The following is a 72,089-nucleotide window of genomic DNA, read 5'->3' as shown; positions in this document are numbered from 1 at the left end:
TGATCTCCAGTGGGAGAGAGTTCCAGAGTCAAGGGGCCTCCACCGAGAAGGCCCTATCCCTCGTCCCCACCAGACGTGCCTGAGAGGCTGGTGGGACCAAGAGCAGGGCCCCTCCAGACGATCTTAACAACCTAGATGGTTCATAGGGGAGAATACATTCGGACAGGTAAATTGGGCTGGAGTCGTTTAGGGCTTTATATGTTAACACCAGCACTCTGAATTGTGCTCGGAAGCTAATTGGCAGCCAGTGGAGCTGGCGCAACAGAGGAGTAGTATGCTCCCTGTACCCTGCTCGTGTTAGCATTCTGGCTGCCGCGCGATGGACTAGTTGGAGCTTCTGGGCAGTCTTCATAGGCAACCCCACGTAGAGAGAGTTGCAGTAATCTAAACGGGATGTAACCAAAGCATGGACCATTGTGGCCAAGTCAGACTTCCCAAGGTACGGGCGCAGCTGGCACACAAGTTTTAATTGTGCAAAAGCTCCCCTGACTACCACTGAAACCTGGGGCTCCAGGCTCAGCAATGAGTCCAGGATCACTCCCAAACTGTGAACCTGCGCCTTCAGGGGGAGTGTAACCCCGTCCAGCACAGGCTGTAACCCTATTCCCTGTTCGGCCTTTCGACTGACCAGGAGTACCTCTGTCTTGTCTGGATTAAGTTTCAATCTGTTGTTCCTCATCCAGTCCGTTACAGCGGCCAAGCACCGGTTCAGGACTTGAACAGCCTCCTTAGTAGCAGGTGGAAAGGACTGACAGAGTTGGACATCATCTGAGTACAGATTATTCTGTAAAGAATGATTATTCTTTCTCCCATTAGCAGAACCCCATCCCTACACCATAACTGATCTTTAACTGGTCAAAAAGATTTTGCTATTGGAGCTACCTTTCGCATATATTTTGGCCATCCTTGCTTTAGGTATGTTTGAATAATCCTAAATTGGGGGTCACTTTTTGTTGCTTCTTGCACTATACCCTTTTTTTCTGGGTGCTTACTTACTTAGGCGATCCCTCGTTGGACGAGTAAGATGGTCTTCCATTATGGATTTCCTTGTGGGTCCGTATGTGGCTGTGGAGCCCTATTCTTGCTCTGCATCTTCTTCCACAGTGAGGGCATTGGTTTCCAGGTGGAAGGTGGTCCCGGTCGGGGTTGGCTTGACGCGCCTTCCTCCTGGCACGTTTCTCTCTTTCACCCTCGACTCGTGCCTCCTCAAATTCTGCAGCACTGCTGGTCACAGCTGTCCTCCAGCTGGAGCGCTCAAGGGCCAGGGCTTCCCAGTTCTCAGTGGCTATGCCAGAGTTTTTAAGGTTGGCTTTGAGCCCATCTTTAAATTTCTTTTCCTGTCCACCAACGTTCCGTTTTCCGTTCTTAAGTTCGGAGTAGAGCAACTGCTTTGGGAGACGGTGGTCAGGCATCCGGACAACGTGGCCGGCCCAGCGGAGTTGATGTTGGAGGACCATTGCTTCAATGCTGGTGGTCTTTGCTTCTTCCAGCACACTGACATTTGTCTGCTTGTCTTCCCAGGAGATTTGCAGGATTTTCCGGAGGCAGCGCTGATGGAAACGTTCCAGGAGCTGCATGTGACGTCTGTAGACAGTCCACGTCTCACAGGCATATAGCAGGGTTGGGAGGACAATAGCTTTATAAACAAGCACCTTGGTATCCCTACGGATGTCCCGGTCCTCAAACACTCTCTCCTTCATTCTGGAAAATGCTGCACTTGCAGAGCTCAGGCGGTGTTGTATTTCGGCGTCGATGTTGACTTTGGTGGAGAGGTGGCTGCCAAGGTAGCGGAAATGGTCCACATTTTCTAATGTGACATCATTAAGCTGTATTACTGGCATTGGAGAGGGATTGGCTGGTGACTGCTGGAACAGCACCTTGGTTTTCTCAATGTTCAGTGACAGGCTGAGCTTCTCATATGCTTCTGCGAAGGTGTTTAGAGTGGCTTGTAGATCTTCTTCTGAATGCGCACAGACGACATTGTCATCAGCATACTGGAGTTCTATAACAGCTGTTGTTGTAACCTTGGTTTTGGCTTTCAGTCTGCTGAGGTTGAATAGCTTGCCATCTGTCCGATAGATTATTTCCACTCCGGTGGGAAGCTTCCCATCAACAAGGTGAAGTATCATAGCGATGAAGATGGAGAATAGAGTTGGGGCAATAACACATCCCTGTTTGACACCTGATTCAACCTTAAATGGGTCACTTTGGGAGCCACTGCTGTCCAAGACTGTTGCCATCATGTCATCGTGGAGGAGCCGCAGGATGTTCACAAATTTGTTTGGGCACCCGATTTTGTGGAGGATGGTCCAGAGAGCGCTGCGATTCACTGTGTCGAATGCCTTTGCAAGGTCGATGAATGCCATGTACAGAGGTTGGTTTTGTTCTCTGCATTTTTCTTGGAGCTGTCTTGCAGTGAAGATCATGTCCACTGTTCCTCTGGAGGGGCGGAAGCCATTCTGGGATTCTGGGAGGGTGTCTTCTGAGAGGGGCAGAAGGCGGTTTGCAAGGATTCTTGCGAGGATTTTCCCAGCGGAGGTTAGAAGGGAGATACCTCGATAGTTTCCGCAGTCTGTTCTTTCCCCTTTTTTGAAGAGGGTGATGATGGTGGCGTCCTTGAAATCTGCTGGGATTTTCTCGGGCACCCACACTTTTTCTATGAGCTGGTGGAGTTGGTGTGTCAGCTCAGGTCCTCCCTCTTTAAAGATTTCAGCAGGGATCCCATCTGGTCCACTGGCTTTGTTATTCTTCTGTTGGCTGATGGCATTGCTGACTTCTTCCAAACTAGGCAGTGCTGCAAGCTCGTCCCTTGTTTGTTGTTGCGGGATTTGTGAGAGGACCTCTTCGGCTACATTGGAGCTGCGGTTCAGGAGGCTTTGGTAGTGTTCTTTCCAACGTAGTGCAATTGAGTTTTGGTCCTTCAGGAGTTTGGTTCCATCTGATGAGCGTAGAGGCTGTATCCCATGGTTTCTTGGTCCCTAGATGACCTTTGTGGCTTTGAAGAATCCCTGAGCATCATGGGTATCTGCCAGGTGTTGGATTTCTTCAGCCTTCTTTGTCCACCAGATGTTCTTGAGTTCTCTTGTCCTTCTTTGGACCTCAGCTTTTGCACTGGCATAGATCTTTTTCTTAGCAACACAGTTGATGTCTCTCTGCCATGCTTGGAAGGCTTTCCTTTTCTTGTCAATTAGCTGTTGGATCTCGATGTCATTTTCATCAAACCAGTCTTGATGTTTCTTGGCTTGGTATCCAATAGTTTCTTCGCAGGCTTGGATGATGGAGGTCTTCAGTTTGTTCCAATGTTCCTCGACATTTTCGGGGTGTACTGTGGGTAGATGGTCCTTGAGTGCTGTTTGGAGATGGGTTCATCTGGAGGGCTCCTGAAGGGCTTGCGTGTTCATTTTGCGCCTTGTCTTCCTTCCTTGGAGTCTGCGCTTGGGGGCAATCTTGAGAGCCATCGAGGATCGAATTAGCCTGTGGTCAGTCCAGCAGTCGTCAGCACCTGTCATGGCTCTTGTGAGGAGCACGTCACGGCGGTCTCTGGCGCGTGTGATTACATAGTCTAAGAGGTGCCAATGCTTTGACCGGGGGTGCTTCCATGATGTCTTGAACTTGTTTTTCTGGCGGAAGAGCGTGTTGGTGATGACAAGGTTGTGCTCCGCACATTTGGTGAGAAGCAGGATGCCATTTGAGTTGCTGTTTCCAACCCCATCTTTTCTGATGGTCCCTGGCCACAGGTCGAAGTCTCGCCCGACTCTTGCATTGAAGTCCCCCAGGAGGATGATTTTGTCCTCCTTAGGTATCCCCGATAGGACGGTATCCAGCTGACAGTAGAATTTCTCCTTGATGTCTTCGTCAGCATCTAGTGTTGGTGCATAGGCACTTATGATGGTTGCCCGTTGGTTTTTGGCAAGATCGATTCGGAGGGTTGAGAGTCGTTCGTTGATGCCAGTGGGTGCTTCGGACAGATGTTTCACCAGATTATTCCTGATGGCAAAGCCAACTCCATGCATTCTTTGGTCTTTTTCGGGCAGTCCCTTCCAGAAGAAGGTGTAGCCTCCTTTTTCTTCCTTCAGCTGTCCCTCTCCTGCTCTCCGGGTCTCCTGAAGGGCTGCTATGTCGATGTTGAAGCGTCCCAGCTCCCTTGCAATGATGGCAGTTCTGCGTTCGGGGCGTTCACTGCCACTGTTGTCCATCAGAGTCCGTACGTTCCACGTACCGAAGTTCATTTTCCTTTTTTGGCCGCAGGGTGGTGACCCCACTGGACGCGGCAGTCCAGTCAGGGATAAGTGAGGCAGACTATGTTTAGGGCACCTTTTCTAGCCCCCTCCCCATGTGGGGTGAGCAGAGAGGGTCCTCAATAGGGCTGCTCAGTCGTGGATACAGCTGCCGAACTACTCAACTGCCTCGGACCTTGAGGTAGAACGACTGAGTCCGTACCCACCGCCCATGTGCCAGTCTGTGACTAGGGGCTTCCAGATTTCACAGTCCTGCCCCCATCGCCACTCGCTGATCGCCATGGGACTTTGGTTGCTTGGTTTTTGTTTTCTTTGGAAGACGCCTGTGCGTGGGTTTTTTTAATGTGTGGAGGTCAGTGCACAACTGATCAACACACAGACTTCACAGAGTGAGGTTCCACTGGTGATGTAGTTTAACACAATGACCGTGGCTTCTCAGTCTGTTGCAGCCTTCTTCCGCCTTCGCAGCCGTTGTAACATGTGCCATGTTATCCTCCGCCTGCTCCGCCGTTGAGCTCTTTGGGTCTTCGGACTGTGCTTGGTCTGGAACCTCCCCCGCAGCCACTCCTGGGAGTGCACGACTCCAGTTGTTGTGCCTACAGGTTCATTGGAATGCGCAAGCCCCCTCACCACGACAAGGTGACAGTCCATCGAGGGGGTGTTTAAGGCTAAGGTGTTTACTTTGTATATAACTTTCTCATCTCCCATCGGGTTTTCCTGACTTCCAGGCAAATCAACAGTGGCTCTTGACAAGGTATCAGCCAGATACATAAATTTACCTGGGGTATATACAATATTAAGCTGATATCTTTGAAGCTGCAACAACATTATTTGCAGACAAGCCGGGGCACTGCCTATTGGTTTTTTATAAATTGATTCTAGATACTTGTGATCATTTTGAACTAGGACAATTTTACCAAACACATACCGATGAAACTTTTGTACTGCATATACAACAGCAAGCAATTTTTTCTCCATTGGGCATAATTTTTCTCTGTTGAACTGAGTGACCTTGAGGCATAGGACACTGGCTTATTGTCCTGCAGCAGACATGCTCCTGAGCCATCTTTTGATGCATCTGCTTGAATAGCAACTGGTTTTGTCGCATCAAAATATTGCAGTACAGGTGTATTGCTTAATTTTGTTTGATAGAATCAAAAGCTTTCTGATGTTCTCGCATCTATTGAAAAATTATATTTTTCTTTAACAAACTTCTCAATGGTGCTGTCAACTCTGCCTCTTTTGGGATGTATTGTGCCAAATACTGTACTGACCCTAAAAACCTAAGCAGCCCTTGCCTATCATTGAGAGGTTTCATTTCTTGAATTGCCTTTACTTTCTCCGTGTCTGGCCTGACTCCTTCTGCAGTCACAATGTGACCCATGTATTTAACAGAATCTACCCTAAACTGGATCTTTTCTTTGTTAAACTTGATATTCTTGGCACGTGCTGTTTCCATTACCTGGAGTAAAATCTCATCATGTTGTTCACTTGTCTCAGCTGCTATTATCATATCATCGGCAATCATATATACACCTTTTATATGCCCAAATGTTTCTTGATTTTTCTGTTGAAAAACTTCACTTGAGGACTTGAGCCCAAATGGTAAATGATTAAAACAATACCTCCCCCAGGGCGTATTAAATGTACATAATCTTGATAATGCTTTATCCAGCTTTACCTGCCAATAGCCATCTTTCTCATCTATTATTGTAAAGATTTTCTTTCCAGCTAGGTGACTTAGAACTTCCTCAACTGTTGGGATGGTAAAATGTTGTCTTCGCGCTGCCTTATTTAGATCTCGAGGATCAAGACATATATACAGATTCTCATTCTTTTTTTCAGTAATAACAATACTGATCACCCAATCTGTGGGTCCTACAACTTTTGTTATAACTCCTATACTTTCCATCTGACTGAGATTATCTTTCAACCTGTCATGTATGGCAAAGGGCACTCTCCTACATCCTGGATAACAGGAACCACTGTTGGATCAATATGTATGAGGTGATGTCCTTGAAACTCACCAAGACCTTGAAATACTTCTGGGTATAAGCTGAGCAATTTTTCTTGTGTTAATAACCCCCCTGTCTGTATAAGATCTACCCTATAAACTAAGCCCAATATCTCACAAGCTGGTCTACCAAATAATGGGGTTGTTGAGCAATCTGTCACATAGAACAATAGATTATACACTCCCTTTACTGTTGTGCATTCAAACTCAACTGTTCCAATTGGTTGTATTCTTGTTTCACCATATGGTACCAGCACTACATTACTTTTAGACATTTGCTTTGTACTGGGTATTCTAGAAAAATATACTAAATGGTAACACATTTGCTTCAGCTCCAGTATCTAATTTAAAATAAATTATACAGTCTCTTATGGCAATATCAGCATACCATCCTGCCTGATTTGCTACACCTGTATCCATCATTTCTTTATCCAGCTTTCTTATCATTAGATTACTTACATTCAACTCATGAATGTGTTGTCTGGCTTGTGTACTCTCAGGATTGGTGACCCTTGACCTGCATAATTTGGCATAATGATTTTTTTACCACACTTGTTGCATGTCTTTCCAAATGCTGGACACCTACAAAGTTCATGAGCAGTATCACAATAACCACACTTGTTCTGATTTTTCCATTTGTCACTGTGTCTTGACTCTCCGACTTTAAGAGCTTGAGTTGCAATTTCTTGGTTATCTCCCTGGGTCTGTTGTAGTTCACACACTTCTTCCAATGTTATTGCCATAGTTCTCAGCTGAGCTCTAGTTATCTCATCAACACAGCATATCTCCATGGCCTTCTCAAGTGTAAGATCAGCCTTTTTCAACAGCTTTTCTTTCAGTCTTTTTTTCCTTGATGCTGAAGACAATTTTATCTCTTATCATGACATTAATTGCAGTTCCAAATTCACAGCTGACTGCCTTCAGTTTCAGTTCAGCAATAAATTGCTCATTTTTGACCCTAGGACTCTGTATATGGTTCTAGAAACAAAATCTTTCAAAAACAATGTTCTTCCAAGGTAAAAAATAAGTCCTAAACTGTTCGAGAACCTCTGAAATATCTTTTGGGTTTTCCTCGGCAAAAACAAATGTGTTATATAAAGAAACTCCTTCCTCTCCCACACAATGTAGCAGGATAGCTATCTGCCGCTTCTTTGATACACTTTCAAGTCCTGCTGCAGCAAGATACAACTGAAAAGCCTGTTCCCACCATCTCCAGTTCTCAGGCATATTGCCTTGCATAGCAAGAGGAGGAGGACGACAAAATGACTCCATGTCTTGGTAATCCTTGTCTGGGAACTCTAGCTTCAGAGTTGCAGCACAGGAGAGGTTTATATCCCACTTCTGACACCATGTAGTATTCTTCGTGTCACAGACTCACCAGCCAGCAGAGTTCCTGAGGTAACGATATTTATTCGAAGCACAAGTGGGGATAACAACGACCTTTACTACAGAGAGAGAGCTTTTATCACCCATCCAGTAGTAAAATACATTACAGGTGTAGATGGAAAAAGGCCTGTTTGCTGGCAGCAGCGACCTGAACTTCCATTGTCAGCTACGAATCCAGGACGACACCTAAGCTCTTAACAGTGGTGGATGGAGATAGGGCGGCACCATCGAAGGTGGGTAACTGATGAGTCAGACCTGCCGGGTGGCCATGCCAGAGAATCTCAGTCTTCGCCGAGTTCACCTTCAGTCTGCTAGCATGTAGCCAGTTCGACAGAGCTTCCAGACATCTGGTGAAATTGTCTGGAATTGATGTTGCTCCAGGTGCAGAAGGAGTTGGGTATCGTCCGCATATTGGTAGCAGTCCAGGCCGAAACTCCGAGCCAAACTAGCAAGGAGTCTAACGTAGATGTTGAAGAGAAGAGGAGAGAGAATTGCACCTTGGAGGACCCCACATAGGAGGGGGGATCTATCGGAGACTTGATCCATGTACTCCATGCGTTGACTCCGGTTCCGGAGAAATGAGTTGAACCAATTAAGGGCCTGACCGCGAACTCCGGACATGGCAACACGGTGAATCATTAGATAGTAGGCCTGGGCGGTTTCGTTTCGTTAATTCGTAATTCGTTAATAATTCGTTAATTTTTCCAATTACAAAACGATAACGAACCATTCTGGAGCAATCATTAAAAAAACAAATTTTTAAACACGTTTTGTAAATGCTTCGTATTTCGTTATTGTATTCGTTTCGTTATTGTTCAGAGGTCTTTTCGTTATTATTTCCGCATGTCTGGGCCAGTTTTATGGTTTAATTAGTGAAAAAAAATTATAATATCACACCAACAGTCAAGAACAGAGGGAGAGGGAAGCTTCAGAAGTTTTTGGAGGTTTTTTAGCGTATTTCGCGGTCGCGTCCGCCATTAACGAATCGATTCGTTATTGTTTCGGAAATCGATTCGTTAATTTTTTACCATTTATGAAATTTCGTAAATATCGAACTTTTTAAAAGGAAAATTTTGTAATTATTTTAAATATCGAAACAAAAAAAAACCCCAAATACAAATCGATTTTAGAAACAAATTTTTGCGTTGTTACCCAGGCCTATTAGATAGTAGTCGACAATATCAAACGCTGCAGTAAGGTCGAGAAGTACCAAAAGCGCGGATCCACTGATGTCAGACTGGCGATGGAGTTAATCTGTAATGGCAACCAGGACTGTCTCCATCCCATGGCCCCAGTGGAAACCTGACTGGAAAGGGTCCAGGCCAGCTGTGTCATCCAGGAATTGCTGCAATTGTCCCAGTACAGCCCGCTCTATCACCTTGCCCAAGAATGGCAGATTAGAAACAGGACAGTAATTGGCAAGGGTCATAGGATCCAAGTTAGGTTTCTTTAACAAGGGATGAACCCTTGCCTCTTTTAGGTTGTCCGGAAGAAACCCCTGTTCAAGAGAGCCATTGATTATACTGCACAATGGATCGAGTACACCTTCCAAGCAGCTCTTGATCAGCCAAGAGGGGCACTGATCAAGAGAACAGGTGGTTGGTTTTGCAGTAGCCAGAATTCTGGCAACATCTTCCTTGTCAAGCGGTGTGAATTGATCAAAGATAGGCCCGCTAAGCAGCCACAAGGTCTCCAGCTCACTCAAAATGTCGACTGTGGGGGGGGGGGGGGGGGGGGAGAGTTCCTGCAGAAGCAAGGTAATTTTGTTAGTGAAAAATTTCTGGAATGCCAAAGCTGTAATAGGCATAGTTGTTGAGTTCTGGACTAAAGAAGCCAGACTAGTCAAGGCATGAATGATTTTGAATAACAGTGCTGGGCGCGATATAGCAGAGGCTATTAAGGAAGAATTAGCAGAGGCTATTAAGGGAACAGAGGCTATTAAAGAAGCATACAACTCCTCTGTTGTGCCAGCTCCACTGGCTGCCAATTTGCTACCAGGCACAATTCAAAGTGCTGGCTTTAGCCTTTAAAGCCCTAAACGGTTCTGGCCCGACCTACCTGTGTGAACATATCTCCTCCTATGAACCAGTTAGGACATTAAGATGGTGTGGGGAGGCCCTGCTCTCGATCCCGCCAGCTTCACAAGCACGGCTGGTGGGGATGAGAGACAGGGCCTTCTCAGTGGTGGCCCCTCAGCTGTGGAACGCCCTTCCTACAGAAATCAGATCAGCCCCCTCCCTATTGGCATTCCGGAAGAAAGTGAAGACTTGGCTGTTCAAATAGGCATTCGACTAGGCAGTGTAATCGATTATTGGAACATGGAATAAAGGATAATGAGATCGGATTCTGATTCTATCATTGAGATGTGATGGATTTGTTATATTGATGTTTGATGTTTAATTAATTGTCATGCTATTGCTTTTAAATGTCTATTGATTTTGTACCGTGTATATTGAAACTGTTGTTGTTAACTTCTCTGAGTTGCCTAAGTGCTGAGAAGAGCAGTATACAAATAAATAAATAAATAAATAAATAAATAAGAATTATAAAACAGTGAAGAGTAAAAAGAGTAAAAAGATCCGCATAGTTAAAGCAATGGTATTCCCAATAGACTATTTATGTTATTATAATATTATATTCAACTTTAATACAACATTATATTTCTTTTAATATAGTTATTTTAATAGAATATTTATGGTAATACAATATAACATTTAATATGTAATATAATATTTTATTTTAATATATTATACTTTACTATAATATAATATTGATTTTAACATACTTTAATATTATACAATATTTTTATTTCAATAGAATATATTTATTTTAATATTATGTTATTTATATATTTACTATTATAGAATATTTATTTTAATACAATATATTTTAATATTATATTATATTTATTATTATAAATTATTATATTTATTTTAATATATTTTAATATAATATAATATTTATTTTAATATAATATATCTACCTATCTATTTTCTCTCCTCCATTGTTTCTCCCGTTTCCTTCCTTCCTTTCTCTTTCTCATTAAATCAAAACAATCTTCATGGAAAAGATCCAACTCAAGTCCAGTGAAAAATGGAGCACTGCTTCTCAAAATAAGTCTTCAAAGGAAAGTCCCAATGGCATTCAACAGGGGTGCCCGGGTATTTTTGTACCCTATTTCGGGGAAAGCAATCCCCTTCCTCAGGTGTTGATAAATTCAGCAACTCTAGACTCTAGACAAAACATAACATCACATAGAGCAGGGGTCCCCAAACCTTTTAAACTGGGAGCCGGATTACTGTCCCCCAGACCATTGGAGGGCTGGACTATAGTTTTTTTTAAAAAAATGACCAAATTCTATGCACACTGCACATGTCTTATTTTGCTACTGTTATGAATCGTAATGTAAATATCTGATATGCAGGATGTATTTTTATTGTTATAATCTGAACATAAAGCAGAGTGGTGAATCACAAAAACAGTATGTAACATACATTGTGAAATATTTATTTCTAATTACAAATAAATGAAATTTTGATTTCAAGCATGTCACAGCATGTGTAACAGTCTTAATATAACAGCAGGGAATCCATGAATATGTTGACTGTTCAGCCCTCCATGAGGATAAAACTACATAATTAGTTTGTAACTTGGGGACTGCCTGTCCAGGTTGGGTCACAGGGGGTCACAGAGAGGACAGTACAGAAAATAATACCTGGCAAAGTCAATGAAAGATTAAATGTCTCTGACCTGGAATGCTAAGCAGGGCCAGTTTTGGTTAGTATTTGGATGGGAAGCCACAAATGAATAGCAGGTGCTCTATTTCAGAGAAAGAAACTGACAAAAAAAATTCATGTGGCCGCCATAAATAAAAGGAGAACACACCCAATAAAAGGAGAACACACACCCAACCATGGGCTGTGGAAAGCAATATAGTACATAGAAAAAGATAGCTTTAGCATTTCTGAAAATAAAATAGTTCCAATGAAAATGAGGAAAAAATATATATTTTCTGTCGTTTTGAAAGTGGTTTTTTGGAATATGTAAGCATGAGTCCCCTTTCAGGGGGAGAAGGGCAGGGTATAAATATAGGAAATAAATCTATATAAGTAAAAATGTAATGTTCATTTGTGGAATTAACAGAAATAAAAAACCACTGGACACTTAATGTATGTCCTTCATTAAAAAAATGATTTTGACATTTGGGAGTTGTAGTTCCTGGGATTTATAATTAAAGAACATTCTGACACCCCCCCCCCCCCCCCCCGCCAACGATGGAATGGAACCAAACTTGGCACACTTGACCAACAGAAAATACTGGAAGGGTTTGGTGGGCAGTGTCCTTTGGTTTTGGAGTTGTAGTTTACCTACATCCAGAGATCACTGTGGACTCAAACAAGGTTGGATCTGGACCAAACTTGGCACAAATACTCAATATGCCCAAATGTGGACACTGGTGGAGTTTGGGGAAAATAGACCTTGGCATTTGGGAATTGTAGTTACTGGGATTTATAGTTCACCTATAATCAAAGAGCTTTCTGAACACCACCAACGATGGAATGGAACCAAACTTGGCACACAGTTCTCCCCTGACTAACAGAAAATACTGGAAGGGTTTGGTGGGCAGTGTCCTTTGGTTTTGGAGTTGTAGTTTACCTACATCCAGAGATCACTGTGGACTCAAACAATGTTGGATCTGGACCAAACTTGGCCAGACCAGGCTTCTCCCTCTTTCCTTCTTTCCTTCCTTCCTTCCCCTTGCCCCTTGCCCCTTGCCCCTTTCTCTTCCCTCCCTTCCTTCCTTCCTTCCTTCATTCCTTCCTTCCCCTTGCCCCTTTCTCTTCCCTTCCCCTTCCTTCCTTCCTTCCTTCCTTCCTTCCTTCCTTCCTTCCCTTCCTTCCTTCCTTCCCTTCCTTCCTTCCCTTCCTTCTCCTTTCCTCTCCCTCCTTTCGCTCCCTTCCTTTCCTTCCTTCTTCCTTCTCTCCATGGGGACACCGGGCCAGGCTCCACCTCCGCTTGTTTCCTGGCGCAGCTAGGAGGGAAGCAGGCGGCGTCTCGTGGCCATGGAGAACAAGGGAGCACAGCAGAAGAAGATCCGCGGCCCTCATGAGGTTCCTCCTGTCCCCCTCCCAGCCGCGGCAGGAGAACAAGCGGAGGCAGCGCCGGGTGGGCATGGCCAGGCAGCGCTGGCTTCCCCGGGCCAGCATCCGGGGGGGGAGGGAAGGAAGGAAGAAGGAAAGGAAGGGAGGGAAGGAGGGAGGGGAAAGGAGAAGGAAGGGGAAGGGGAGAGAAAGGGGGAAGGGGAAGAAAGGAAGGAATGAAAGAGGGAGAAGCCTGGTCCGGTGCGACCCCACCTGAAGCCGCTCCGGAGGGAGAGAGAGAAACGGCGAGGGGCTTTACGAAAGGCCAGGCCAGGCCGCGCGGGCCGGATAAATGCCCTTGGCGGGCCGTATATGGCCCACGGGCCTGAGTTTGGGGACCCCTGACATAGAGTAACAAGTATTTTCCAGCACAATTACAGTAGTAAAGATAATGGCTACATCAAACATATAACATACTACTACACCTAAAAGCACTTTGAAAGGCCATTACCCCTGTGGACAATGTAAATGTTGTCCGCAATCATGGAAAACTAAGGAGGTACACAACTATAGGAACAAAGTGGGCACCACGCTCAAACATTTTTCCACCTGTAACAGCAGTAATCTTATCTACCTTCTTACACGTGACTGTGGTTTGTGGTATATTGGAAAAACCACCAGACCTCTGAGAATTAGAATTTCTGAACATAAATCTAGAATAAAATGTTTATCTATGGAGTCCCTTCTATATTCACACTTTACACAATACAAACATTCATCCAATTCTCTTAAATTTTGTGCTCTGGAATGCATCACACCAAAACCCCATATGGATTTGGAAGAACTATTATCCCAAAGGGAAATGTTCTGGATCTTTAAGTTGAAAACCCTTTCCCCTCAAGGACTTAACGAGTCACTTAATTTTAGCTGTTTCCTTTAAGTTTCTAATTACTCTTTATAAACCTATGGATGACCCTTCAGAATTACTCGCAGTGTGAATTTACTTCAAACAGAGTCACTTTTTGTATAAGCTACCTGGCATGATGTGAGTAAATGTTCAAAGTATTGTCGAAGGCTTTCATGGCTGGAATCACTACGTTCTTGTGGGTTTTTGGGGGCTGTAGAGCCATGTTCTAGAGGCATTTCTCCTGACGTTTCACCTGCATCTATGGCAAGCATCCTCAGAGGTAGTGAGGTCTGTTGGAATTAGAACAATGGGTTTATATATCTGTGGAATGGCTGGGGTGGGGCAAGGAGCTCTTCCCTGCTGCAGTTAGGTGTGAATGTTTCAGCTGATCACCTTCATTAGCATTTGAAGGCCTGCTTGAGCCTGGGTTGAGAGCCATGTCCAATTCAGTAGATGTAAAGGGTTCATGAAGGGAGTTTCTGGATGGGGAGAAACTGTTCCAAGACACAAGGAAATTGGAGAAACTAAGGACCAGGAAAGCACATCTACTGTGCTCCCTGACTTTCCTTCTACGCTGCAGAGACACAGATACCATCCCACAATTTCTCGCAGCCAAAAGGACTTTCAAAACACCACAGGCTCATCGGATCTATGACCGCCTAGAACTCAACGTCTTACGAGAGAGAATTCACACCATCCGCAAAGAACTCGCAAACACGGACAAGGAATTGCTGCACCTCCATATCAACATCAGCCAGAAGATGAATTCCCAGGACTGGGACAAAACAGACAACCTCACTTACAGGAAAATGGGGAAAAACATGGCTGTCCACACCAACAGACAAAAACAAAAATTCCACAAACGCCAAAAGCAACAGACGAAACCAGAACTGGATACATCACGGACCATCATCAACCTGACAGACAGACAACTCTCTGAAGACCAAGTATCCATACTAGCGAAAGGAGGAAACTGCTGTAACCGCCACCAGGATCCCAGTAGAAAACATCATTGCCAATGTTGAATCAGCAATTTATCGCCTCCCCGAGGAGGAAGCAGAAGAAGTACGAGCAGAAACAGCAAGGATCCTGAAAAAGGCAAAACTTCCCTCCAGTAACATTACTAAGAAGGAACGACAAGCCATCAGAGAACTGAATTCAGATCCTGATATCCTCATTATGCCAGCAGACAAGGGGAATGACACAGTAATCATGCATACAGAACAATACAAGGAGAAGATCAGAAAACTCCTGGACTCTACTATATACAAAAAACTCAAAAAACTCAAACAAGACCCAACTTCCAAAATAACCAGGAAAACCAACACTCTGATTAAGAACATCCGGAGTTTCGGGGTGCGGTGTCACCTGTACGCAGATGACGTCCAACTCTGTCACTCCTTCCCACCTGCTACTAAGGAGGCCGTCGAAGTCCTGAACCGGTGCCTGGCCGCTGTAATGGTCTGGATGAGGGCGAACAAACTGAAATTAAATCCAGACAAGACAGAGGTACTCCTGGTCAGTCGCAAGGCCGAACAGGGTATAGGGTTACAGCCTGTGCTGGACGGGGTCGCACTCCCCTTGAAGGCGCAGGTTCGCAGCTTGGGTGTGACCCTGGACTCATCGCTGAGCCTGGAGCCTCAGGTTTCAGCGGTGACCAGGGGAGCATTTGCACAGCTTAGGCTCGTGCGCCAGCTGCGCCCGTATCTTGGGAAGTCTGACTTGGCCACGGTGGTACATGCTTTGGTCACATCCCGCCTCGACTACTGCAACGCTCTCTACGTGGGGCTGCCCTTGAAGACGGCCCGGAAGCTTCAGCTAGTCCAACGCGCGGCAGCCATGTTGTTAACGGGAGCAGGACGCAGAGAGCATACAACGCCCCTGCTGTCCCAGCTCCACTGGCTGCCGATTCGCTACCGGGCCCAATTTAAGGTGCTGGTGTTATCCTACAAAGCCCTAAACGGTTCCGGCCCAAAATACCTGGCAGACCGCATCTCGGCCTATGAGCCCACGAGGGCCTTGAGATCATCCGGGGAGGCCCTTCTCTCGGTCCCGCCGGCCTCACAGGCACGTCTGGCGGGGACGAGGGAGCGGGCCTTCTCGGTGGTGGCCCCCCGGCTGTGGAACACCCTCCCTGTTGAAGTGAGACAGGCGCCCTCCTTGATGGCCTTTCGTAGGGGCCTGAAGACCTGGCTCTTCGAGCAGGCCTTCAACTGAATGTATCCTGAACGACACTGGAACGGACTAGGACTATGATTTTTGGCTATGACCCCAGGACTTGACGAAGCGGATTTTTAGGATAAGTATATGTTATGTGTGTATTGTCTGGTTTGTATTGTCTTGATTTATTGTACACTGTCCTTTTTTGTTGTTGTTCACCGCCCCGAGTCGCCCCCGGGCTGAGAGGGGCGGTCAATAAATGCAAAAAATAAAATAAATAAATAAATAAATAAATAAATAAATAACTCCTCAATAAACTTTGAAATACGACAACAGCTATGTAAATCGGAAGCCCATCCACCCAGGCTTTATGGACTCCCAAAAATCCATAAGGACTACACCCCACTCAGACCCATCGTGAGTGCCATTGGATCCCCCACATACGACCTAGCAAAATTTCTTGCTGCACAGTTACAAAGCCATATTGGGCTCACTACACACTACATCAAGGACTCAGCCCACTTCATAGAAAAAATCAGCAATCTCAAGCTAAATACCAACGACAAACTGATCAGCTTCGATGTGGTATCTCTATTTACCATGGTCCCGGTAGCAGACACCATGGCACTCATCAACCAGAGGTTCCCAGAAGACATCACGGCTCTGTTTCACCATTGCCTCACCACCAGTTACTTTCAGTGGGACAATGAATTCTACGAACAGAAAGATGGAGTAGCTATGGGGAGCCCTCTCAGCCCGGTCATAGCTGACTTCTACATGGAACACTTTGAAAAACAAGCCCTGGAGACAGCAACCAAAAAGCCCACCATATGGTTCAGATATGTGGATGACACCACCATTTGGAGCCATGGTGAAGAAGAACTCAACAGGTTCCTGGACCATCTTAACAGCATCCACCCAAACATCCAATTCACTATGGAAAAAGAAAATGAAGGAAGACTGTCTCTTTAGATGTCCTAGTCATCCGCAAACCAGATCAACAATTGGGTCACACCGTCTACAGAAAACCCCCACACACAGATAGATATCTACATAAAACCTCCAACCATCACCCAAGTCAAAAAAGAAGCACCATTAAAGCCTTGGCAGACCGTGCAAAAAGAATCTGCGAACCCCACCTCCTCCAAGATGAACTGAACCACCTCAACTGGGCTCTCCAGGCCAATAGATACTCCACCTCAGACATCAGAAGAGCTGCAAGACCAAGAACAAACCACGAGAGTAAAGATGAAGATCCACCCAGAGGAAAAGTGTTCCTGCCATACATCAAGGGAACCACTGACCGCATAGGGAAGCTGATGAGGAAACACAACATACAAACAATCTACAAACCCACCAAGAAAATCCAACAAATGCTACATTCAGCAAAGGACAAGAGGGATCCTCTCACCTCTGCAGGAGTCTACCGTATACCATGCAGCTGTGGACAAGTCTACATAGGGACCACCAAACGCAGCGTCCAGACACGAATCAAGGAACATGAAAGGCACTGAAGACTACTTCAACCAGAGAAGTCAGCCATAGCAGAGCACCTGATGAACCAGCCTGGACACAGCATATTATTTGAGAACACAGAAATGCTGGACCACACCAACAACCACCATGTCAGACTACACAGAGAAGCTATTGAAATCCACAAGCATGTGGACAATTTCAACAGAAAGGAAGAGACCATGAAAATGAACAAAATCTGGCTACCAGTAATAAAAAAACTCTAAAATTACAACAGCAAAACAACAGAGAGGAAATAACCAGGCACAGATTAACACCTCCCAGCAAGAGATTTTCCCAGGCTCAGGCAGGCCTTCAAATGCTAATGAAGGTGATCAGCTGAAACATTCACACCTAACTGCAGCAGGGAAGAGCTCCTTGCCCCACCCCAGCCATTCCACAGATATATAAATCCATTGTCCTAATTCCAACAGACCTCACTACCTCTGAGGATGTTTGCCATAGATGCAGGTGAAACGTCAGGAGAAATGCCTCTAGAACATGGCTCTATAGCCCGAAAAAACCCACAAGAACCTAGGGAGTATATGTTATATATTTGATGTATCCATTATCTTTACTACTGTAATTGTGCTGGAAAATACTTGTTACTCTATGTGATGTTATGTTTTGTTATAGATAAGAGTCTAGAGTTGCTGAATTTATCAACACCTGAGGAAGGGGATTGCTTTCCCCGAAACAGGGTACAAAAATACCCGGGCACCCCTGTTGAATGCCATTGGGACTTTCCTTTGAAGACTTATTTTGAGAAGCAGTGCTCCATTTTTCACTGGACTTGAGTTGGATCTTTTCCATGAAGATTGTTTTGAGAGTGGCGCTTCATCGTCATTCTTGTCTTCAGTTTACATATAGCCTCATGACTCAATGCTTACTTTGTTTATATGACTTTTCTCATTGAATGTATCCCTGAAGCCTATATACAGTGGAATCCCTATCCAGACCTAGAACTGTTACGTTTGAGAGCGGTTGCTCCTTTTGATTTCTGTGTACCACTGAATTGAGCTATGTGCTGGGGATTTTGGTAAATGAAATATTATATGCTTTTTTGATAATACACTTTGACATTACGCATAGAGGGTCTCAGTGGTCTCAGGAATGAGTGAAGTTACTGCAAGTCCCATTATCCATCTCAAAATTCCCCCAAACTCCACCAGGATGTAGAGTGGGTCATATGGACTCTCTGTGTGAACTGTGATCCTGATCCCTCACTGTTGGCACTTGTAATGGTCTCAGGAAGGGAGTGCATTCATTGGTCAATAACGATTATAAGTTATTCGCAGAAATTCTAGCAAACAGGTTGAAAAAAATCTTAACCAAAATAGTACACGGGGATCAAGCAGGCTTCCTCCCAGCCAAAATGTGAGAACAGTGTTAGATATACTAGAATATGCCGAACAAGATCCAAGTAGAGAGATGGCGTTACTGTTTTTAGATGCTGAGAAAGCATTTGATAATGTGCGGTGGGATTATATGTTTAAAGTATTGGACCATTTCAGAGTAGGTCAAAATTTCAGAAAGGCAATAGGAGCTATTTATTCAAGGCCAAAAGCCAAATTAAAAATAAATAATCAAATGTCAAATTATATAGAAATTCAGAAAGGGACAAGGCAAGGCTGTCCCTTGTCGCCCTTACTGTTCATTTGGATATTAGAAATTTTGAATAATAGAATTAGAGAAGTTAATGAAATTAAAGGAATTAAAGTAAAAGGGTATGAATTTAAAGGGAAGGCATATGCAGATGATCTGGTCTGTTTTTTAAGGGAACCTTTAAGAAGCATACATGCCTTATTGGAAATTATTAATGAATTTAGTGTTGTGTCAGGCTTTAAAATTAACAAGGAGAAATCTGTATTTCTAACTAAAAGTGATATTGTTAAATTGGAGAATATAACTAATTGTAAGGTAGTCCCCAAAGTAAAATATCTTGGACTATGGCTAAGTAACAAAAATAGTAAACTTTACCAATATAATTACGACAAAACCTGGAAGGAGATAAAAAGAGATTTGGAAAATTGGCAAAGACTTGAACTCACCTGGTTAGGGAGGATAGCAGTGATAAAAATGATAGTATTGCCCAAAATGCTGTTTTTGTTTCCAAACCTACCAATTATTAAGGGAGTAAAGGTGTTTGGAATATGGAAACGAGATCTGGTCAAATTCATTTGGAAAGGTAAAAAAAGCGAGAATTGCCTACAGGAACCTTATTGATGGGAAAAACAGAGGGAGGCTGGCATTGCCAGATCTCAGGTACTACTATGAAGCCGCAAATTTCAGCTGGCTAAAGGAATGGATTAAAATGGACAATAAGGAGTTGCTTAAGTTAGAGGGCCATAATTTAAGGTACGGATGGCACGCCTATTTATGGGATTGTAAGGACAGGGTGAACAAAGAATTCAACGGGCATGTAATAAGAGCCAGCCTTTTAGCAACATGGAAAAGATATAAGAAGGGTATGGCGCCAAAATACCCCCTATGGCTGTGCCCATTGGAAGCAGTCCAGAGACCGGCCACACATGCTGACTCCGGCACATACAAGGATTATTTGGTCAAGGAGAAAGGACAATGGATACTTAAAAGCAGAGAAGAATCTGGGTTAAAAGATTGGTTCAGTTTTTTCCAGCTACACGACAGATTTAGGAAGGATGCAAAAGTAGGATTTGCCTCTAATAAATCGGAGTTAGAAAGTATTTTCGAGAAGGGCAACAAAGGCCTAATATCCAGACTTTATAAATACATTTTAGAATATAATTTAGTAGACAACCAAATAAAATCCATTATGATCACGTGGGCAGATGTTGGCAGAAATATCGATCTAGAAGAGTGGGAATGTCTTTGGAATAAGGGCTTTAGATTCTCAGTGGCCAGCTCAATTAGAGAAAATATGTTTAAAATGTTTTACAGAACCTATATAACCCCAGAGGTACCAGCTAAAATAGAGAAAACAGGACAAGGGGCTTGCTGGAGATGCAAGAAGGTGATCTTTTTTCCATGTATGGTGGATCTGTAACATAGTTAAAGAATTCTGGAAAAAAGTGATGAAAGAAACAAACAAAATGATTAGCAAAAAAAAATCAAGAAAAACCCAGAAATGTGCTTATTAGGAATATTTAGGAGGCGTATTAGCACAGGAGATGAAGAAATTTGTCAATATTGTTTTGTTGCTGTGAGACTAATAATAGCTAAATCGTGGAAGGGGGAAAAAGAGTTAAATATTAAGGATTGGAGAGACAAATTAGTAGACTATATCCAAATGGCCAAACTGACAAATAGCAGCGGAGGTGGAAATAATGAAGAATTTGTTAAAAAATGGCAGTTGGCAATTGGATATCTGGAAGAGAAGACAAAAGTAGATTTGAAGATTGCCATAAAGGGGATTCAGTGAAAGAAGATACGTGGGTAGTTGCGGGTTAGTTATGTGATCCATACGGAATGGTGTCGGAGGTCACAGGGGTTGGGTTCACGGGTGTGGGGTTAGAGGGACAATAAATGTTAATGTATTATAACTGTACAGTCAAAGTTGATTTTTTATATGTCTAATGAGTGCTGACTGTATACCATTCTGCTAACTGGCATACTCTTTTGTATTTCTTTTTTTCTTTTTTTCTGTCTTTTTCTCGGCTTTCCTTCAGTTTTCCTTTGGTGTCGGTTTTGTTTTCTGTATGCACCACAAACCAATAAAAAAATTTTTTTTTAAAAAAAGGAAATGAGCAAAGGTACTGCAAGTCCCATAATCCATGGTCCATCCCCAGCCAAACCACACCAGCGCATAAAGTGGGCCATGAGAGGCCTATGTGCCAAGTTTGGTCTAGATCAAACTTGGATGGTCAAAGCTGTCTCAGAAAGTGAGTGATGGTACTGCAAGTCCCATCATCCATGGTCCATCCTCCTCCAAACTGCGGTAGGATGTAGAGTGAGTGAAGGTACGGCATGTACCTCAGTCCCTTTCCTTTTTCTTCTCATTCACTTGAGTATGTTAAAAAAAATTGTTTTGATGTAGGTTGGGACTTGTGGGCTCTGTGTGCTAAGTTTGGTCTGTATTGGTAATTTTCTGTTATTGCCTCCGGCCTTTTCCTTTCCTCTCTTTGTCATCTCGGAATCTTGGAATTGAGGTTGGCCAATCAGAAACCATATGGAAATAGCACCACAGTGGCTGCCAATCAGAAAGCTCCTGTTGATGCTGGCTGAAAAGAAGCAGAGGAGCTGAGGAATGATTTATTGTTGCCACCAATTTGAAAGGAACCAGTATTCATGAGATTTTACCCCAGTTCCCAATTTTAAAAAGACTTAGCCGATTTGCAATGGAGGTTGCCGATTAGGAACCAAATTTACCATCAAGTTAGAAGGGAGGCTGTTCAATTGCACCTCCTCCTTTATTAAGAAAGTAAGAACTTAGTAGTAATTACACTGTATATACTGTAGCATGACTGGAGAGAAGAATGTAGATTTATTTGGTTACTTTTCCCTACGTTTCTGCCACCACGTGAGGTAAGTTGTAATATTGTGAGAAATGGCACTTGGTACACAGAATAGACGGAGCTGAGGCAATCTTCAAATAAAAGTTAACAATTTTATTAAGTACACAGCATGTGGTTGCAAGACGTAACTTTTCCTTGTTGCACTTGGAATAATACTTGTAACTTTAACAGTTCATTCTTTCAAGTAACACAGTATCTTTCTTATGTAGAGCACTTGTTTCAGACAAAGTTTCCTATGGTCATGCAGGCTCTGTGTTCCAAGTTTGGTCTTGATCAGTCATTAGTTCAGGGTCGCAGTAGTTTCAGAAATTGAGTGAAGGTACTGCAAGTTCCATCATCCATGGTCAACCCTCCTCCAAACTGCAGTAGGATGTACAATGGGTCATGGGGGCTCTGTGTGCCAATTTGGTCTTGACTGGTCATTGGATGAGGGTTGCAGCGATTTCAGTGAGTGAGTAAAGATACTGCAAGTCCCATCATCCATCTCAGAAAAATTCCAAATCGCACCAGGATGTAGAGTGGGTCATGTGGGCTCTCTGTGTGAATGGTCCATCCCCCTTAGAACTACATCAGGATGTAGAGTGGGCCACGAATACTTTGTGTGCCAAGTTTGGGTCTGGTCTGTGATTTGTAGGGGCTACAATGTTCTGTGGGATGTGAATCAGGTGCAAATCCCATCATTAGTGGCCCATCCTGCCCTTAACTGCACCATGTTTTAAAGTGGGCCATTGGGCCTCTGTGTGCCAAGTTTGGTCCTGATCCGTGGGCCACAGTGCTCTAAGGTAGTGAGTTCAAGTACTGCAAGTCCTGTCATCCATGGTCCATTCAGGCTCAAACTGCACCAGGATGTTCAGTGGGTCTTGCGGGGGGTGGGATCAGTGTGCCAGGTTTGGTCTTGTTCTGTCATTGTTGGGGGCCACTCCAACCATTCCTGACAGCTTCAGGCCCCTTTCCTATTCCCTTTGCTGCCTCGGAACGTTCAGGCTGGCCAATTAGAGACCATATGCAAATAGCACCACAGCGGCAGCCAATCATAAAGGTGGCAGATACACTTCCACCACACCGGCACACTTCCGCCTCATACAAACTTTGACTTTTATTATATACTAGCTTGGGGACCTGCCGCTGCCCGGGTTATTAGAAAAAGTGGGTAATGGCGGTTCTGTATGCCAAGTTTGGTCTTTGTTGTTCATTGGAAAATGGCTGCATTGTTTTCAGGAAGTGAGTGAAGGAACTTGAAGTCCTATCATCTATGGTCCACCTTCCTCCAAACAGCAGCAGGATATAGAGTGGGTCATGGGAGCTCTGTGTGCCAAATTTGGTCTTTATCAGTCATTGGATGAGGGTGGCAGTGGTTTCAGAATGTGAGTGAAGGTACTGCAAGTCCCATTATCCATGTTCAACCCTTCTCCAAAACTGCAGCAATATGTAGAGTGGGTCATGGGGGCTCTGTGTGCCAAGTTTGATCTTGATTGGTCATTAGATGTGGATTGCAGCAGTCTTGGGGAGTGGAGGTACTGCAAGTCCCATTATCCATGGTCTGTCCTCCTCAAAAGTGCACCAGGATGTAGAGTGGGTTATGGGGGCTCTGTGTGCCAATTTGGCCTTGATTGGTCATTGGATGAGGGTCGCAGTGATTTCAGTAAGTGAGTAAAGATACTGCAAGTCCCATCATCCATGCTCCATCCCCCTTAGAACTGCATCAGGATGTAGAGTGGGCCATGAGTACTCTGTGTGCCAGGTTTGGGCCTGGTCTGTTATTTGTAGGGGCTACAATGTTCTGTGGGAATCGGGTGAAGTTACTACAAATCCCATCATTAGTGGCCCATCCTGCCCTGAACCGCACTGGAAGTCCCATCATCCATAGTCCCTCCGTCTCCAAACAGCATCGGGATATAGAGTGGGTCAAGGGGGCTCTGTGTGCCAAGTTTGGTTTTCATTGGTCATTAGATGAGGGTTGCAGCAGTCTTGGGAAGGGAGTGGAGGTACTTGAAGTCCCATCACCCATGGTCTGTCCTCGAAAGTGCACCAGGAGGTAGATTGGGTCATGGGGACTCTGTGTGTCTTGATCAGTCATTGGTGAGGGTCTCAGTGGTCTCAGGAAGTGAGTGAAGTGACTGCAAGTCACATCATTCATTTTCAAATTCTTCAAAACCGCACCAGTTTGTAGAGTGGGTCATGCCGGCTCTCTGTGTAAATTGTTGTCTTGATCCATCATTGTTGACAGTTGTAATGGTCTTAGGAAGGGAATGCAGGTATTGCAAGTCCCATTGTCCATGGTGCATCCTCCTCCAAACTTCACCAGGATGTAGAGTGCCTCATGGAGACTCAGTGTGCCATGTTTGGTCTTTATCGCTAATTGGATGAGGGTTGCAGTGGTCTCAAGAATTGAGCAAAGGTACTGCAAGTCCCATAATCTTTGGTCCATCCCCGGTCAAACCACACCAGGGCATAAAGTGGGCCATGAGAGGTCTACATTGGAAGAAAAGAAGCCATTACGCATGTGCTGTAATGGCTTCTTCTTTTATTAAGGATTTCTAAGTTGTTTTCAGTTTTATTTTATATTTTATTATTAATGGTCACACCTTGTATGGTGAGGAGTTTTGTTGCCAAATTTCGTGGATATGGGCCCAGCAGTTCTTTTGTTTTTAAGCCACTCATTACGACATGAGCATTTATATATATATAGATATAGATAGATATATATATAGATGTAGTATTATTATTTACTTGTTGTTGTGTTGTTCTTGTTCATTCGTTCAGTCATTTCCATCTCTTGGTGACCTAATGGACCAGCCCACGCCAGAGTTCTTTGTCGGCCGTCACCACCCCCAGCCATTACTATTATACTATATTGCCCCTCGACCCCAGAAATAACGAGACAGACAACAATGATATGGATTCAAATTGGGCAACTTTTATTGAATGTTACCTAAGTTCAACTGAACTAAACTATGTGTCTAGAAACTTGGTGGTTAGCCGAGGCAGCGTCCTCGGCTATTTAGTGTGTAATATCTGTGTGCCCTGGATCCCCAACCAGGCAACCTGAAGGTAAAAGTCTGGAGAAGCCTGTCTCATATTATTGTAATCGGCTTCTCCAATTTCTGTGCCAAGTGATGTCCCCTCACCCATTTGGTGACTTCTAGGTGAGTGATTGTTGTACACTGCCCCCCACCCTTAAGGGATGCCTTGTGTATACCTCCATGTCTGTGTTTTCCTGATCTATTTATGCTAACCTAGTTAAACCGAACCACCCCATCTAGCCCCTAATAACAGTATAGGGTAGGCGAAAAATACCCCAGAACATGAGAGGCAAAAAATTCCTACCCGGCTCCAACGGGCAACCAAATATACTGTCAATGGGCGGGAGTGGCGGGTAGAAAGTCTTAACAAGACTGAAGGAAGGAGGCTGGCTCACGTGATCAGCCAGTCCCCTCCCTTCTTCTAGGAGGTTCAAAGGAACCTCCATTCTCTGCCTTCTGGGGGGAGGGCAAATCGCTCTCCCAACCAACTGCGTTGGTTAGGAGAGTCCCTTGCCCCTCGACCCCAGAAATAACAAGATCGTTACCTCCGATATGGAGCACCGGCCCAACGAAGGCCCCGAACACCCTTCCACTCGACCAATGCAGTGGAAGTGCAACCCAGATGCTGGCCAAAGGATGAGTTCCTGGTGTATCTCTCCGCCCAGTGGACATAATTATGCCCACAAACAAGGATTCTCCATCTATGCACCAGCCTGGCAGTCCCTGCAAAATAAACAATAAACAAACAAGCGCCGAGCGAACCTATCGCCTGTAAGTGTCCTATTTCCCCCTGCCCATTGATTTAATGGCCACATCATTATAACCCAAGTGAGCTGCCAAAGATGCCGCCCCTATACGAAAAGAATGAGTGCCAAATTCATGGGCACCCTAACCCCAGTATCTTCGGCGCCCTATCTGTGATGGCCCAAACTGATATTTTGCAAGGGGGTGGAATCCTGAAGGCAAAACAAATATCCCCTCGACTCAACCCTAGCTCGGGGTCCCTGTATCTAGCTAATGCAGCCGGCACGCGCAGGGGATCACATCAGACTTAACATTTTTGGAATTATTCCTATACTAGTTGTAGTTAAATTATGGGTTGAGGCCTTTGCCAATTCGACCGCCTACTGGTCAAAAGCGCAGGGCCTTTTAGACCCCCACGAACGATTTCCGCCTACATAAAATTATTGCGGGAAGGGACCCGTCATCGAGGTCCATCGCAGGATAAGAGGGAACCCCTGTCACCCACAATTTTGAAGGGATTGAAGGAAACATGGCCCAAAGTGTGTCGGTCCGAGTATGAGCAGCGGTTATTTCATGTGGCGGCCTTAACGGCCTTTTCCGCTGCTCTTAGGATAAGTGAGTTACTCGCCATGTCGAAAAGAGATGTATTTCAGCGGGCGTTGCTGTTGCCAGGTATAACAGTAACTTCCTGTAATTACCCAACCTGGAACGCCCTACGAAACCCTTCCATCCCTATAATGGATCTCAAATTAGAGGATAATGTGAGAAACCGGGGACCCAACACAGGAATATGAAAACCCTCTGAAAAAACCTTCCCATAGGTACTTAACTGCCCCCCTATCTGGGTACTGATCCAGCCAAACCTTCAACTGATATAACTTAATTGGGCTGGGGCCCTTGTGAAACTGCGGCCTGTCCCGAAGGTTTCTTAACGAATTGGGTGTCCCTAGTACTACCTCTCGCGGCTCTCCCCTTGGGGCAATTTCGGGACGGGTGGGTCCCATAACAAATAGAGCACGAGTGCGCGTATCGACAGTCCTTACGTGAACAGGCTCCCTGAGCCACAAATTCTCAGCATAAAGGCTTTTGGCGCTGGGACTGCAGCTGGGGAACCCCCTGCCGAGAGGGCTGTCCTGCTGTGTTCTGAATAGTGTGCCCACTGTCCGCCTTCAAGGCAGAGGAAGCCCTAGATGGATTCATCACTTCAATCCAAATTTGGTCCCAACGCTTGTCTGGGTGGCAAGCCGCTTCGGCTCTAAAGCGCCTATCATATTCTAGCCAAGCGTTAGGAGGGCCGCTAACATAAGCCTTGTTAACGATATTCTGATACTACCACAAAGCCGTAGCCCTTTCCAGAGCAGCATCAGAAAGCAGGTTTGCATACACTGTGAAACAAGGGAGCCAGTTCTCCCAATTCTGCTCAACCTTGCATTTCTTGATTTTCTCCTTACTGTCCTCATCTAACTCATCCTTCTCCTTCTTATCCAGATCCCTAAAGTATAGAGAAAAGATATTGATATATTCATTTCTCAATATCTTCTCCATTGTTTTGGTTGCCAAATGGGAACCTAAACCTGACAGACTGACAGTAGGAGTCACCTGTGGTGGCCATTTTGCAGTGCCCCAAAATTTGTTGGCTTCCCCAGTTCGGGCCGATTCCAAGGTGACAGTAGCCTGTTTAGCCGATTGAGTGGTGGAATCATCCCGATTACCCCCTATACTGGGTTCCGGCCCACCAGCAGACTGAATCCCAACTGCAGCATGTGACTGAATGTCATGAATGACTCTTCAATGACTTTAAAGCATAGGTTCTTTTTATTGCAATTTCCAGTGTGAGAAGGTATATAAGATTACAGAAAACATTCAGACAAAGAATGACATTGGACATACAGACATACAGATTCTATGCAACTACATTGGATTCACAATTACATTGGTTAACAAACAAACATAGGGGAATTACATTTTCACTCAGCATTCACACACATGTACACGCATTCATCCACATGCACCCAAACATTACCATATCCTTTTCTTCCTCCTTGGAGAAGCACCTGTAAGGCCAGACCCTGATTTCCTGCAGCCTGCCAACGCATAGTTCCATAACTTCCATAACGCCAAAACTTCAAAACACTGAGATGCCAAAACGTCTTTCCCTAAGAACCGTGCCAAGGACCAGACCTCTGTTTTCCATACAGCAGAACCTGACTCCCTACACAAAATCTAAGACTCCAAAAGCGCACTTCTTCCTCTTCCCTTGAGAAAGAAGCCCCAAAGTGTGCAGAATCATGCTTTCCCATAGCATATCTGACACTCTCTGAATACACCACCTCTCTCCTTCCCATGGAGCAGAGCATGGCGGGTGGAACAGACTCCTCGGTCTGCCACGATTTGAGCATTATTAGGCTGAGTCTTTTATAGGAAAATTCTGTTGATGTAGTCCCAAAGTTGTAAATTAATGATAGACGTCTTCCATCCTGGATCCATCCCAGTTTCCTGGCCAGATGTTGATCTTCTTGATTGGTGTTGATCTTCTGTTGACTTCCTTCTTAACATAAGGAATGTTGCAAACATTTCCTTTATCCCTGTCCCAGTTCTTATCAGGGTTTCTCATTAGCAAGTCCAGCAAGCAGGTAGTTAGTCATTGCAGGCCTTAATATTATACTGGTGATTCCAAAATTATTAGCTCCATCCATACACCCTTCCATTCTTCCATTCATTCCCACACATCATTTTAAATTCACATTTATCAAATTTGCACATTGAATTTCTTATTACATGAACCCCCACCACCGGTTGAGCCCGTCCCTGATCCCAGGGCCATGTGAGTGAGGTGGAAGTACTAGCTGATGTGAGTGTGGTGGAAGTACCTGCTGGGACAGCCGTCACCAACTGCTCGCGCCCCTCGACCCCACCGACTGAGTGGACCCGGCCACGGCACTGGACGTGGAGGCCAATGCTGCGGGCTGACTGGGCCACAGCAGCCGCCAAGGACCCAGACGAAGCCTGCACAGATGGATGTGCTTCTGTGCTGGTGATGGTCTGCACAACCGAAGACACCATAAAAGAGTCCTCCGCCGCCCCCGAAGCCACCGGTTGGTCAGGAAGCCGGACCACCCTTTCAGCCCCCACGGTTGAGGCTGACTCTAAAATAGAAACCCGGGACAACAAAGATTTAAACAATTGCTTCTTGCTTGCCCGGCGAGTGGGGCCTGAACCAGCCTAACCCAAATCAACCCCCCTATTCTTTTCCACGCTGAAGAAGAGCCTCTAAATCTTCCATAGATACGCCGTCTTCATCCGACGATGACCCATCCTGATGTAAAGGGCGCTTGTGACCCGTCTTCTCCGCGAGACCCTTTCCCTTAGGGCCCCCCTTGTTTTTCTTCGAAGGCATCCTAAAGAACAAAGGGGAGTAGAAGATACCAATGAGCACCGGCACGCCCACCGAGCACATGTGTCCCCGTAGCAGCCTCCCCGACCTGCCCACGTGGCAATGATAGAGTGCTTACAGTCCCACCTAATCATAGAATCAAAGAGTTGGAAGAAACGCCATGTGCCTTCCCAAATATCCCACTTATGGCGCCCTATTGTATACGGCACCACATAACCATAGAATCAAAGAGTTGGAAAAAACCATGCGCCATTCCCAATCTCCTGCTTATGGCGCCCTAGAACCATAGAATCAAAGAGTTGGAAGAAACCCAAGGCGCCAGCTTCCCATGCCTATGCCGCATGGGCATCCACATGTTAGTGACCTGCACAGTGGCAAGGTTAACACAACAAAATATACACCCTGTGTCATTAGCTGCCACCCGCCTGTGGCACCTTAGAAACATAGAATCAAAGAGTTGAAAGAGACACCATGCGCCCTCACCCTCTTCTGCCTACAGAATAAGTATGCTACCTCTCAGTTATACGATATACAAAAAAGGGGGTTCATCCCCCATTTTCTTTTTCTTTTTTTAATTATTATTATATATATATGTATTGTGTACGCCTTCTTTTGATTTTAAGTACTCTTCTCCACATTATAAAATAACACAACTCCCCAAAACAGAACCACACATAAAAAGAGTCCTGGAGTGCAGTCCATACTCCCTGCCAAATTAGGCAAGCTCACCATGTGGCAAGCTAAGAAAGAGGCCGAGCCCACAAACAAAATGACTGCGGCGCGCCAAACATTTTCCCCCTTTTTATTTTTATGTTTTTATTTTATTTCTTTATTTTTTATTATTTATTATTATTATTATTATTTATTTTATTTTTTAATTATTTTATTATTAGTAGTAATACAGGCTATAAGCCGCAAAAAACGGTGACAACCCTGGGGAACACTCAAGTGCCCCATATAAGATGGTAATAAAACTGTATAAATGTCCCATCCTCCGCAACATGAAGCTATGTTACCCCTTGCCCCCACATAGCAAAAATCCAAATGGGGAGGGGGTGTGGGGCTATCACCTGTCCCTACCGAGGCTATCACCCCAAATAGTAGCAGCCAAACGAGGAGGGGGTGTGGGGCTATCACCTGCCCTACATAGGCTATCATACCTGCTCCCCGCAAAAGGCATGGCTTCGTACTAAAAAAAAAAAAAAACCCCTTTGCAAACCTAAGAGGTCTCTAGCCTATGCCCCAGGCTTTATAGTAACGCCATAGCTGCGCATATTAGGTACACGATCCCTGCGTCACAGGCAGTTAACATGGCGGCCGTTACTCCAGTCTCCCCATAATATTGCCTAACATGGTGGCCGTTCCCGCCAACTGACGCTAACTGCGTCATCCCGACCAAAATGGCGGCCGGAGCCGCCAATCGCCGCCAAAATGGTGCCGACGGGGGCCGCATTCATCACAGCGCTGACCCGCGAAACAGCCCACCAAGATGATTCCGGCTGCGGGTGCGCACAGGGCGGCACAAAACATACATTCCCCAGCGCCGCTACCATACGCGGCTGGGGCCTGCCCGCCCGAGCCGCGCCACATGAAAAATTCACGCCGCGCCGCCCAACGTGCAGCAGCAGCAGGCGCAACGAAGGCAGCAAAGAAAAGACAGCGGCCCCGATCCGGAGCCGCCAAAGCGCCCGCTATCTGCTGACACTCCGGCTCAACGAGGGGTAAGGAAGTGCGCCAAATCGCCCCTTCTCCAAAGCGCATCATCAAATGGCGGCCCCGATCTGGAGCAACCGACGACCAGCCTCCGAAGGGGAAGGAGAGACCGCACCCTCCTTCCCGGAGTGCTCCAATACCGACCTGGAGCACGCCAAATCACGTCTTGTCCTCTTGAAAGTCTTAACAAGACTGAAGGAAGGAGGCTGGCTCACGTGATCAGCCAGCCCCCTCCCTTCTTCTAGGAGGTTCGAGGGAACCTCCATTCTCTGCCTTCTGAGGGGAGGGGCAAATCGCTCTCCCAACCAACTGCTTTGGTTTGGAGAGTCCCTTGTTATATTATATTACATTGTCACATGTTACTATATATTACTATTTAGTATCACTGTATTATTATATTATTATATTTTGTTGTATTTTTCATTTGTTTTGCATCTTTAATCTTATTTTCAAATGTTTCTTGCATTTTGCATTCCTTTTTGATGTTGCATTAGTTTTGCATTTTGCATTCCATGTGTTTTCTTTTTTCCACTTGTTTGCACTAGTTTTGCATTCCTTTCAAATATTATGTTTGTCTGCATTTCCACTTATTTTCCATTTTCATTTTGCATCTTTATTCTTTTTGCATTTATTTGCATTTATTTTGCATTCCTTTCAAATGTTGCCTAAGTTTTGCATTTTGCATTTGTTTCCATTTGGTTTGCATGTATTTGTTTTGCATTAGTTAGCATTCCATTTGTGTTTTGCATTCCTTTGCATCTTTCGTTTGCTTTCTCTTTTGCACTTGTTTACATTCCTTTTAAATGTTACATTTGTTTGCCTTTTTCATTAGTTTTGTGTCTTGCAACTCTTTTGCATCATACATGCATTCTGCATGCATTCCTTTTGCATTTTGTATGCACTTTAAATGTTGTATTAGTTATTTTGCATTCCTTTTGCCTTTTGTTTAAGTGTTGCAGTAGTTTTGCATTTTGAATTCCTTTTGCATTTTGTTCATCAGGATATTTTAAATATAAATGTCTTCTTCCTGGAAATGTCGCTTTTCCTTTGTTTTGCATCTTGCAATCTTTTTAAATTTTTTGAGCTAGTTTTTGCATTTTGCACTCCATATGCATTCCTTTTTAATGTTGCATTTTGCATTCCTTTTGCATTTTTTGCAACTTGCAATCATTTTGCATTTTACATTTATTTTGCATTTTGCATTCCTTTACCGTGTTGCATTTGTTTGCATTCTTTTTGTGTTTTGCATGCACTTTAAATGTTGTATTTATTATTTTGCATTTTGAATTCCTTTTGCATCTTGCAATTGTTTTGCGTTTTGCATTCCCTTTGCATTTTGTATGCCCGTGTGTTTATTGCTTTTGCATTTTGTTTATCTGGATTTTTTTAAAAAAATATTTATTTCTCGGCAAAGCCTTATTTGTCTTCCTGGAAGCATCTCTTTCCCTTCGTTTGCATTTGGATCGATGTTTCTCATTAAACCCAAAAAGAACAATCAATGGCACAAATTGCTGGCTTTCACTCCCTTCATTTGCATATTTGATCCATTTTTGTCATTATAATAAAGAGCCTGTAAATGCATCACATTAAAGAGGAAGGAAAGAAAAATAATAAGAGAAAAAGGAGGAATCAAGAAAGTAAGAAGGAATAAAATATAGAATATATAATAATACAATATATTATTTATATTAATAATATAACAACATATAATAACAAAATATAATAATAACAAAATATAATTATATTAATTAATTTAAAATAACTCTCTCCTCTCTCTCTCTCTCTCTCTCTCTCTCTCTCTCTCTATATATATATATATATATATATATATATATATATATATAATACAATATAATAATATAATATATATACAAAGATGGTAGGAAAGAAAGAAGGATCTATTCCTCTGTTTGCTGTGTGCCATAGGAAAGGGTAGGAAAGGGTTAAGGGAAAGGCAGTGGGCGGGGTCATGCAAATTCCACACCAATGGAGGGAGTAATAACAGAATCCTAAAATCCTACAGCTGGATGGGTCATCCAGTCCAACCCCATTCTGCCAAAAAGCAGGAAAATCACATTCAAAGCACCCCTGATAGATGGCCATCCAGCCTGTTTCAAAACATCCAAAGAATGAACCTCCACTACACTCCACAAGGGGCAGAGAGTTCCACTGCTAAACAGCTCTCTCTCCTGGTCAGGAAGTTCTTCCTCATGTTCAAGTGGAATCTCCTTTCCTGTACTTTTGAAATCAATAGGAACTTTATAAGGGTCTACCCAAGGAGGAGAGATCCTGCAGCCCTACCAAAGAGGGATCACTACATTGGTGAGCAAAGAGAAGCCTAATTTTAAGCAATTTATTTTCCCTAAGTTCCTAAAAAGAATCTCACCAAAGTTGAAGAAAGTGCCACCAAGGTTAATTAGCGATTCAGCTGAAAAGGATGCAAAGCAGCAATCATTCGCCAAGCTAAGCATGTGGTTACAGAAATAAACACAATTTTTATAGAAAATACAGGGTTGTGAGTTTCAAAATACCTGTTCCCCGCTCCCCGCCCGTCTCCGCCTGTCCTGTATGCATAGTTGGCCATGTTTGGTCCAGATATGATGTTGGCTGCCTTCAGTGCTTTCTGGATCTAGGTAAATAGCAACTACCATTTGAAAAGGGCAATAATTCCCCAATCCCTGCCTGTATGCACTGTTGGGAACATTAGCTCTATGTGCCAAGTTTGGTCCAGATTCAGTGTTGGCTTGGTTCAATAACCTGTTTCTTCTTGTTGTTATTATTATTATTATTATTACTATTATTATTATTATTATTATTATTATTATTATTATTACACAGTTCTTCAACATTAAAATGAAGTTAGTTATGCTGCCAATATGCTGCCTCCAAACTCCAAAGCCAGAATATGTAATTTAGAGCCTATATCTTTAAGAGTAGGAGAGGGGTAAGGAGTCCTAGCTTTAGAACTCTGGGATTTGGTTGTTTGGGGATTTCTGTTTAGTTTAAGATTAGAATTGAAAGGAAGACAACAACTAATATGAAACGAAGCCAAAGGAGCATAACTTCATTCTTTAAAAAGCCCAAAGAGGAAGACATTTCATCTAAAGTTAAAGGTAAGTTAAGTTTTATTCAGAATAACACTAAATTAACTATATATCATACATTGCTTGCTCAATCCTTTTTCTTTTAAAATTTGCACATATCCTGATTTTGGTCCATCTTTTTAAATATTATAATAGCATTTAGATCTATTAGGCTAGTACAAAACAATGACCTTCAATAGGCAAGAGAAAATTTGAGGCCTACTAGCCTAAAGGTAAATGTAGTCTCCTGACATTAAGTCCAGTCATGTCTGACTCTGGGGTGTGGTGCTCATCTCCATTTCTAAGCCGAAGAGCCAGCGTTGTCCGTAGACACCTCCAAGGTCATGTGGCCGGCATGACTGCATGGAGTACCGTTACCTTCCCGCACTCGAGGGGCTTCCTTGGACTTAGGTGGAAATGAGTAGTAGTGTGTCATCTGCATAGAGATGGCACCTAACTCCAAAACTCCAGATGACCTCTCCCAGTCATTTCATGTAGATGTTAAAAAAGCATGGGAGATAAAATAGAGCCTTGTGGGACCCCACAGGTCAAAGGCCAGGGGTCCGAGCAGGCATCTCCCAGCTTCACCATCTGGGATTGGCCCTCCAGGAAGCACCGGAGCCAGGACAAAACTGTGCCCCCAAGACCCATTACAGAGAGCCATCCCAGAAGGATACCATGATCAATGGTATCGAAAGCCACTGAGATGTCCAAGAGGACCAACAGGGTCACACTCCCCCGTCAAGCTCTCTATAGAGGTCATCCACCAAGGCGACAAAAGCTGTCTCCGTGCCATGGCCAGGCCTGAAACCAGACTCTGACTGATCCAGGTAGTTGATGTCATCTAGAAAACCCTGGAGCTGGAAGGCGACCATCCGCTCTAGCACCTTGCCCAAAAAAGGAGATTAGAGATTGGTCTTTATTTGTTCAGCACCAAGGAGTCAAGGCAGGCCTTTTTGAGGAGTGGACAGACCACAGCCTTTTTTAGTTGGAATGGAAAAATCCCCTGCTCCAACGATGCATTAATGATCAACACAAACCAATCGACCAGACCTTCCCTGGCCGATTTAATTAGCCAAGATGGGCAAGGGTCTAGAGCTGACGTGGTCGCCCTCACAGCACCAAGGACCTCTTCCACAGTCTCAGGAAGAACAAGCCTAAAAGAATCCCACAAAATTGGACAAGCAGATGCCTCAATCACCTCATCTGGCACTGTGATGAAATTGGAGTCCAGCTCAAGGCGTATCTGAGCAACTTTGCCTGCAAAATGGTGTGCGAACTCACAACACCTAGTTGCTGGGTCATCAAAGGTCTCCTTCGCCACAGGTGGATGAAGGAGTTCCCCGACAACCTGAAACAACTCCGATGATCTATTTGCTGCAGACGCTACATGGGCAGTCGTGAAAGACTCCCTGGCTACCCGTATAGCCACGGTGTATGCCTTAAGAGAGGCTTTAGCCCGTGCTTGGTCAGACATGTCTCGAGATTTCCTCCATGTGTGCTCTAGCCCCCTTCCCGTGTGTTTCATCACAGCCAACTCCCCGGTGAACCAAGGTGATGGTGTGTCTCGACACAACGTGATGGGGCGTTCAGGAGTGATCGTATCTATCACCCTGGTCATCTCCCTGATATAGTGATCAATCAAGGTGTCGACAGGATCACCAGACGCCATGGCAGGAAGAAACCCAAGATTCCTCAGGAATTCCTCCAATCCATCAGTCTCCTGGGGCAGACCATCTTCGTTTGTCCTCCACCCCTGCGGAGGTTAAAGGTCGCAGAAAGTCTAAAACTGATCAGATAGTGGTTAGGCCATGACAATGGAAGGATGTTTTATTCTTCCACTCTGACCATTTCACTGTCCACCACAAAAACTAGTTTGAGTGTATGTCCAGCCTGATGGGTGGGTCCAGATATAATTTGAGAGAGCCCCATGGTCATCATGGCAGCCATGAAATCCTGAGCTGCGCCAGTCAAAGAGGTCTCAGCATAGATGTTAAAATCTCCCAGCACAACCAGGTGCTGGGAGACCAAGGCCAAATTGGAGACCACCTCTGCTAGCTCAGGCAGGGAAACTGCTGGGTCACGGGGCGGGTGGTTCACCAGCAGAAACCCCAGGCTGTCTCGGTTCCCCACCCTCAGGTGGACACACTCAAAGCTAGATGATTGTGGAACAGCGCATCTGACCACGGCGATGGATTGCTGATAGACTACTGCGACCCTTCCCCCCCCCCCCCCCCCGGTCCGGCCTGTTGATGCACTCCGAAACCCGGTGGGCACAGCTGAGTGAGATTTACTTTGCCCAGCTCATCCAACCAGGTCTCGGTAATGCAGGCCAGATCTGCACTCTCATCCAGGATCACGTCATGGAGCCTACCACATCCTACCTTCTCCAGGGTCGAAAGAACTCTGTTGCACTTCTCCCTGGGGCATTGGTGACCTGCAAATCTCCTCCCCCACATGACCTGGATGGTGCCCCCCTCCTACGAAAGCCCCTCCCCCCTACATGGATAGAATCTGTGGCTAGTCAACTCTCTGGGTAAGTAAGGCTGGAATACAGTTTCCCCTGGATGTCATGCAGGGATGCTTCCGATGTCAAGCTGGAAAGAGAAACTTCAAGGGAACTGAGTGGGCTAAAAGGGGAGAGCGTTCTTGGGCGGGAAAGTGTGGCTGATTGTGTAGGGACAACTGGAGCAGATGGAGTTTTAAATTGGTACAGTCCAGGAGGGCATTAAGCTATTAGGCCTTGAGCTGCAAGGACATTCATAAAATCATAGAGTTGGAAGAGACCTCGTGGGCCATCCAGTCCAGCCCCATTCTGCCAAGAAGCAGGAAAATCGCATTCAAAGCACCCCTGACCGATGGCCATCCAGCCTCTGTTTAGAAGCCTCCAAAAAATGAGACTCCACCACACTCCGGGGCAGAGAGTTCTACTGCTGAACGGCTCTCACAGTCAGGAAGTTCTTCCTAATGTTCAGGTGGAATCTCCTTTCTAGTAGTTTGAAGACATTGTTCCGCATCCTAGTCTCCAGGAAGCAGAAAACAAGCTTACTCTCTCCTCCCTATGACTTCCTCTCACATATTTATACATGGCTATCATATCTCCCCAGGGGACTACCTTTACCTTTACCTTATCATATCTCCTCTTAGCCTTCTCTTGTGCAGGCTAAACATGCCCAGCTCTTTAAGCTGTTCCTCATATGACGTTCTCCAGATCCTTGATCATTTTAGTCGCCCTCCTCTGGACACATTCCAGCTTGTCAATATCTCTCTTCAGTTGTGATGCCCAGATTTGGACACAATATTCCAGGTGTTGTCTAACCAGGCAGAATAGGGGTAACATGACTTCCCTGTATCTAGACACTATACTCCTATTGAATGCTAGTTAAAGTGGATAATTGCAACATTAACAACTAGCTAACACAGACAAAAGTTCATTCTCCCATCCTGAACTTACTCAGATATATAAGCCTCACTTGTCCTAATCAAAATATTTATTTCGGTCATTGACCAGCACAGGAAATAGTGTAACATTTCCAGACAAACCTGGCATGTTTGGTACATTAAAAATATAAATATAACTACTAAAAACACAATATGGGTGAAGGAGCAGAAGGGGAAACAGGGTAAAAACATACAATGCCCAGATCCATCACCAAATTGTAGATTCAGGGAAGATTACTGGACACACAGTTAACTTTTGGAACTAGTCATTCCCTGGCGGATTTTGTATGCTGCTGCACAGAACTTTGCAACACTGTAGGTTGTAGCTGAATTAGTATCTGCAAGTAGCAGGAAGGTATAAAATTGTCCTGAATGGCCTGGGTGCTTGTCTATCAGAGGTAAGATAAGCCTGGCACGGATATCCCTGTAGAACGGGCACTGAAGGAGCACATGTTCTATTGTTTCTACGTGACCCGAGTCACAGGGGCAGAGTCTCTCTGGGAAAGGGATCTTCCGGTAGCGGCCTTTGAGTACAGCTGATGGGAGAGCGTGGCATCGGGCCAGGGTGAAAGCCCTTCGATGAATAGGAAACTCTAAGTGTGTTAAATATGCCATAGGGGAGGCAACAGGCCTCAAACCTCTGAGAATGCCTGCCACAGATGTGGGTGAAATGTCAGAAGAGAAATCTTCTGGAACATGGCCATACAGCCGGAAAACTCACAGCAACCCAGTAAACAATAAAATGTCTGCAGTAACAGATTCTTTCCATTTATAGTACTAAAAGTAGTTTTATTTTTTCAGATGTGGATGATATTGTTCCTTCTTTGAGCAGAACCACATCAGCTGCCCATTGCTCAAGCCAACAAAGTGGTCATACTCCTGAAGCTGACAAAATATCAGAATTTTCAAAAATGTTTTTTTATAACTGGCATAAAGAGTCTTTTGACATCGGAAACGTTCAACAAGAGAAGATCGATGACAACACAAAGAAAAACATTCTTCTGTCAGTTCTCCTCCCAAAACAGCCTTACACTTTTCCTTTAACCAAAAGTAAAAATCAAAAGAGAAAATTTCAAGAAAAATGAATTACAGACCCCCACCTCAGGATTTCCTTTCTTTGCCTATTCTTTAAAAAAAGATGCAGTTTATTGCAAACCATGTTTTTTGTTTTATCATGATGGTATAGGAAAAGGAAGTCACGAGGCTCCTGGAAAGTTGGTTATGCATGGTTTTAGAGATTGGAAGAAAGCCAAAGAGATATTTACCAAACACTCTGCTACAGAATATCACAAGGCTTCTGTTGTACATTCAGACAATTTCACCAAGATAATGTCAGGAAAACAAAAAGCTATTTGCTCTCAAATAGACACACAACTTGCAAGGGAGAGGGAGGAAAACAGAGCTGCTCTAATCCCTATTATTGAAACAATTCTCTTTTGTGCAGAGGAAGAGTTGCCTCTTAGAGGAGATGGAGATAGCGGTCCTCTCTCCTTGGAAAAACCTTCCAAAAAAGATGGGAAATTTCAAGCCTTACTACGATTTAGAGCATGCTCTGGAGATGAAAATCTAAGAAGACATGTTATGAACTGCAGCAAACATGCAACATACATAAGTCCCGAAATACAGAATGAGATAATTTCAATCAGTTCCAGTTTAGTGACAGAAGAGATTGTTGCTAGAGTCAACAATTCTGATTGCTTCTCCATTCTGGCTGTTGAAACTTTGGATGTATTGGCAACAGAGCAGCTTTCGTTATGTCTTCACTATGTAGATTTAAATGAAAACTTACCAGTCATTCGAGAAGATTTTGTAGGATTTATACCCATATATGACTAATTGGCAGAAAATGTCACTTAACATGCAACTTGTTGAAATTGGACTTGAATAAGTGTGTAGGGCAGGGCTACGATGGAGTTGCCACCATGGCTGAATTTGAGAAACATACCCCAAAGCAAGGTATTTTCATTGTGCAAGTCATCGACTGAACCTTGCATTGAGTGATACAATTTTCAAACTCTTCTGTCAGAAATTGTCTTGGAACAATAAAAGAAATAACAAATTTCTTCAGAAACAGTTCAAGTGCTAACAATATTTTGCAGATTAATATTAGCATTCATGTGCCAGAAACAAAGAAAAAAAGACTGACGTGTTTATGTGAGACTCGTTTTATTGAGAGGCATGATAGTGTATTGACATTCGTTGAACTATTTAAGCCGATTGTAGTTGCCTTAGAAGAAATCTCAGAGAAACCATGGAAAATCTCTTCTTCAGCTTCAAACTTTTTAACTGCAATTGAAAAAAGCGATTTCATTGTTAGCCTGTTTGTTTGTGAACAAGTCTTTAGCCTTACTTTGCCCATATCAATTTTTCTTCAGGAAAAACGTCTTGATATGGCATCTGCCATAAACCACGCTAAGTCACTGTTAAAGTCTTTATAAGTTTTGAGAGCAGATGCAAAATATCATTTTGTAAAACTCTTTGATTTAGCAAGAACAACATCTGAAAAAATATTTCAAAGCAACTTGACTATTCCAAGGCAAAGTTCAAGACAGATGCATCAGGCAAATCCAGGGACTAATTCTGTAGAAGATTATTTCAGAGTTGTGGTGTTCATACCATGTGTCGATTCACTCGTACAGAACATTACTGAAAGGTTCATGTCAAATGAATATATTTTAACCAGTTTTCAGGTTCTCCTCCCTGGGTTTTCAGGTCTAGACAAAGTTCACCATATGGAACAACTGTCAGAATACTTTGAAAATGATGCAGCACTTGCTTCCATCAAGGCTGAGTACATAATGTGGTGTAATATTACACCATCAATTAGGAAAGATACTGGACTTCCAGTGGAGGCGTAATGGCGGCTGCAGCAGGTTTCTGAGGCTCTGACAGCCAGAAGAGACCTGTGCATCCCCCAGAAGGGTTAGGGGTCGGAAACCCCCGCAGGCTGATGGAATAGAGGTCAGCCTGGTAGCCAAGCCTGGGAGAGGTCCTGCAGGGGCGGGAAAAGCAGTCACCCCCCAAGGGAGACTGCCAACCCTGCCTGGCGGGGCCAAGGGCTAGCACCTAGGGGGAAGTCACAGTGCAAGAGAACCATAGATGCCGCCAGCCTCCATTATCAGCAAGAAAGAAGAAGAAGCAGAACTAGAAGAACTAAGGAGAAAACAATAAGGAAGCGGGGTCACATATTACACCTCCCGAAGGAAAAAACAACAACAGAAGCACAAGGAAGCAGAGTCTCCCATAACCATGAAGCTGGTCAATCCGTAAAGACATGGTAAGCCCCCTAACCAAAGGTGAAGAGGAAGAACTGAGCCACAAATCCTCCAGATCTCTCCCAGCCCCCCCCTCTACTGCTCCCACCTGCTGTACCTCTTCACCTCTCCACCCCACTACAGGCCCCCCACAAACCCCAACCCCAACTACCACCAACCCCAACTCAGCGGTACCTTTGAGAGCGGTACCTTTGAGAGCGGTACCTTTAAGAGCGGCGTCAAGTGGGGACAAGAAGGAGGAGAAAGAGATAGGCGCAGGATGCGAGTTCGTGCAAGAGGGTGCTAGAGGTGCGGGAATGCACGAGAGGTGCAAGTGCGCTAGAGGGGTGTGAGGGCGCGCGAAGGCGCACGAGGGGAGTGAGAGGAGCGAGAGTGCGCGAGAGGCACAAGAGCGAGTGGGAGGCGCGAAAGTGAGCGAGAGGCGCGCAAGAGCACCTGATACGGCCACGCCAACAACACCGACGCCTGGGCTAGTGGCTGGGAGGGAAGAGAGGAAGGAAGAAAAGAAGGAAGGCATCAAGGGCAGTGGAGGTGGAGGTGAAGGAAGCCAGAGACAGCTGGCGAAGCAGTAGGAGCTGCCAACCCTACCTGGCGGGCAGGATTGAAAAGACAGAACAGAGGGGCAAGATAACGAGCTGGTGAGACAAACAAATAATTCCACAAACCTACAGAAAAAAAACAATATAACAAATAAGAACAATTTTATATATATATATATATATATATATATATATATATACACACACACACACACACACACACACACATATATATAATAAACAATAAAAAATCAAATCAAAATAAAATAAAATAATTACAATAATAACAATTACAGAATTAAAAATTAGACAGAAAAAAAATCTAATCTCAAACGGAAAAGAAGAAGAAGGGGAAGAGAGAAGAGAGAAGAGAGAAGAAAGAACCAGCACACACCAGTAAAGGAAACCCCAAGGTTCTAAGGCCTAAGCAGGAACGTAGAATTGTGTGGGACAAACAGGAAAGGCAACGAAGATGGAGGACAACAAGACGGAGAAGAACATAGTAACAATGAAGCAGAATAAAACACCAAATACGACCACCACGGCGATGACAGCATCAACAATAATGGTGACAACACCTATACCAGCCAGAAGACTCTCAACTCAAGGTGAGATCTCACTAAAGGATATAATGTCAGAAATGCTTAAAATACAAGAAAAAATTGAAAAGAAAATAGAAGACAACCAAGAAAAAACTCAAAAATATAGAAAAACTCTTTTAAAAAGAAATGGGAAAATTAAGGAAAGAATTGAAAGAAGATATGGAGGTGATTAAAAAAGAGATGGACAGCGCAAGGAAGAGAAAAGAATTAAAGAAAGAAAATTGGAGAGACAATACAAAGTCTAGGCCAGTAAAGAAACGGAATCCCAACTAAGACTCAGAAATATTGAGGGAAAAAAAGAGGAAAACCTAAGATCCATTGTTAGTGAGATTATGGCCGAGATGCTGAATATTCCCACTGAAGATATGAACAGAGAAATAGATACTCTACATAGAGTTAACTCTAATTATGTGAAAAGGAATAAGGTCCCTAGAGACATAGTGGTTAAATTCAGCAGGAAGAGCATCAGATGGGAGCAAGTGGAAGCAATCCTAGTAAAATACAAGGAGACCAAATTTTGGCTGACTTCGGAAGAAAAAGCGATGGAGTTCCACAAGAAACTTTAAAAAGACCTAGAAATGACACCGAATCCAGGCAAAAACGACGAGACAAACAAAATCGGTGAAGACCTAAGCAAAGATAGGGCAAAAGGAAAAGAATGGAGGAAAAAAGAAAAGAAAAGACCTAGACCAGATTTGACTGAGGACGAGGATATTGAAAAAGGAGTGGGACCTATAGAGCAAGACAAACAGCATCTACAAAATGAAGAAGTTGAAAATATTTTCAAATTATATGAATGGCTTGAATGTACCCAATAAAAGGAATCTAATTTTCAACTCATTAAAAAAGAGAATTTTGACTTTATTGCTCTCCAAGAAACTCACATCACACAAAAACATAGCAAATACTTAACACAACCTCAATTGGCAAAGAATTTTATTCCCTGGCCCCCCAAAATAAAAGAGGGGTAGTAATTTATGTCAGGGATCCCTTGAAGGTGATATTTGCATTTAAGGACAAGGACGGTAGAATAATAGGGATCAAAACTAAAATAAATGACCAAGACATATTAATCTGCAACATCTAGTATGCACCCATCAGACCTCAAACAAAATTTATTAAAACATTGAGGAAAAAAGTGTCAGAACAGACTTTCCAGAATATGATTACTGTTGGTGATTTCAACGGGGTGGATTGCGAAATGGATTAAAAAAAACAGGAAAGATATAAATTGCGGGAAACTCCCAGGCTGTTTTCTACAACTGAAAAGAGAATTATACCTCCAGGACATCTGGAGAATCAGAAATCCCAGGGGGAGGGATTATACCTTCTACTCTCATAGACAAGCCACATGGTCTAGGATAGATATGTGCTGGGCTTCTAATTCTCTAACAATTAAAATAAGTAAGATCAATATATTGCCAAGATCCAACATAGATCACTGTCCCCTGGTAGTAGAGTTTCAAGGAGAAAAGCATCAGAGAAGCTGGAAACTAAACGAATTCCCCCTAAAGGCAGAGAAGGATGTGGATCACAAAAAAAAACTAATCAAAGAATTCTTTGAATTAAATATGAATCATGAAACTAAATCTGAAGTGGTGTGGGATGCCAGCAAGGCATTTATGAGAGGACAATTCATCCAAGAAGGCTCGATCTGTAACAGAAAAAGAAATGAGGAAATAACATCCCTTCTAAAAAAAAATAGAAGAAAAGGAAGGTATATTAAAAAAGAAACCAGGTAATAAGAAAGTCAAGTTGGAGATAGAGTTCCTTAGGAAACAGCTGAATTCGTACCAATTAGAGCTGATGGCAAAAAATCTAAAATTTTCACAGGCAAGACATTTTCTGCACGCCAACAAACCAGGAAAACTACTGGCAAAGAAATTACAGAAAAGAAAGCAGCAACAACATATCACTAAGATAACAAAGCATGGAGTAAGCTATCACACAGAGGAAGAGATCAAAACACAATTCAGAGAATTCTATAAAGAATTGTACAAAAAAGATGAAATATCAATAGAAGAGATAGTCGAATACCTGGGGAAACATAAACTAGAAAAAAACTCGGAGGAACAAAGAACAATGCTCAACAAGCAGGTGGAGGAATCAGAGATAAGCAGGGCAATAAAAAATCTCCCCAATAACAAAGCACCGAGCCCGGATGGGATAACGGCCCTATACTACAAAAGATTTCAGGAATAGCTCACCCTCACCTAATGGAAATATACAATAATCTTGGCAAGAGGCAACGATCACCCTAATTCACAAAGAGAATACAGAGGAAGATAACGTTAAAAACTATAGACCAATTTCTCTGTTGAACAATGACTACAAAACCTTCATGAAAATAATAGCCAACAGAATGAAAACATTCCTCAATGATACTATCCACGAAGACCAAATAGGGTTTCTTTCCAAAAGACAGATGTGTGAAAACCTCAGAACGGTACTCAATATAATTGAATACTGCGAAGCTAACACACAAAGAGAACTTGGCCTGCTGTTCCTGGACGCAGAAAAGGTTTTTGACTGTGTTAACTGGGACTTCATGTACCAGATAGTGATAGAGAGGGATATGAGATTCCAGTTCACCAACATATTAAAAACCATCTATTCAAAGCAAAATGCAAGGATCAGGATCAACGGGCAACACACAGAAAAGATCAAGGTGGAGAAGGGCACAAGACAGCGCTGCCCCTGTCTCCCCTGTTGTTTATTATAACCTTAGAGATCCTCCTGGAAGAAATAAGAAGAGATGGAGAGCTGAAAGGAGCCAAAGTAAGGAAAGATGAATTCAAATTGAAAGCATATGCCAATGACATAGTGTGCATAGTTGAAAACCCTATCAAAACAATATCAAAATGGATGAACAAGATTGAAATCTACGGGAAGGTCTCAGGGCTCAGAATCAACAGAACAAAGACAAAAATCCTAACTAAGAACATGGACAGAGCCAAGAAAGACAGATTAGAGGACATCTCACACCTCAGTGTAACCAACAAAGTAAAGTACCTAGGGATATAACTGATGAATAGCAATGCACAACTGGTAAAGAACAACTTCGACCCAACTTGGAAGGTTATTCGTAAAAAGCTGGAAAGCTGGAGGCAATTAAATCTAAGCCTCCTGGGCAGGGTTGCACTGGTCAAGATGAATCTTTTTCCCAAAATGATTTTTTATTCCAGATGATCCTGGTGCTCAGAACCAACCACTGTTTCACTCAGTGGAAAAAAGACATAATGAACTTCGTTTGGTGTGGTAAAAAGGCCAGAATCAAATACAAGATAATGGTGGATGCTCGGGAGAGAGGTGGATTTAGCCTACCAAACTTACAGACTTACTACGAGGCCTGTGCACTATCATGGGGAAAGGAATGGTCAACACTAAAAAGGAATAAACTGTTAAATCTGGAGGGCTTCGATATCAGGAGAGGATGGCACGCATACTTGTGGCATGGAAAGCGAAAATCGAAAAGAACTTTTCAAATCACTTCATAAGAGCCGCCCTACTGAAAGTGTGGGAGAAACACAAGGGGAGACTATACAACAAAACACCTCTCTGGCTGTCGCCCATCGAGGCCTCCCATAAAAGAGAGATCCAAAGTGAGAGATGGCACACCTACAAAGCTCTATTGGCAAAAAAAAAAGAGAATCAATGGAAACTAAAATCCTTAGAGTCATTGAGGGAAATGGATGAGAGCCTCTCATGGTTTCAGTATATGCAAATATCTGACTGTTTCAAGGAGGACAAAAAAAAGGATTTCTCTCCGCAAGAGACATTCTGGGATACAGTGATGGGGAAAGAAAGAAAAGTAATAAGAGCTATCTATCAGAAGCTGCTAGAGTGGGAGACATAAACAGAATTAGTTAAGGAGAACATGGTTACATGGGCTGCTGATTTCGGCCATATCATCCTGCTTAGTGAGTGGGAAAGCCTATGGAGAGGAAAACTAAAATTTGCAAAATCTGTCAATATAATCGAGAGTTGGCAAAAAGTCTTCCACCGTTGGCATCTAACCCCCCAAAAATTATCTAAATTTTATAAAGGAATGAACAGTGACTGCTGGAAGTGTGGCACACATCTAGATTCTTATTATCATGCCTGGTGGCAGTGCAAAAAAGTGAGGTGCTACTGGTGAGAGGTTCACAAGGAAGTGCAGAGAATTCTGCAGATCAAATTAGAATTTAAAGCTGAGTACTATTTGTTGCATCTACTAGACCAAGCTGGACCATAATAAAGATATGATATTGTTCCACCTATCTGCAGCCACCAGAACAGTATTGGCAAGTAAGTGGATATCCAACGAACTCCCCACAATTGACACCTGGTTGCTAAAAATTAGAGATTTTATGAAAATGGACTCGCTAGCAAATATGATAGATGATACTAGCAAGAAAAGAAGGATAGACTGGCATCCCTTAAGACATTACTTAAAACAGAGAAAAAATATTGCCCTAGAGATTGAGGAAGGTGATTAACTAAAAAAAAAGTAACAAGGATAAGTTTTCTTATATAACCCTGCGGAACTATTGAGGAAGTTCATCAGCTGTATGTAATCCACAGTTTTTTGTATGTAAGGCACTGTAATGTCATATCCAACACTCCCCTTCCCCTCACCAATCATCATCACCCTACCCCTACCTTCTCCCAAACTCGGTGTAGGTATACATTTTTACCTGTCTTTTTACCTGTCTGTTTATCTGTCTGTTGTAAGTGTATGTCATGAAAGGAAAAATTTACAATAAAGAATATTTAATATAAATTAGGAAAGATACTGAGGTACTTAAAGTGTTGGAACTGTGTGACAAAACCTATTATCGGTCAATAAATTTCCTTTTGACTGTGTTAGCTACTTTACCAGTAACAATATGTAGTGTGGAAAGATCATTTCAATCATGAAGAGAGTGAAAAGTGTATCTAGAAGTTTAATGCTCGTGGACTAGCAATGTTTTCCATCCATCGGGACATTACTATCACACCAGAAAAAGTAATTGACAAAATGACCGGGGAGAAGAAAAGAAGACTGTTGCTGTAAAGTAAAAAAATAAGTCAAAAAGTATTCTAAAATTTTTGTTAATGAAAGTTAATAAATAACATTTAATATTTAAACTGTTATGTTTATTCATATCATGATCCGATCAACATGCTCAATATATCCCATATGCATGGGGGTATTGGGATAACGATACAAAAGGTTTGCTAGAGTAGATCCTCTCTCAGACTCAGCCCCCCCCCCCCCCCAAAACGACATCTGGGCTACGGGCCTGGACCAAGGGCAAGATGGATGGATGGCATCCTTGAAGAGACTGGCTTGGCTTTGAAGGAGCTGAGGGTGGCCACTGCCGACAGGGAGCTCCGACGTGGGCTGGCCCATGAGGTCATGAAGAGTCGGAAGCAACTGAACATTACTAATGTTGAGTATTCTGCCTATAATTTTCCAACTAAAATTTACCAGAGAGGGTAAATTTGGCATTTCAGAAGTGACTGGTTTGACTTTGAAGGAGATCGGGGGGGCACGGTTTACAGGGAGCTCTGGCATGGGCTGGTCACGAAGTCACGAAGAGTCAGAAGGCGACTGAACGAATAAACAACAACAACCCCCTGCCAGTAGTAAAGAACTGGTAAAGGGATCATAAGTCTGCAAAGAGAGTGGAAAATGAACACGCAAAAATACTGTGGGACTTTTGAATCCAGACTGACAAAGTTTTGGAACACAATACACCAGACATCACGATTGTGGAAAAGAAAAAAGTTCGGATTATTGATGTTGCCATACCAGGTGACAGTCGCATTGAGGAAAAACAACAGGAAAAACTTAGACGTTATCAAGACTTCAAAATCAAACTTCAAAGGCTCTGGCATAAACCAGTCCAGGTGGTCCCAGTGGTCATTGGCACACTGGGTGCTGTGCCAAAAGATCACAGCTGGCATTTGGAAACAATAAACATTGACAAAATCTCGATTTGTCAACTGCAGAAGGCCACCTTAATTGGATCTGCGTGCATCATTCAAAAATACATCACACAGCCCTTAACACTTGGGAAATGTTCAACTTGTGATTTTTTTGATAAGAAATCCAGCATATAGATCTTGTTTGCTGTGTCATACTGTGTTTTTGTGTCAGTATGATAACAAGAAGAAGAAGAAGAAGAAACACAAGGAAGTAAATGAAGAAAATAATAACAATAAGAATATAAAGAACAACAACAATATAAACATAAATATTACAATATTAAATATTATAATAACTCTATATAAAAGGATATGATGTAAAGGATATAATGATAGTAATAATAATTTCTTTATATTTATGTTCATTATTGTTGTTATTATTATTACTAATTTCCTTTATATTATTATTAATATCATCATTATATTATTATGTTCTTTATATTGTTATATTATTAATAAAAAGAATATAATAATAAAATAATAATAATAATTTAGACTATAAAGAATATATATGTTACAATAACAAAATAAATATAAAATAAATATAATATATAAAGGTTTTAATAATCTATATATCTATCTATATCTATATATATAATAAAAGTCAAAGTTTGTATGTGCCGTAGGACATAGGATGTAGGGTGGAGGCGTTTGTGGCAGCTTTCTGATTGGCTGCCACTGTGGTGTTATTTGCATATGGTCTCTGATTGGCCAGCCTGAAGGCTCCAAGTGGCTGAGAGGGGAAAGGAAATTTGCATATGGTTTCAGATTGGCCAACCTCAACAAGGCCCCCTGGTGGCACAGAGGGTTAATGACAGAAGCAGGGACACGAGAGAAGGAAATTTGCATATGGTTTCTGATTGGCCTTCTGCTAAGTCATTGCAGGCCTTCTAGGTTGCCTTCTCCGAGATAGGCCCCAAAAGAAGCAGCCATCTTCCCTCTTCTACATTGTGTCAAAGAAGGCAGCTTCTGACTGGGTGATCTGAAAAAGCATTGTCCTTCTACAAGGTAAGGCACTACATTATTCCAATGTAATCAGAGAAAAACAAATACCGTGTATTCTGGGGTACAAGACAACTTTCTAAGCCAGGAAAATCATCTCAAAAGTGGAGAGTCATCTTGTACCCTGGTATAAAGTCTGGATCATTTTCCCTCACCCTTGGCATCCCTGCGTGGTGGAGCCTGAGGAAGAGGAGGGCGGAGGGAGGGAGGGTGGGGCGAGGAGAAGGAAGGGCAGGCTTTGCTACCAAGCCGGCAGTGTGGTAGCCTACTAGGCTGTCTTCACCCGCGCCGGCATGGAGTTAGCTCCGCCTCCACCCTCCACCCCAGCTGCCGCAGGAGCCAAAGCCAGAGCAGCGAGGGCGGGGCTGGGAAGCTCACCTCTGGCTGCTGAGGCCCTGCCCCCCACGGAGGGCCCCGCCCCTCCCACCCCCACCCCCGCTCCGGCTTCAACTCCTGCCATGTTACCAGACCAGCTGGGGGTGTTTGCGTGCTGTGCTGTCCCTGTTCTGCTGCTAGCTCCGCCTCTGGTCTCAAGGCCGCCAAGGGAGCCAAAACCAGAGCATGGGGCGGAGCCGCGAGGGGCGGGGTTCTCTTCTCCCACTGCCTCCCCGCTCCGGTTTTTGCTCCCTCGGTGGCCTTGAAACCAGAGGCGAAGCTAGCAGCAGACCAGGGACAGCACAACACGCAAACATCCCGAGCCAGCCTGGTAACGCGGCAGGAGTCGAAACCAGAGAGAGGGGCGGGGCTAGGAGGGGCGGGGCCCTCCAGGGGGGCAGGGGCCTCAGCAGCCAGAGGCGAGCTCTCCCATCCCCACTGCTCTGGCTTTGGCTCCTGCGGCAGCTGGGATAGAGGGTGGAGGCAGAGCCAACTCCATGCTGGCCAGGGTATTTATTTTTTATTTATTGTGTTAGGAGCAGACCAAACAGTTGTATTACATTTTAAACCAAACAAACAAACACAAAACACAATGTTTGCAAGCTTGGTAGTTGATTAATTGTCATTTGGGCTAAAACATGGGCTAAAAACTTTTGAACTCTAAAGATTCAACATACACTCAGTTTAATCCAAATATATTTGCAAGTGAGCAGCACTGCATGATAAAGAAGACATAGGAGTATCTATTTGGTCTGATCTGTAAAAAAGGGCAAATGTAATTTGGGTGCAGAGTGTTGTAAGATTACCCCATGTAACACAATTTTTGTTCCTGGGTTAGAAATGTCATTTCCTATTTATTTATTTATTTATCATGTCAGGGGCAGACCAGACAGTTGCATTGCATTTTTTAACAAACAAACAAAACACAAAGTTTGCAAGCTTGGTAATTGATTAAATGTCCTTTGACCACTACCTGGCCACTTGGAGTGCCTCCGGTGTTGTTGCAAGAAGGTCCTCCAAACTTGAAAGCTCTTGTATACCCAGGGCCCCCCTTCCTCTTTTCTGATCTCTTTCCCTTTTCTAACAATTAAACATCACCTGGCTATGTTCTTGAGAAACTCTAAAACAATTCAAGCTGTCACGGTGATTTAAGGATGAAGACATGTCAAGATGTGATCCAGTAAACATGTGCCATGCCAAATGCTACATTTCTGAAGGATTAGGGTCTAATCTGCCCCTCTCTTCTGATAGGACGTCCTGATTTATAAAGACTGCATATATATAAAAATTCTACAAATGCTTTGCCTCCACCTCAGTACTCATAATACAAAGCCTGACTTCTATTTGCATGCAAGCTTCTATGCCAGCATAAATGTAATCTGAACCATTTAAAGCCTGCTTTCATACTTGCCAACATGATATAAAGGACCCAGAGTGTAAATGAAATTCAAGGGAGGAAGAGCAACTGTAAGGTCAAATGTAATGTACAGTGTCCCTCTCATAGGAACCTGCATGTCATAAGCATTTGAATTAAAATTACCATATTGAATTCAAATCTGATTTTTAAATTTTTTTATTTGGTGTGCATTGGAAGAGGGGTGGTCTTATACGGCGAGTATATCCCAAACTCTATATTTTAACTGGAAAAGTTGGGGGTCGTCTTATATGCCCAGTCTTATATGCTGGAATATACAGTATTATATTTTTAATGATGCTTTCTTATGCTTCTGAACATTTCTGGCCCCCAAAGCCCCCTCACCCCGGCCTCCTTTGACCCTTCTGCCAAATCCTTGCAGGCCTTCTAGGTTGCCTTCTCCCAGCTAGGCCCCAAAGAGGTAGCCACCTTCCCTTTTCTTCCAATGTAGACCTCTCATGACCCACTTTATGCCCTGGTGTGGTTTGACCGGGGATGGACCAAAGATTATGGGACTTGCAGTACCTTTGCTCCATTCCTGAGACCTCTGCAACCCTCATCCAATTACCAATAAAGACCAAACTTGGCACACTGAGTCTCCATAATGCACTCTACATCCTGGTGCAGTTTGGAGGATGATGCACCATGGACGATGGGACTTGCAATACTTGCACTCCCTTTCTGAGACCATTACAATTATTTATTTATTTATTTACTTATTTATTTATATACTTTATTTGTATACCGCTCTTAGCCAATTAGGCGACTCAGAGCGGTTAACAATAAGAAGCGGCAAAAATTCAATGCAAACACCATACAGCCATTTAAAAGACAATTAACACAATAATACACTAAGCAAATAACATCAATAACCATCAATAAACATCAATAACCAGCTCACTAGCGTCTCATAACTAAAATCATAATCCAAGTTCGTCATCCGTTGTTCCGATTCCTATGATTCATTGTAATTCATTGCACTGCCTATTCAAACACCTGTTGAAATAACCAGGTTTTCACTTTCTTCCAAAATGCCATTAATGAGGGGGCTGATCTGATGTCTGTGGGTAGGGCGTCCCACAGCCGAGGGGCCACCACCGAGAAGGCCCTGTCCCTCGTCCCCGCCAACCATGCCTGAGTTGCAGGCAGGATCGAGAGCAGGGCCTCTCCAGAAGATCTTAAAGTCCTGGTGAGTTCATAGGCGGAGATGTGTTCCGATAGGTACCTTGGGCCAGAACCGTTTAGGGCTTTATAGGCCAATGCCAGCACTTTGAATTGTGCCCAGTAGCAAATTGGCAGCCAGTGGAGCTGGCGCAACAGAGGAGTTGTATGCTCCCTGAATGCCGCTCCTGTTAGTATCATGGCTGCCGAGCGTTGGACTAGTTGAAGCTTCCGAGCAGTCTTCAAAGGCAACCCCACGTAGAGAGCGTTGCAGTAGTCTAAACGGGATGTAACCAGAGGGTGGACTACCATGGCCAAGTCAGACTTCCCAAGGTACGGGCGCAGCTGGCACACAAGCTTTAGCTGTGCAAATGCTCCCCTGCTCACCGCTGAAACCTGAGGTTCCAGGCTCAGCGACGAGTCCAGGATCACATCCAAGCTGCGAACCTGTGTCTTCAGGGGGAGTGCAACCCCATCCAACACAGGCTGTAACCCTATACCCTGTTCGGCCTTATGACTGACCAGGAGTACCTCTGTCTTGTCTGGATTCAATTTCAATTTGTTCGCCCTCATCCAGACCGTCACAGCGGCCATGCACCGGTTCAAGACTTGGACAGCCTCCTTAGTAGCAGGTGGAAAGGAGTGACAGAGTTGGACACCATCTGCATACAGATGACACCGTACCCCAAGACTCCGGATGATCTCTCCCAGTGGCTTCATGTAGATGTTAAACAACATGGGAGATAGTATTGAGCCCTGAGGAACCCCACAAGACAAAGGTTGTGGGGTTGAACAGATGTCTCCCAGTAACACCTTCTGAGACCGACCTTCCAGGAATGACCGGAGCCACTGCAAAACAGTACCTCCCAGAACCATTCCCGTGAGGCATCCCAGATGGTATCAAAGGCCGCTGAGAGATCCAGCAGCATCAACAGGGACACACTCCCCCTGTCGAGCTCCCGACGCAGATCATCCACTAAGGCGACCAAGACTATCTCAGTTCCATGTCCCAGTCTGAAACTAGACTGTGCCGAATCCAGATAATCCGTGTCTCCCAAGAATACCTGGAGTTGTGAAGCCACCACACGTTCCAAGACTTTTCTCAAAAAGGGGAGATTGGAAACTGGCCGATAGTTGTTGAATTTAGTGGGGTCCAGTGATGGCTTTTTCAAAACGGTTTTATTATAGTTTGTTTAAGCTCGCTGGAATCTTGCCTTCCCAAAGGGAGGCTTTAACATTAACCCATTCAGCCAATCCCCCTCTGGCCTCCTTTAGAAGCCAGGATGGGCAGGGGTCCAGGATGCATGTGGTTGGCCTCATTCCTCCAAGTATCTTGTCCACATCCTTGGGTTTCACTAATTGAAATAAATCCATCAAAATTGGACAAGCAGGTGCTTTTGTTACATCCTCAGAGACTGCCATTAACATGGTATCCAGGCCAGAACGGATCAAAGCTACTTTGTCTGCAAAGAACCGAGCAAAAGCTTCACAGCGAGCTGCCGAATTGTCAGGGCTCCCATCTTGAATGGTGGGATTTAAAAGGCCTCTGAAACTCGAAACAGTTCAGTCGGACAGTTCTTTGCAGACACAATAGTGGCCGCAAAGAAAGATTTCTTTGCAGCTTTAATTGCCGCGGCATATGCCCTTAGAAAGGACACAAACCGTGTTCGGTTTGGCTCGCTCGGATCTGAACGCCACACGCTCTCTAGTTCCCTCTTCCTTCGCTTCATCGCTGCCAGCTCCTCGGTGAACCAAGGGACTGGTTTAGCTCAGCTACTTGAGAGGGGACGTTCTGGAACAATCGTGTCTATTGCCCTAGTCATCTCCCCATTCCAGAGAGCAACCAGGGCATCAACAGGATCACCTACCAAGAGCCATAAGGAATCCATCTGGATCCATAAGCCTCCTGGGGTGGACCAACTTAATGGGTCCTCCACCCCTGCAGAGGTTAGGGGGTGCAGTAAGTCTAAATCCGACCAGGTAGTGGTCGGTCCATGGCAACAGAGAGATTGTCAGCTCCTCAACACCGCCACCTTCCTCCCATCCCTGGCAGAAAACCAAGTCCAATGTGTGTCCTGCGCTGTGAGTGGGGCATTACAACTGCCAACAATGATGGATCAAGACCACAATTCACAAAGAGAGCCCGCATGACCCACTCTACATCCTGGTGCAGTTTGGAAGAATTTGGAAATGGATGATGGGACTTGCAGTCACTTCACTCACTTCCCAAGACTACTGAGACCCTCGCCAATGACCGATCAAGAACAAATTTGGCACACAGAGCCCCCATGACACACTCTACATCCTGGTGCACTTTTGAGGAGGACAGACAGTGGGTGATGGGACTTCTAGTACCTCCACTCACTTCCCAAGAGTACTGTAACCCTCAACTAATGACCGATCAAGACCAAACTTGGCACACAGAGCCCCCATGAGACACTGTACATCCTGGTGCACTTTTGAGGAGGACAGACCATGGATGATGGGACTTCAAGTATCTCCACTCACTTCCAAAGAGTACTGTAACCCTCATCTAATGACCGATCAAAACCAAACTTAGCACACAGAGCCCTCATGAGCCACTCTACATCCCGGTCCTGTTTGGAGAAGGATGGATGGATTATGGGACTTGCAGTACCTTCACTCACTTCCTGAAACCACAGCAACCCTCATCCAAACAGCAATAAAGACCAAACTTGGCACAGAGAGCCCCCATGGCCAACTCAACATTCTGGTGAGGTTTGGGGGAGTACAGACTATGGATGATGGGACTTTAAGTACCTTAACTCACTTTCTGAGACCACTGCGACCCTCAGCCAATGACTAATCAAGAGCAAACTTGGCACACAGAGACCCCATAACCCACTCTCCATCCTGGTGTAGTTTGAAAGAGGATGGACCATACATGATGGGACTCACAGTACCTTCACTAACTTCCTGAGACCACTGTGAGCCATATAAATAACTAATAAAGACCAACCTTGATACAGAATACCTTTCTCGAATAACCCGGGCAGTGCCGGGTCCCCTAGCTAGTCTATAATAAAAGAGAGTGTTAATTTTAACCAACTTAATTAATTATCTAGTTAGTTAAAATTAACAGTCTCTTTTATTATAGACTAGCTAGGGGACCCGGCACTGCCCGGGTTATTCGAGAAAGGTATTCTGTATCAAGGTTGTTCTTTATTAGTTATTTTTATGGCTCACAGTGGTCTCAGGAAGTTAGTGAAGGTACTGTGAGTCCCATCATGTATGGTCCATTCTCTCAGAGGGACCGTCCTGTCACCATCTTCCGCAGCCGCTTTTAAAGGGCAATGGCCGCCCTTACTAACCCCTGATTGGCTCCCAGCATCCTACCATCTGTAACGTCACTTCCGAAACTGGCGGAAGTCGTTTCAAAGATAGCAGATGCTGCTTTGAAATTTAAGAAACACTTCCTGGTTTAAAGAAAAATCAAAATCAATTCTTTATCAAAAAAAATAACGAAAAAATAACGAAATACAATATTAACGAACGAAACCGCCCAGCCCTAGTAAACTTCCCTTAAGCCATTGTCTGTCCTCCCCCAAATCTTGCAAGAAAATAAACCGGGTCATTGGGGTTATGTGTGTCAACTTGGCCTTAAGTCTTCAACTGGGGGTCGCAGCAGACTTGGTTAATGATTGGAGGTACTTAGTCATTATCCATGGTCCGTCCGCCTCCAACAGCAGCAGAAAGTACATTAGGTCATGGGGGTATTCATACCCTGACCTTCTGTGCAGCCAGAGATTCTCTGGGGTGTCCGCTTCACTACTGTGTATTGCCGCAGTACTGCATGGTGCAGTACTGCATGCATGCTGCATGGAGCCCTTCCAACATAGCATTAGTTGACAAAGAGAAGAGGAAGAAACCAGGCACCATCGATGCAGAGGAGCAGTCAGTCAGACACAACATAAGCATGTGCCCCCCCGGGACGGCATAGAAGCGGCCAGAAAGGGGGGGGCACTCTCCAATGCCCCCCCCGGGAGGGCATGGAGAAGGCCGGGAAAGGGTTTTGGCCTTCTCACAGCAGGCAAAAAGGCAGCCAATCCCGGGGGGGCCAGGATCAAGCCCCCCCCCCCCCGGAAGTCTTACAGTCTGTCTCACTGGGGGACGGCTGATATGCTGTGAAAGATAACTGCACAGCATGACACTCGTGGGGGTGGGCACTGTCCAATACCCCCCCCCCCTCCGGGAGGGCATGGAGAAGGCCGGGAAAGGGTTTTGGCCTTCTCACAGCAGGCAAAAAGGCAGCCAGGGTCAAGGCATGGAGAAGGCTGGGAAGGGTCTTGCACGTCCCAAGCATCGATGGTTTTCTGCATGGGGCCTGTTGGTGAGGTTGGAGTGCTCTGTGTACTGCTGCATGTGCTGGCGACTTCAACTGCATCCAACTTTACATTTGGGTGGTGTCTCTTCATGTGCATCCTAAGCCCTGGGAGGCACTCCAGGGTCTGCCTATCACGCAGCAGTTTTGCAGACTTAGAGCTATGGTGGAAGAAGCCCGCAATTCTGCGGCAGCGGTCAATGAGTTGAGTGACGGCAGTGGCGCTGTTCTCATCGGGCTCCTTGAAGCCATCTTTTAGACAGTTATGCAGCAAGTGCGCCATGCAATCAAGCAGCAGGCAGCCAATCCCCGGGGGGGGGGGGGGGGGGCAGGCCGGGAAAAGGTTTTGGCCTTCTCACAGCAGGCAAAAAGGCAGCCAATCCCGGGGGGGGCAGGGTCAAGCCCCCCCCCAGGAGGTCCTAGAGGCTGTCTCACTGGGGGACGGATGATTGAATTGTGTATTTTTAAATGTAATGTTTTTTTATTTATAAATTAATTTCTAAATTATATACTTAATGATTTCGATTTTGAACCCAAACAACCACCCACCCACCCACCCACCCAGTGGGAATTGGTTCTTCTTACTTAACTTGCAGTATTGCTACAGAAATTATAAGTAATACACTTGCCAGATAATTTGGCCATAATTTAATTTTCAGAGTTTTTTCAAAGTGCAATTTTTGTTACTTTTTGATTTATTTCTTATATTTACTTTCTAAGTTTTTATAAATAACATTTTTATATATTATTAATAATTTATAATTTATATATTCTTTTAAATACTATTATTATTTCATTTATTTATATATAATATATAATATAATAATTATTTATATTATTTATTTCATTTATATATAATAAATATATTATTATTATTATATTATTATATTATTTATTTCATTTATATATAATATAAATATAAATATATAATATATAATATAAATAATATATATAGATATTATATTTTATTACAAACTTCAGTAATTTAATTTCAATTTCTTAACTTACTACTTGTTTGGCTACTTTATTTTATTACTTTTTTATTTAATATCTTATTCTATTTGATTATTTTATTTGATTTATTTTATGAAATGATTTTGTTTGTAGTGCATTGCGCAAACGCGTCCGCCATTTTAACGAATTGATTCGTTATTAATAACAAAGTTTCAGAAATATCGAACTTTTTTAAAGAAAAATTTCGAAATTCTTTTAAATAACAAAACGCAAAAAAACCCTAAAAACGAATCGTGTTTAGAAACAATTTTTTCCATGGTTGGACAGCCCTAGTAATCATGCATACAGAACAATACAAGGAGAAGATCGAAAAACTCCTGGACCCTACTATATACAAAAAACTCAAGCAAGACCCAACTTCCAAAATAACCAGGAAAACCAACACTCTGATTAAGAACTCCTCAATCAACTTTGACATACGACAGCAGCTATGTAAATTGGAAGCCCTTCCACCCAGGCTTTATGGACTCCCAAAAATCCATAAGGACTCCACCCCACTCAGGCCCATCGTGAGTGCCATTGGATCCCCACATACAACCTAGCAAAATTTCTTGCTGCACAGTTACAAAGCCATATTGGGCTCACTACACACTACATCAAGGACTCAGCCCACTTCATAGAAAAAAATCAGCAATCCCAAGCTAAATACCAACGACAAACTGATCAGCTTCGATGTGGTATCTCTATTTACCATGGTCCCGGTAGCAGACACCATGGCACTCATCAACCAGAGGTTCTCAGAAGACATCACGGCCCTGTTTCACCATTGCCTCACCACCAGTTACTTTCAGTGGGACAATGAATTCTACGAACAGAAAGATGGAGTAGCCATGGGGAGCCCTCTCAGCCCGGTCATAGCTAACTTCTACATGGAACACTTTGAAAAACAAGCCCTGGAGAGAGCAACCAAAAAGCCCACGATATGGTTCAGATATGTGGATGACACCACCATTTGGAGCCATGGAGAAGAAGAACTCAACAGGTTCCTGGACCATCTTAACAGCATCCACCCAAAAATCCAATTCACAATGGAAAAAGAAAATGAAGGAAAACTGCCTTTTCTAGATGTCCTAGTCATCCGCAAACCAGATCAACAATTGGGTCACATCGTCTACAGAAAACCCACACACACAGATAGATATCTACATAAAAACTCCAACCATCACCCAAGTCAAAAAAGAAGCACAATTAAAGCCTTGGCAGACCATGCAAAAAAAAATCTGCGAACCCCACCTCCTCCAAGATGAACTGAACCACCTCAACTGGGCTCTCCAGGACAATGGATACTCCACCTCAGACATCAGAAGAGCTGCAAGACCAAGAACAAGCCACGAGAGTAAAGATGAAGATCCACCCAGAGGAAAAGTGTTCCTGCCATACATCAAGGGAACCACTGACCGCATAGGAAAGCTGATGAGGAAACATAACATACAAACAATCTACAAACCCACCAAGAAAATCCAACAAATGCTACGTTCAGCAAAGGACAAGAGGGATCCTCTCACCTCTGCAGGAGTCTACCGTATACCATGCAGCTGTGGACAAGTCTACATAGTGACCACCAAATGCAGCGTCCAGACACGCATCAAGGAACATGAAGAGGCAACAATGGAGGGTGAAAGAGAGAAACATGCCAAGAGGAAGGCGCATCAAGCCAACCCCGACTGGGACCGCCTTCCACCTGGAAACCAATGCCCTCACTGAGGGAGAAGATGCAGATCAAGAACAGTCACCTACGGACCCACCAGAACACTGACTTTAGGCTTGCTGAGATCTGTTGAGAGTGACAGACCGAGGCAGACACCAGTTTAAAGATGAAACTGTAAACAGGTTTATTTAAACTTGGTGAACAAAACAACTCTTTAAAAGAGTGGTACAAAAGCGTAATGTGGTTACTTGAGGCTTAGCTGATTAGACAAGCAGTCTTCCTTTAAGACTTTAACTTTTGTTTCCTGTGAGTTCCTTTCTTCACACTGGCCCTTACACTGACACAGTGTGTCCCTGAGAACAGTTCACTGACTGCCTCACAGAGCAAACAGGCGTCCCTACACTGACCCTCCTAAGTACAGTGATCCAGGAACCTTTGCCTTTCCTATGCTTTAATCCCAAGGCTCACTTCAAAAGTTCTCCCTGTCTAAAATCCTCTCAGCTCCCTCTTCCTAAATATACTTCTACACTCTTCGATGTTTAAAGCTCTTCTCCCCAGCTTGTCAAAAGACACAGCCTTTTCCCCCTCTAAAACCTAACTCCTCCCCTGACTGCTCTAGCCAATCAGGAGTCGGCTGACTTCTCCCTCTTGCCTCTTAGCTTTCCTGCCTATCTCTCAACATGTCAGCTACTGATTTTCCAGGCTTCGGCCTTCCTGGCAAAAGGTTAGATTCACCACACCCTATTATTATATTATTATTTTATAATAACAATTAATATTATTTACTATATATTATTAGAATTATTATATTATTATTATAATATTATACATTATATTTTATTATTATTACATACTATTATATATTATTATATTATTGTATTATTATTATTAATAATAATAATAATAATGACAACACAACAAGATGAGACCATAGCAAACAAGATCCCTATGCTGGCTGTTGTACTGGATCACACGTCGGACACTTCCCAAGTTTCTAAGACTCTGTATGATGTATTGGCGAATAATGCCTGCAAGTCCGAGTAGGGTGGCCTTTTGCACCTGGCAGATGATAATTTTGTCAGCACCTATTGTGTTCGATCTTTAAATCCTCATATTTGGGCAACGCCTTTGATATGATTATGATTTTTATTTCCCAAGCAGGGTCTCAATCCCAAAAAGTGAGGGAGACATTACTTTGCAAAGCGGCCTATTTTTCTTTTTTCTTTTTCATATTATTATATTTCATTATATTTTATATTATTATTCTATTCTACTATACAATTATATATAATTATTATATTATTTATTTATTTTTTATTTTACTTAATTTTTTCCTTCATTTTTCCTCCCTTTCTTTCCCTTTTCTTTCTTTCTTTCTTTCTTTCTTTCTTTCTTCCTTTCTCACAGCAAAGGAATGCAGAAAGTTTCACGTTTCTTCTTCTTAGCAGGAAAGAAAAACAAGAGAGGAAGGCAGGCAGGCAGACAGGAAGCCTCTAGCTCTCATTCCAAAGCCATGATTCATGGAAACAAAAGGAAAGAAACAGAAGAATTATTATATTTTATTAATATTATTACAATCACCATCATATTTCATTATTATTATTATCATTATTATTATTATTATTATATTCCATTAGTAGTAGGAGTATTTTATCCTATTATTATGCCCAGCATTTTTAAAATTTTAATCATTACATTTGGCCCTGCCACAGGTTTTAATGCGTTGTGATATTTCTGTCATTGTTTTGCTTTGCTATGAGTTATTTATTGTTGTATTGTATTGTATTGTTGTTGTTGTGTTTTTCATTTCTGATGTATTTTGGGCTTGGCCTCTTGTAAGCTGCACCAAGTCCTGCGGGAGATGGTAGCAGGGTACAAATAAACGTTTAGTAGTAGTAGTAGTAGTAGTAGTAGTATATTCCATTGTTGTTGTTGTTATTATTATTATATTCCATTGTTAATGAAATCGAACATGACCCCCCCCCCCCATTAGAGATAGTAACTTATAGTTTGCTAAAAGCAAGGACACCAGACTGGATAATAAAGGTTAAACCTTGGTCAGTTTGGTATGTATCATTTAGTCAAGGCTTTATGCCCTTTTTTCATATGTTTACAGCAGAAAGTAACCAATTTATTACTGAAAATCATGCCACAAAATTTTTCCCATCTGGGACACACCTGGGCTCCTGATGGTCCCCCATCTCACAAACAAGGGACTCTCTTTCCCTTTCATGGATATATTTCCCTTTATGGACCTTCCTATGAATAATATGAACTATGGACACTGGGGGAAGGAAGTTGGGTTTACTCTCTGTGTTATGATTTCTATATTTTCATATTTTCTCCTGTATTTCTATATTTCCCTTCATGTATCTGACCTTGTCCTGACCCTTTTGCCCCTGGGAAGATGTGAACACAACAATGGACAGGGTATAGGGATTTTATCTTTGAAGATCCCCACCGCTATCACCAATCAAGAGGAGGTGCTTGTGTGTTGCTGAGGTTGGCAATGGCAGGCCCTAATAATGGAGGTATTTTACCTCAGGCACTTTTTAATCCCACTGCTGCCACCAATTGTACAGATGTGGATGTTATGGAGGGAATTTACCTCAGGCCTCAATTGTGTAGAAGAGTATATTATGAAGGAGGCCAATTATTATTTGTAAATTAAGATAACTGCCACCAACGTGAGGTATCTGAGGTACCACCGATGAGATCTGGCTCTACAGACGCAGATTAGTTGAGATGAGACAGTTTTCAACAAAAGATAACAAGTTTATTGTGTACAAAGCTTATGGTTGCAGGCTGTTAAATAACTTATGGAACTTTGAATATCACGTGGTTTATAATACAGTCCACTCTTCCAGATAACACAGCTTGTGGCTAACTTTCACTAAGGTGAAGCTCTCTAGTGAACAATGTTTCACTATTATAAATAGCCTTTCAATTTGATCTTCCCTTGATCAAATCTCTGATCACTAGTCCTTCCTTAACTAGGGATCTTAACTAGGCTTCCTTTAGTCTTCTTTGACTAAAGAATCTGGCTAGGTTTCTCTCTTCAGCCCTCCTAGACTGGAAAAACACCAGCCGCTCACACACAAGCCTCTCTCTCAGGCCTTTCCAAGCCTCTCTCCGCTGCTTTTTTTTAAAAATGCACCTAACTTTTCCTGCTTGGCTCCGCCCACTTCTCCTTCTCATGAGCTAGCCAGCCTCGTCTCCTTGGCAACGCTCACTGTGGATTCAAACCAGATGACTCCAGTTTTAGCTACTGTTACAAACACAAATACATATTCTAACAGTTAAACACAAACATAATAACAATGACTTCTGCACACCCCCTTCCCCTCTCCTTGGGGGAAATCTACAAGGAAGCTGCCCTGTCTCTGAAAAAGCAATCAGCAATCATGAAAAAACCCTTTTCTTTGGACATTCTTTGCAATAGTAAAGGAAATCCTTTTGACTTCGGAGTTGGGCCACCATTAGGATTTCCATTTGGCAGACTTTTTAATCATTTATTTATTTATTTATTATTCAAACTTTATTATTCAAACTTATATGCCGCCACTCCCCTGGGGCTCGGAGTGGCTTACAAGAACAGGCTAAAATCTAACACAATTTAAAACAATTTAAAAACAGCAATATCAAAGGCCTGTCAAAACAGATATGTCTTACATGCCCTGCAGAAAGCTGATAAGTCTACCAAGGCACGGACTTCAGGTGGCAGAGTATTCCAGAGTGATGGTGCCACTGCTGTAAAGGCTTTGCGTCTGGTTGCTGTTAGACGCAAGGTCTTGACATTGAGAATTTCCAACAAATTTTGGTCCTCAGAACAGAGGGATCTCTGGGATTGGTAAGGGGTGAGGTGGTCCCTCAGGTACATTGGCCCCAGACCATGCAAGGCCTTAAAGGTGAGTACCATCACTTTGAAAGTGATGGTACTCAATTGGTAACCAATGCAGCTGTAGTAAGATTGGTGTTATGTGGCATCTCATCGGAATTCCCGCAAGAAGGCGAGCAGCTGCATTTTGTACCAGCTTGAGCTTCCGGATCCACCAACAGAGTAAGGCCAATGTAGAGGGCATTACAGTAGTCCAGTCTTGAGATGACAGTAGCCTGGATCACCGTAGCTAGGTTGTCCCTGGACAGGTAGGGGGCCAGCCGTCTAGCCTGCCACAGATGATCATATAATCATATAACAATGGGGGAAATATGACCTTAGGAAAATTCTCTTTTCCTCCAAACTGTCTTTCAAATCTTTCCACTAAGGACATTAACAAAAGTTTCCCCTTTGTGCCCTATCTGATTGTAAGAGGAAAACCCATATTAAGCCATCAATGCTTATCACAGACCCATCTCAGGACAATAAAATGGCTTCTCTGGCAGACCAATCCCCGGACTCGATAAGCCTAAGGACATTAAAACTCCATAATCCACTCCAGAATGCATTGTCTCCCTTCATCCCGCCTCCCTCCCTTCTGATTAGCTGAAGCGTCGAGGCAGCAGGAGCCTCCTGATTGGCTCTAGCGCACCGCGAAAGCCCTGTGATTGGCCCTGATGCATGGGGGATGGACAAGCCTCCTCCCAGCTGTTTGCATGTCAGCCAATCCCCTTTCGAGCTGGGCAGGATGGAGGAGCAGGAATTTTGAAACTCACAACTTTGTATTTTCTATAAGATGGCCTTTATTTCTGTAACCACGCTCTGCTTGGCGAATGATTGCCGCTCTGCATCCTTTTCAGCAGAATTGCTAATAAACCTTGGTGGCACTTCCACTTGGTGAGACCTTTTATTGGGAAAAATCAGGGATTGGGAACTTCTCTCTGTCTTGCCAGGGTAACGAACTCTTTAAGGAGTCTGATTGATCTCTGCCTCCTGTCAAAGACCCCTAAATTCCAGCTCTAAAATATTACTATTATTTTTTTATTATTATAATTATATTTCATTATTATTGTAATATTCCATTATTATTATTAGTAGTAGTAATAGTATATTCCATTATTATTATTATTATTATTATTATTATTATTATTATTACTTAAACACAACAAGATGAGTCCACAGAAAACAAGGTCACTCTGCTGGCTCATGCATTGGATCACTTGTCGGACACTTTCCAAGTGTCTAGGACTGTGTGATGTGTCGGTGAATGATCCATGCAGATCCCAGTAAGGTGGCCTTTTACAGCTGACAGATTGTAATTTTGTCAGCGCCGATTGTTTTTAAGTGCAGGCCAAGGTTTTTAGGCACTGCACCCAGGGTGACGATCCCCAGTGGAACCACCTGTACTGGTTTGTGCCAGAGTTTTTGCAGTTCGATCCTTAAACCATTATATCATATCAGCTTTTCCAGTTGTTTCTCTTCAATCCTGCTGTCACCTGGGATTGTGACATTGACAATCTATACTTTGGGTTGTTGTAGGTTTTTAGATCTATACTTTGTTTTCTAACACGATCGTGAGGTCAGGAGTATTATATCCGAAACTGTCTAAATCCAGAAGTCCCAGAGTAGTTTGACGTGTTCATTCTTTGTAACTTTTTCCGGCTTGTGATCCCATCAGTTCTTTGTTGCAAGCAGATGGTATTTGTGGCACAAGTTCCAATGAATCATCTGAGCAACGGTGTTGTGCCTCTGCTTGTAGTCTGTCTGCACAATCTTCTTGCAGCAGCTGAGGATGTGATCTATTATTTCATCTGCTTCCTTGCAGAGTCTACACTTGGGATCTGTTATCGACTTTTCAATTCTGGCTTTGATGGCATTGGTTCTAATGGCTTGTTCTTGGGCTGCCAGAATCAGGCTCTCCTTGTCTCCTTTTTCAGAGTTCCATTTGTGAGCACAGCCATGTTTTTTTCATTATTATTTTTTTCTTCGTCAGTTTTGCTCTCAATTTTTTCCAGGAACTGTCAATGGAGAGCTTTCTTTTGCTAGTTTTCTCTTCTGCTTTGTATCATGTTTTTACAGTATTCCCTCATTATTATTATTATTATTATTATTATTATTATTAATTATCTTATATAGGAGAATGGGATGTCAGTCTAGATGACCTCTAAAGGTTCCCATTTATTTCATAGGGAATTCTTTCTTTCTTTCTTTCTTTCTTTCTTTTAAAGGGAGGCACTTAAGAAAATATGGAACATCTGGTATATATAAAGGGGGGGGGAGAGTAATCACTGAGGAATTTAAGGAATATGACCTTTCTTCTTCTTCTTCTTCTTCTTCTTCTTCTTCTTCTTCTTTAACTTTAAAAAATAGAGAGGCCCCTTTAAGAGAAATGAGTTCCAGATGGAGGTTTATCTATAGAGGGGGGACTCTTAAAGGCCATCTAGACTGACCCCCATTATACTATAAAGGATAATGGTATAAAAGAAATAGATAAAATAGTAGTAGTAGTATTGATGCCAAGCACCCCCCCCCCCTAGTATTTATAGTTCGCCAAGGGCCGGACAATGGATTCTGTTGCTTCCTGACCCAGCACACATAACTGGGTTCCTGTTTCCTCTTTGTGAATTCTCTGGCTTGTGCACTGGACTATGGACTCTGCTACTACCCAACCCAGCTCCCCCTTCAGCTCCAGCTCCTGTTCCTAGAAGGAGCCAATCTTCTGTTGACCAACCCGGACCTTGGACTGATCTTCTGGTGGCCAGCCTGATGCATGGACTGGCCCCTGCACCCAAAACCCTTCCGTCCAGACTTTGGGACTTCTAGTTCTTTCCTCTCTCTTTTTATGAAATGAATAAAATATTTTCTTATTACTGTGGATTGGGGTTGGGATGGGTGGTGGGTGGTGATATATGGAATGCCTGTATATTGGTGATGCCTGTGGCCTATGAAAATGAAATATGTAACCCTTATGGACTCCCCTGTGTCTTCCCCTCTTGACCCTTCACCCAAAAAGAAACCAGCAAGGCCAGGAACTGCCTGGGGAAAGAGCCCAAGCCTCTTTCCCCCAAATCACCCATTGATTAACTCATTTTGCATGGACAAAGCTGCTGACCTCCCCCCATTTCGTTATCGGAGCAGGGCCAACGATGGAGGAAGAGTCAACAGAGCCCCCGGAAAGAAGAGCTGATTAATTCAACCAGATGCTGTTGACCCTTCGGGCGGTCTGGCATTGATCTAGTTATTCAAATTCCCCGCCAGACCCATCAAGGACAGGAAAGCCTTTGTTTGCCCAACATCACCCTCTTCCCGTCTTGGACAATAGCCAGCATTCAAGTGGGCAGGAAAGCCCAAATCCCATCATTTTCCCCCTTTGTCTGCGGCCGTCCCGCCTCCCTCGCTCCTGATTGGCCCAAACTCAGAGGCGAGCAGAGGGCGCCCATTGGCCCTCTCGAGGCACAGGAACGTTCTGATTGGCTGGGAGCCGTGGTGGGCCGGCAAGCCTCCTCCCAGCTGTTCCAGCCTCAGCCAATCAGCATCAAGCCGGCCGGCAAGGGGTGGCGGGAGTTTCAAACTGCTTTCTTTGTCCTGTACTGTATAAATACGTCTGAAATTCTTGTATCAGTATGCTTTGCAGTGGAACGATTCCTGTAAATCATCCATTCAGCTGAATCGCAAATAAACGCCTCGATCCTGGTCTCCTTTCGCCTCTGGTGAGCTGATTGCTTTTAGATAACTTCTGCGCTCTTGGATTGGCTTCCGGAAAAATCTCACCAAGGTTTCCAGGACCCTCTTTGGTGCGGTCCTTGGGCTCTCCTTTCTGGGGGAGCCCCCCTAAAAGAGCTCGATAACAGTATTATAATGTATAATAATGAAATATACTACTACTACTACTACTACTACTAATAATAATAATAATAATAATAATAATGCTGGAATAGGACTGCTAAAGGTCATCTAAACTGAGCCCATTCTAATAATAATCTTAATAATAATAATGATAATGATAATGATAATAATAATGTAATGATAACAACAACAATAATATAGTTCAAAGATGACTCTAATAGTCTAGACCAGGGGTCCCCAAACTTTTTGAACAGAGGGCCAGGTCACAGTCCCTCAAACTGTTGGAGGGCCAGATTATAATTTGAAAAAAACATGAATGAATTCCTATGCACACCACATATATCTTATTTGCAGTGCAAAAAAATCCCACCCACCCCTCTCCAAAAACACAAACTTCTATATAAATAAAAATGTAATGTTCATTTGTGGGATTACAGAACTCAAAAACCACTGGACGAATTGACACTAATTTTGGACACAAGACACCTAACAACCCAATGTATGTTCTTCACTCAAAAAATTGATTTTGTCATTTGGGAGTTGTAGTTGCTGGGATTTATAGTTCACCTACAATCAAAGAGTATTCCGAACCCCACCAGCGATGGAATTGAATCAAACTTGGCACACAAAACTCCCATGACCAACTGAAAATACTGGAAGGGTTTGGTGGGCAGTGTCCTTTGGTTTTGGAGTTTTAGTTCACCTACATCCAGAGATCATTGTGAACTCAAACAATGATGGATCTGGATCAAACTTGGCACAAATACTCAATATGCCCAAATGTGAACACTGGTGGAGTTTGGGGAAAATAGAAGCTTGACATTTGGGAATTGTAGTTGCTGGGATTTATAGTTCACCTACAATCAAAGAGAATCCTGAACCCCATCAATGATAGAATTGAGGCAAACCTCCCACACAGAACCCCCATCTGGGCGCCGCAAGGACTTCTTTTTCTCCCTCGCCATGCTCGCGCTGCTCTTCATCCTGCTGCTGCTTCTCCCCGTGGCCTCGACGGCTGCTTGCCCGCTTCTTGCTGCTGCTGCTGCCCAGGGCTCTGCTTGCAAGGCATTGTCCTTGTGCGCTGAGGCCAAGGGCTGTGTGGGGCTGGCGTGCGCACCGGGGGAGCCCTGTGGCGTCTACACTCTGGGATGCGCCCAAGGATTGCTCTGCATGCCGCAGCAGGAAGAGAGGACTCTGCTTAGAAGGAGCAGCAGCCAGGAGGAGCACCAGCAGCAAGACCCCCCGCCCCCGCACGCAGATATAGAGAGTGGGGTCTCCACTATCATTAGTGGAATTCAGAATGCTCTTTGATTGTAGGTAAACTATAAATCCCATCTCCTAATGACAAAATCAAACCTCCCCCAACCCCACCATCATTAATATGTCGGCGTATCAGATATTTGTGCCAAATTGGTCCAGTGAATGAAATACATTCTATTTAATATATTTACATTACAATTCATAACAGGAGCAGAATTATAGTTCTGAAGTAGCAACAAAAATAATTTTATGGTTGGGTGCCATCACAAGAGTAACTGTATTAAGGGATCATGGCATTAGGAAGGTTGAGAACCACTGATCTATGGTAAGCATCCTCAGAGGTTGTTAGGTGACAACAATCCTATCTCTTCAGCCAAAAGCAGGCCCACACTTCTCATTGAAATAGTAATAAGTTTATATCTGTTAAAATTGTTCTTTATTTATTGTATTGTTTTAAAGTGTTTTTTTGCACTACAAATAAGATATGTGCAGTGTGCATAGGTATTCATTTATTTATTTTTTCACATTATAATCCGGCCCTCCAACAGTTTGAGGGACCATGACCTGGCCCTCTATTTAAAAAGTTTGAGGACCCCTGCTATAGAGGAATACATACAATAGTAGTAGTAATATAATATATAATAATGAAATATAATAATAATAATAATAATAATAATGTTGGAAAGGGACCTCTAATGGACATCTAGACTGAGCCCATTATCCTGCTGCTGCTGCTACTACTACTACTACTATTATTAATAATAACAGTATAATAATATAATAATGAAAATAATATTATAATAACAGCAATAATATAATTTAAATGTGATTCTAAAGGCTATCTTGAAAAATCCCCATTCTAATAATAATAATATAATGTATAATATAATAATAAACTATAATAATGTTGGAAAGGGCATCTAGACTCAGACCATTCTAATAATAACAACAACAACAATATAATAATAGTATAATAATAATGATAATATAAAAATAATAATAACAATAATATAGTTGAAAGGGAACTCTAAAGGTCATCTATAATAATAATAATCCCATTTGTATAACAATAATAATAATGCAATAATAATATGAATATATAATAATATAATATTAAAAATAAATTACAGTATTTTAAATCCCTTATTTTTCTTTCCCTGCTGGCATGTGTATAGATAGATAGATAGAGAATGAGTGTTATTTCAAGGAACGTGATCCACATTCCTGAGTCTGTTCCCCTTTATTTCAAATCCACTCTGGAGAGTTCCATTTGTTTATTTTCCATTTTATTCCTGGGTTTTTATTTCTATTTTATTTCTTGCTTATTTTTTATTTCATTTTATTTCTAGGTTATTTTGATTTAACTTTATTTGTTTGATTTTGTTTGATTTTATATTTGATTATTTTATTTTATTTTACTTTATTACTTTTCATTCTATTTGTATTATTTCTTTTCTGGATTATTTTTGTTTTATTTTATTTGTTTCATTTTATTTCTGGATTATTTTTAGTTATATTTTATGTATAGCCTTTATTTTATTTTAATTAACATTATTTCATTTTAATGAAATTTGTTGGCCATGTTTATTGAATATTTTATTATTTTATTTATTAAATTATATATTATAATATATTATATATATGTACTATTATATATATATATATATATATATATATATATATTATATATATATTATATATATTATATATTATATGTATTATTTTATAATTATTCTATTATAATTCCAGTTTATTTATTTTATTTTATTTTATTTTTTATTTATTAAATTCATATATTATTATATTATAATTCCAGATTATTTATTAATTTATTATATATCTTAATTTATTAAAATATATTATTTTTATATTTATAAGGAAACAATAAGGCTGCTCACTTTATAGTAATAATAACAATTTTTTTGTCGTGTCAGGAGTGACCTGAGAAACTGCAAGTCACTTCTGGTGTGAGAGAATTGGCTGTCTGCAAGGAGGTTGCCCAGGGGATGCCTGGATGATTTTTGATGTTTTATCATCCTTGTGGGAGGCTTCTCTCATTCCCCACATGAGGAGCTGGAGCTGACAGAGGGAGTTCCTCCGTGCTCTCCCCGGATTCAACCCCTTTTCGTGGACTCCATAACTTTGCAATGAGGTCAATGCAAGTGAATGGAGAAAAAAGAAAAACAAGAAAAGTCTTAAGTTTCTCTTCTTTTAACCCTTTAAGGAGAAAGAAGAATCCATTAACATTGCAATGGACAAAACCCATCTTATAATGATAAATAAAGGGAACCTCTAAAGATAATCTAGACTGATTCCCCCATTTCTCTCTATTAGATAATAATAATAATAATAATAATAATAATAATAATAATAATAATAATGTCCTAGACACTTGGGAAGTGTCCAACGTGTGATCCAGTACAACAACCAGCAGAGTGTGTCTGCTGTGGACTCATCTTGTTGTGTTTCTAATAATAATAATAATAATAATAATAATAATAATAATAATCGATACACATAATAAAAGTGAAAAATGTGTGTGTGTGTGTGTGTGTGTGTGTGCTCTGGGTGCAGGGTAGGCCAGTCCCGCCCCCCAAAACACCTCCAATATGTTCTATTGATCATGGGGTTTTTGTGTCCCATGTTTGGTCCAGGCCCTTCATTTGTTGCAGTGGTCTGTGTATAGATAGAAAGATGATGATGATGATGGTAATGCTAAATAAATAATCTTCTATCTTCTATCTATCTATACACATAATAAAAATGGAAATGTGTATGTGGCGGAGGTGTCCACTTCCACAGACAGCCTCTCACCTCCACAACCAGCCACAACCCACAGTGCTGAAGAGCCACCAAAAGCCTTCCCTCCAAGGACATTGCAGGTTACAGCGGGCACTATGACCATGTCTCCTAACCCCTGCTAATGTCCTCCCCAAACACCAACCACCCAAGGAATGCTTTCATTTGGGGACAATTTCATCCTAAATGTTCTGTTTTTCTCCCAGAATGGACATTCCCGGGTTCCTTTCTCTCATTGGTTTGGACTCCTGCCATTGCCTCTCCCATAACCCTTTCCTATGGCACATAGCAAACAGAGGAATTGATCAGCAATTGAACAAGAGGTCTGGGGAGAATTCTCCATGATTTATAGGAGAATTCTTCCCAAACTTGTAGTTCACTTACATCCCGAGAGAACCCATAAAGGATGGATCTGGACCATCAGGTACTGCAAATCCCATCCTCCCCCAACCCTCACCAAGACTGAAAGTGCATAATGGGGAGTCTGTGCAGCAAGGTCTGTCATTCTTGGAGGCCACAGAAGTCTCTGGATGTGGATGAAAGTACTGCAAATCCCATCTTCCCTAGTCCATCCTTCCCCAAACTACACCAAACAGTAAAGTGGGTCATGGGGGGATCTGTGTGGCAAGTTTGGTCCAGGTCTGCCAATTGTGGGGACTGCAGTGGTCTCAGGACCTGATTGAAGGAACTGCAAATCCCATTATCCATGGCAAGTGTGGTTCAAATTCCACAGCAATGGAGATAAAGGAATCCTGGGATATCCTTTCTGGAGGAAAATCAGAACATCTAGGATTATATTTATTTTATTATTTTATATTGTTATTATATATTTCATTTTATTTATTATTTTATTTAATAAATAATAAAAACTAAAAATTACATTATTTTATTTAATATATTTTTAATTATAGATATTATATTTTATTTTATACTTGCTGTCCCCTGCCACACGTTGCTGTGGCCCAGTCTGGTGATCTGGAAATAAAGTAATAAGAAAGTGTTGTTTTCTAATATATGCAATTTATTTAGTTATGCGACCCCCGAGCAAACTGGCTTTTTTGTAATTGTCTTTTATGTGTACTGTACACCGCCATGAGTCGCCCTTATGGGCTGAGAATGGCGGTTAATAAGTGCATCAAATAAATAAATAAATAAAATATTTATGCTTGTGGGTAAACTGTATTTCTTGTTGTTTCTTTGTCAGTGTTGATGTGGAGATAATCTGGTTTTCCTACTCTGGAACATGCAACATATACCTGTCCATCTTTAGGGGTCCCTTTCAAATCACTGACCACGGAACAACAGTCTGGTTCAAGATTGGGAAAGGCGTACGGCAAGGCTGCATACTCTCACCCAACCTTTTTAACTTGTATGCAGAACACATCATGCGATGTGCGGGGCTTGATGAATGCAAAGCTGGGGTGAAAATTGCTGGGAGAAACATTAACAACCTCAGATATGCAGATGACACCACTCTGATGGCCGAAAGCGAGGACGAGCTGAAGAACCTTCTAATCAAGGTGAAAGAAGAAAACGCAAAAGCTGGGTTGCAGCTAAACATCAAAAAACCCAAGATTATGGCAACAAGAATGATTGACAACTGGAAAATAGAGGGAGAAAATGTGGAGGCTGTGACAGACTTTGTATTTCTAGGTGCAAAGATTACTTCAGATGCAGACTGTGGCCAGGAAATCAGAAGACGCTTACTTCTTGGGAGGAGAGCAATGTCCAGTCTCGATAAAATAGTAAAGAGCAGAGACATCACACTGGCAACAAAGATCTGCATAGTCAAAG

Source organism: Anolis sagrei, chromosome Y (genome assembly GCF_037176765.1).
Source record: "Anolis sagrei isolate rAnoSag1 chromosome Y, rAnoSag1.mat, whole genome shotgun sequence".
In the NCBI taxonomy this organism is placed as follows: domain Eukaryota; kingdom Metazoa; phylum Chordata; class Lepidosauria; order Squamata; family Dactyloidae; genus Anolis; species Anolis sagrei.
This window is presented reverse-complemented; position numbering follows the sequence as displayed.